We start from the raw sequence: 72,089 nt of genomic DNA, 5'->3' as shown, positions 1-72,089 counted from the left end.
TTGGTTTAGACCCTGTTAGGAAAGTTAGGTGCACTATCTTGATAAGGTGCAGTTGTAGGTTGAGGTCAGCCCCGCTAATTGACCTAACCGGTGATGTTCTACCCGTTAAGTGAGCTCATAGTGTAATCCTTATGCTAGTGAGCCAAGGTGGAGACGTAGGCAGTTTACCGAACCTCGATAATATTTTTGATGTTGTCTTTATTTATTGTTTTATTGTGCATGCTTAATTAAATTTCTTGTGTAATTTAATTTTCGTGGAATATAAATACTGATTTATTTTATATGCATTAGATTGATCTTAAGCTTGAGTAATACTGCTGCTAGTGGATTGACCTAAGGGATTAATTTTTAAAATACCAATTCACCCCCCTCTTGGGATTGCACCAAAGCTAACAGTTACCCTACAGTGCAGAGAGATTCCCTACTATCATTTGTCTCTTCATCACCATCAATATACCATCGCACACCATCATCGTCCCACCTTTGGACTTGTAATTATACCAGTCACAATCTAAAGCACCCAATGATATCATGTTCTTCCGTAGATCGGGTACATGCCTTATCCCTCATAACGTCCTCCCCACGCCTTCATACATCTTGATCCTAATATCCCCCATTCTGATAACTCTGCAAACCACATTATTTCCCATCAGAATGAAACCAGGAGTCACCAATTTGTAAGTGGTGAACTAGACTTTGTTGAGCTTCATGTTAAAAGAACATCCCGAGTCTAAGATCCAAGAACGCGAGAGGCATTTTGAACCTGATGAAATAGTAAGCATCTCACCATCACTGCTCCTTGAGTCCCCATCTTCAACTACATTCACTGATTTTGACAAACCCCCTTGAACTTTTGCTTTCCCCTTCTCCCACTTTGGACATTATGATTTCATGTGCCTTAGTTTCCCACACTTAAAACAGCGAACATCCTTCTTTCTCCTGAACTGAGTTTTATTACCACTCGATCCACTCCAGGACTTGCCTCTCCCACGATCCTGATTACCCTTCGCCATGAGCCATTCACAAAGTGAACTTCACTGTTGGCCTTCTTCCTTTGATGGAACCCCAACAACGCACTCATGATGTCCTCCAACTCCAGGGTTTCTTTCCCCCTAGTTAGTGTCGTAACTAGATTCTCATATGTAGACGACGTAGATAGGGAATTTAACAACATCAACGTTTTGTCCTCCTCCCCAAAATTCACATCAACTCGCCCTAGATCACTAATAATCTTATTAAATGCATTGATGTGATGAGTCAAGTTCGAGTCCTCTGCCATCTTAAGCCAATAAAGATTTTGCTTAAGATACAACTTGTTCAAAATCGACTTGGACATGTATCAGCACTCTAGTTTAAGCCAAACTACCATCGGCGAGTCCTCATCCATGACATGGTACAACATGTCATCGGCTAGACATAACCTGATCGTGGAAACCGCCTTTGCTTCAGGCTCTTTCCAACTTGCGTCATTCATGTCGTCTGACTTATTTCCATATAATGCCTTCACCATCCCATGCTGCACTAGAAAGTCCTTCACCCTTCATTGCCAAAGCCTAAAATTACCAGTTCCATCGAACTTGTTCACATCGAACTTAACTGAAGAGACCCTAGCCATTGTAGAACCAATAACTTTGATACCACTTGTTGTTGTTTGTTCAACTTGAACATGCACAACGAAAGCACACAATCAAATATGAAACAATCAACAACCACTAATGCAATCACTTGATGATGAAATATACTCAAGAAAAAATCAAACAATAATAAGAAGAAGCAAAACACAACTAGAACACACAAGATTTACGTGGTTCAAGCCTATGTCCACAGGAGCAACACTTGGGTTTCCACTATAATCAATGTCAAAGCTACAATCTTTGGGTTACAATATTATTTAAGTACAGAAGTGTTATAGTATATCTAAACTACATCTATATTGATCCCTAGGAGGAAAATCCTCCAAATAAGCCCAATTTACAGCCCCCAATTTGAAAATACGTAATCTGCACCTACGGAAACCATCGATGATTTGGAGCAAAAGAAAACTCTTTGCAGCTACTGCCTGTAATCATCGATGGTTTGCCCTTCGTAGCTGCACCTTGCTTCTGTCCCTTTGTCCCTCGCGTCACGTAACTTCCTTCGGTACATGTAATCCACTCTGAATATGAGCCACATCCCCAACACCTCTCTTCTTCTAGACTTGTCAAAGATGAAGAATGTATTACGAGTAAAGAAGAATCATGTAAAAATGCATATTTAAGATGAGAAGGAAGAGGTTTGAGTTCTAAATATGGGGCCTCAATAATGGATGGCTTTGGTGGAATAGTGCTTTGGCCCAATGTTATGTTTTCCAGCTTCCCTTTAGGCAAGTAAGGCGGAGATGCTTCCAAGTAGTGTGCACAGTTGCTTATCTTGGAATTATTAGAGTCGGTAGTGCCGGATTGAGAAAGACATGCCTTAAGTGGTTCCTTATAATAACTCTCTTCAAAAGTGTCTTCCACAAGTTCATCCATCATATCTATGTTGAAGCATGTATCGGTTTTTGACGGTTTCATTGCTTTAAACACATTTAATGTAACTCATTCATCTTGCACCCGTAGTATTAGTTTCCCTTGTTGCACATCTATGAGAGTTCTTCCCGTGGCCAAGAATGATTGACCAAGAATAATTAGGATTTCTTGATCTTCCTCCATATCTAAAATAATAAAATCTACAGGGAAAATACACTTGTCAACTTTAACAAGAATGTCCTCTACTATGCCTTTTAGACGTTTAATGGATTGGTTCGCTAATTGAAGTGAAATGGTAGTGGCCTTGACCTCTTCTAGAACCAATTGCTTGAAAATAGAAAAGGGCATCAAATTTATGCTAGCACCTAAATCACACTAAGCTTTTACAAAGTAAGAGTTTTAATTGGTGTAAGGAATAGTAAAGCTCCTTGGATATTTAAGCTTTGGTGGCAGCTTATTTTGCGAAATGGTGGTGCACTCTTTGGTCAAAATCACGGTCTCATACTCCCCTAACTTCCTCTTGTTTGATAGAATCTCTTTCATGAACTTCACATAGCTAGACATTTGTTCCAAGGCATCTGCAATATAATGTTAATATGTAACTTTTTAAAACCATCAAGGAACTTAGAAAATTGTTTATTTAGCTTATTTTTTGAAGTCTTTGAGAAAAAGGTATAAGAGGAACATAAGGAGAAGTATGAGAAGAAGAAACGGGAGGATTTCTCAAGTTTTCCACTGTTTGGCTCGGGAAAAGGGTGGGTGTCGCAGCCTTGGATGTGGGTGTTGCGGATCTCACAGTCTGCTCCTTTTTCTAGAATTTTGCTCTTTCTCTTGTAAATTAAGCTCTCTTTCACTTCTTAAAGTAATGGCCTTCGCATGCTTTTTCAAATTGTTTTCTATGATGCTTGGAAGTGATCCTTGAGGACTTTCGGACATTAATTTTGTCAATTGACCAACCATCCTTTCAATACTTTAGGAACTCTCCTGAGATCCCCCCCCCCCACTTCGTCTCTCTCTCTCTCTCTCTCTCTCTCTCTCTCTCTCCTCAACCCCTCTCCATCTCTCCTCGATTTCCTCGGCCAAATGTGTGCCGATTAAAGAACGGAAAAAACCCTTAGGTTCCAAATTCAACTACCAACATTTTTACCGGAGTGGATTTGTCGTAGGAGCGTCGTAGACACCACTCCTGCGATAAGGTAAGGGAAATAAATTATATCAGGAATTTTTATAAATCAATTGATTAAATTGTAATATAAGCTTACAGGAATTATATACATGTTTTTCTGAATATTTTGGCATATAGAAATTGGATATTGGGTTATTATTATTATTATTAGTTGATTAAACTGGCGTTTGTGAGCCTAGGGATTTTTATAGTAATTGTATTTCAAAGTTTAACCGATTTAATTAAAATATTTGATTTCTAGATTATTGTAGTAGATTTTCTGAATGATTTGACCGGTTAAAATTATTGGTTTGATTTATTATACGTATTTTGTAAAGAATTAAAGAGAGTAGGGTTGGTTATCTCTGTTTTTCCTTTAAATACATATTTTGAGTTAACTAAATGGTGGAAATAATTAAACGGGTGTTTTCGGTAAAATTGTAGTGACCTCAATTTTCTTAACATAAAATGTAACATAATAAGTGGAAAGTCAACCCGAACCTGTGGGTAACGGGGACACCTGTCAATCACAGCGGAAACCTGAGCAGTAGTAAAATAAAATCTCAATCATCTAACCATGAAACATAATACCAGAGTTATTTACATTCCCAAAATACTGTATTTATTTATAATCTTTCAAAAAGTCAAAATAACACTAGGATCGTATAACAAAAATCTCCTGATCCTAGTTCAACGCTGACCCTTCTAGTCGGGAAGCTAAGCCCACTCAACGGCGGCCTTGACCCACCGGTCTCTCTGGATTTCCTAAAAATCATTTAATGTTCGGGGGTGAGACACTTCTTAGTAAGGGAAAGTAAACTAAATACAGCTGTGTGACAACATGAATATTTAATGTAATTATACATATACAGTACATTTCATATATACCTGTAGACATTTAACATAACATACTCAATAATCATATGATTTCATAATAGCTGGTAAATTATATCGCATGTAAACATCTGTTATACTAATAGTACTGAAAATATACCTAGGATGAATAACTAACTGGTGTCATGTATTATCCCCCATGACGGGTTGTGTAGCCCGAAGACGGGACCTGACAATGGTTGGCTGACCACTGCTGAATCAAATATGCCTATAAGTACGATGAGCCCGCCACAACCTGGTCCGGACTGCTAGGTGGACGTCCACACTCTACTGAAAGCCACATCGACTATCCATCTCCCACCCCCTCGTGGGGTGGTTAGCACTAATCTGATCATAAACATCTGATCTATAAGCTACGGTACCGAGCTCCTGAACTGAACTAAACTAATATTCCGGTTCTAATAACATATAGTACACGGTAATATAGCATCTTTCATAATTTCATAAGTACGGCCTCGTGCCGAAATCATACATAAATACGGCCTCGCGCCAATATCATAAATACGGTCTCGTGCTGATAACATAAATACGGCCTCGTGCCGATAACATAAATACATGGCCTCGGGCCAGAATCATTTCAGGTATAAACATTCTGAAAATAAATCATTAATCATATATTCGTCAAAATTATCACAACATAACTCATCTTTTTATAATACCTGAAAACATGCTTTGCTCGTAAAATCTTTCATATCATAATACATTTCACGTAAAATAATATTCATGTCACACATGTGCTATTTAAAAGCCATACTTTATATTCTAAAATCGTGATTTTCTGACATCTCATACATACATATACATTTTAACATTATAGCAGTATTTTCCCAATCGTACATTTCATTCGTAATAAACAAATATAACATATGCTTTTCTGAAAATAAATTTGCTCATAATTGATAATAATTTGCATGGAAAGTAATTGCTTTAGTTTATTCCTTTACCTGGCTACTGAGAAAGCCCCTAAAATATTCTAGCCTGACCCCCGTAGGATTTCCTGATCAATACCCTGAAACTTGAAACTTCCAGTATTAAATTTTAGTATTTTCATGTGTACATCATTTCTTATAACTACCATAAGATCAAATTTGGTTAAAAAAGTTTTACCTCAACTTAGGGATGATTTCCAACTTCGTTTCCCCAACGATCCGCTTCGGAAAACTCATGGAGAACTTCACCAGGAGCATCGTGGTAGCCTCAAATCTTCGATTCGGCGACTAGCGGGGCCAAAATCGAAGAGAGAAGTGAGAGAGAGATGTAGGAGAGAGAGAGGAGCATTAAAAGTGAATAAAAATCAGATTTTTAGCTATTTATAGGGCTAGATTCGTCGACGAGACACGTCACCTCGTTGACGAGTCCTTCATTAAATTCGTTGACGAGACCCTGTATTCGTCGACGAAATTCAGAGCAGCCAAAAACCTCGCTCGGTATCTCCACGTTCGTCGACGAAGTCTACGACCTCCTTCTGTTTCTGTTTCTATTTCTCTCTCTTTATTATTATTAAAATGCTATTATTCTTTGGGTCACTACAAAAACAGATATTGAAAATATAACGATCGGTTATCCAGTAGTTTATATAATTATGAGAAGCTCCCAAATCATGTGGCTTGACAAAGAATATTATTGCTTAATTATAGATATGAGTTTATAGTATGATATATTGATATACTGAAATGTGTGGGTATTATACTATTTTTGAAATTGTGAGAAAGTAAAGTATAGAGTATTATTATTATTATTAAACTGCAATGTATGGTTTAAGAACTCCGATGGACCATAGAACGCTCGGTACTGCAACTACAATAACGAAAAGTTTAGTGCAACCACACGTCTTGGGGAGGGTGTTAGTATTGAATAGTTGAGTGAGCTAGTGAAGTGTAGAGCTTCCACTTGGAGTCTAGACCAGCTACGGGATGCCCATTTGTACTAGCAGACATACAGTATAGTTGACTTAGCCTGGTGGCAAGCCGACCAAGGCTAAGTCCAACCTACGGGCCGCACAACCCGTCATGGGGGGAAGCATGTCGCTTATTCATTCGGGGGGTGAGTTCTTATATTCATATTTGTAGATTTAACCGGAGTATAACAGAGTAGAGTATATGAAAACAGAGTATATTTAACAAAGTATAATAGAACAGAGTATTCTAGAGATTACAGTTCATAAAGTATAGTTGCAAAGTATTTACAGTACACAACTTATAGTTGTAAGAGTATTAACAATTTACAGTTTATAGTATTTATATAGGTGTGAGTTATAGTTTTCATGTGAAAGTTATTTATGGTAAAGTATTAAATGTATTTTATACTGTGGCATTACATGTGATTGGGACGAAGTAAACTCTTTGTCCGAGGGCTTGTTGAGTAAGGCGAGTGCCTTGATAGGTATCAGTTGTAGCCACACCCAAGCTAAATGGGCAAGGTTACAAAAGGTATTAGAGCAAAGGGGCATTACATGTTATGAGCTTATAATCTCCCAAATTCTCGGGAACTCTCGTTTTTAAATGATGTTGCATGTGTGAATACAGTCTATAAGTGTTTTAACAGTTACTGTCATTTAACAAATGATTATATTTTGTATACACTAAAACTCATATTGCCACACACTAATTGTAACGACCTGCTAATAAAAATTAAATCTTTTCCCTTATTTTTAATACCAAACAATAATCTAAACAGCGGAAAGCCACATTCATAAACATAACCATATAAATTACAATACTAGAGCATCTAAATATCCCATAAATTATACATATATCACTGTTCTCCTTAAAGCTGCTCCCTACTGAAGTCAGGGCATACAAAAATACCACCCAAAAAAATACTACTCACCCTTAACAGGGCAGACTAACAGCCCCTTTACCTGCGAGCCTAATCCGCTTGCCTAGCTGGTTCACCTGAAAAATAATTCAATACTAGGGTGAGACGACGCTCAATAAGATGAAACATGCTATTACTAGTGTGTGGCTACTGAGTTATATTTCTGTATAAATAATCTAATTTAAAACAAATATCGTGGATAACTGAAACTGTAAATGCTGGTATAAATATCATATATTAAAACTATATAAACTTACTTTTCATAATACTACTACTATTTCTGGAAATTTACTTATACTTATAAGATCTGAGAAAAATTTCCTAGATGGTTGTATGTCATGATTTAACCCCTCATGATAGGGTTGTGCAGCCCAAAGGCGGGACCTATCCTGGCTGGCTGATTAGGGTAAGTCAACTGAACTCTGACAGTCTGATCGACCCCCTCAATCCATATATGATGGAGAGTTTGTCCCAACGTGAGCACGATCGACCTCATACCACTTTCTCTCTGAGTAAAGTGGCTGCACTCTGAACTGAATATTTGTAGCTACGGTACCGTGCTTTACTGTCTAATCCATCAGGGTCTGATACTATGTAGGTAACTGATATCTGTAATATACTGTTTTTACTGTGGTTCTAAAATAACCATAACCCCATAGAATTTATCTGAAATTCTAAATAAACTGACTGAAAATCTGATTTCTGTATAACTGAACTACTGTATGAATATCTGTATATTGGGGCATTATGGTACTGTTAAACACGTTATTCTAATATTATTGAAAATGCATATTTCTGAGTGCACTGTATACTGAAAAATTTGTCATTTTATAACATGTAAATATCATGGTATTTCTATTAACATGGTATTCACAAATTCGGTAAATATAGTACTGATCTATTATCAACTCAGCCACACAAATAAATATTAATATTATCAGGTTCTAGAAACTGTATATATATATATATATATATATATATATATATATATATATATAATCTAAATAATAATTTGATAAAAACATATAGTTCATACTGAAATCGTAAAAGGGTTTCCTAAAATAGCATATTTCCCTTACCTGACTATTGGAAAGCCCCTACTGAATATCTGTCCTGCACCTGTAGGGTTTCCCACTCAATTCCCTAAAAACAACATTCACCAAAACAAAACATTATTATTTCTCTGTCTACTTCATTTCGTACAACTGTCATAAGGCAAAAAATTGAATAAAATGCCTTACCTTGATTCTGGGAAGAAATTCAACCCGATCCCACCAACGATCCGCCCCAGCAGACTTGAAGAGAACTCCACCAGGAGCATCATGGTGGCCTCAGATCGTTGATCCGGTGTCTGAGAGGGCTGAAATCGAAGAAAGAAGGAAGAGGAACCGTATGAGAGAGAAAGAGGGAAACACGGCGCTGAATTTTTACGTTTAACCGAGGTTTTGCACTATTTATACTGCGGGATTCATCGACGAGCCACGTCACCTCGTCGACGAGCCTCGTCAACGAGTCCTGTAGAAAGTTTGTCGACGAACCTACACTCTCGTCAACGAATTTCAGACTTCCTAATAATCCTTTCTCGGTATCTTCTCGTCGACAAGACCCTGAAGAACCCTCGTCGACGAAACCCCTGCGTTCGTCGACGAGGCATGGAAAAATTCCTTAGGTTATTACATCCCAAAGTGTAACATCATCGACGAATGCTTCGCGTTCGTTGACGAAGTCAGCTGCCTCCTTTTGTTACTGTTTCCCATTTTCTTTATTATTTAAATATCATTATTCTTCGGGTCATTACACTAATAATAATTTATTCCATCCTTATTGAGAAATGTCTAACCCCAATATACAACTCATCTTTTTCAGGACCTTCTGGTGGTCGATCTTAGGTAGCTCCAGAGCAGGGTTGATAGTATAGCATAGCGTGAGTTGCTGTAGAAACTTAGATGTATTTTGGTTATGTTTTATATGGACATGCCATTTTTGGTCGTATAGTATAGTACTTTGGTATTTAATTAAGGAATTCTGCTGCGCGCATGATGATTGTAGTATCAGAGATAGGTGGAAGGAACACATAACACCCCGGGCCCCACTGGTGGCTTCAAAGTGTTACAAGAGAATCCTGAAAATAAAAAGAAAAAGAAAAAGAAAATTAAAAATTAATACTAAGATAAATAAAAATCAAATTAACCTATAACTAGTTGGTATCAAAAGTAATAGAAAATAAATAGTCACCGGCAACGGCGCCAAAAAATTGTTATGAAACTTCGCAAGTGCACGAAATCGTAACAAGTAATATAGTGATAAAGGAAGATGTCGAACCCACGGGGACTATTTTACCTATTAATTATTAAAATTGTCCTATGTCTAAATTATTTGAAAATTAAGAAAAGTGGTGGATTTTGAATTTGAAAAATAAAAATAAAAATAAAAATAAAACAAATAAAATTAAATCAACTAAATACTTAAAAAGAAGAAGATTGCACCCAAGAAGAAAATACTAAGACATCTAACTCACCTAACCAATCCAATCACAAATCTTAATCGTGTAATCAATCAATTATCATCTTACTTATCAAGAAAAATATATTAACTTATCTAAGGCCTTCTCTTGAGTAGAATTAGAATTACCCAAAATACGATAACCTACGATATGTCTATGCGAATTTAAAAGCATTTGAGTACATTAAAATTAATAATATTTCACATAAAAGCCGCACAAATCATGTTAGCACATTACTATCTTTCCTTCAATTCATGACATACATCATACGAAGCTAAACTACATGCATCATCTCTCGATTTAACATGCGCAATAAATCACTCAACTATTGACTAGATAATTGAAAGCATTAAACTCAATGATGTATACTCAAAAGGAATGATAAAATTATGATCACATAGAAGAAAGATTCATAATTGCCATGAAGAGGTACATTGTAGCCTTAGCAATAACAATTAGGTCATAATAGAATTAAAACAAACCATAATAATTCTAGAATTCATAATGAAAATTGCACAAAGAGAAGATGAAAGAAGTAAGAAGGAAATTGTATATAATCGAGAATCTCAATCATCAACTACTTCAATTCGGCCTCTCTCTTCTTCTTCTTTTTCCAAGTTTTGAATTCCTTTCTAATGGTGAAGAAAATCATCCTCTTTTTTCTAGCTTCGAATCCCCTCCTTTTATAAAGCTCTGGTCGTCCTCCTTTCTTATCTCCCAAAAACAAGATTCTCCAAATCCCCTCATTTTCTGCCGCTGCCTTGATGTGCGATTTTCTCTATTGAGATCTTCCCATCATCTAAAATTTTCAACATGAAAATTGTAGAATTTTTTTTTAAACTTTCAGTAGAACATCAAATCGCTCTTTTTAGAGTTCTCTATCAAAAGTTATACTCCAAATACTGAGGATGTTTCAAAAAATTCGAAAGAAGAATTTGAGTTTGCAAAGGAAAGTTTCCTCCTTATCTCATGACTCCTTTAATTTATTTATTCCTAAACAAAAAATAAATAAAATAAATCAACTCTAATAAATAATAAAATTAAACTCAAATTAGCATAAAAGTAAGAGTGAAAGTATGACAAAACTTATATAAAAATTAAAAACATCACTAGTCTAACACAATATCTCCAATAATTGTGTAGACTTCTAATTAGTCCAAGCTCTGAACCCTAAATCATACAAGCTACTTCAGTACTGTTCTTGGATCGCTTGCAAAATATGTAATGAGATGAGAATAGAATTATTGTAAATATACTAATTAACAAAAATAGAATTGTCTCTTAGTACAAATTAATATGTAAAAATTTCCTACTAATGTAAAAATGAACAAGAAATAAGTATTCAGAAATTTTGTCTTAAGTTATCAGCACAAAAATTTATACAAGAATGCCACTACACATGAGAGAATTACGTCTAGAATCATTATTCATTCTTACCTTTTTCCATTATTTTAACCAAATCAAAGAATACTCTTTCAAAGCCTTGAACTGAGATGATAAACATGATCTAGAGAGAGAGAGAGAGAGAGAGAGAGAGAGATCAGTTCCCAAAAGAAAAAATGATATGTTATCAATATCCAAATACCGAAAGGTAATTACACCGGACACCAACATTAAGATATTCTACACAAATTTTTGGGAGCTTCACAAGAGGCAGAGAACAATGACTGTCTATTCAAAGAATCGAAATATACATTTTCTAGTAAATATTTTACAAAGACGACGATCCAAAACCTCCAAACCCACTTCTTTGTGCCTCAAACATTTATACCTTCTCTTCAGTGAAAATCCAAACGCAGGAAGCAATGAAAATAAAAAGGTAATTCACTTTTAAAAGAGAACTAAAATCCTGTTAGGTAGGATGTACGTGGTGATACAATAATGTTAACGCGAGATTATTGCTGCCGTCTATGGGATTCGTTGTGTTTCTGGGGAGCTTCTAGTTGGGGAGGCAACATGTTGAGAAAGCTCCCTTGAGCAAACTCACTACCAGCCGCATTTGAATCATCATCTGTAACAAGTGAAACAAAGTAGTAACAGAGTAAAGAAATGACATCAAAGAAACCCAGGTTAATGCTTAATTGATTTTCAGTCTTGATATTTTTGTTCACCCATGATGGATCCTGATATCCAAATTGCAAAAAGATGGTCACCAGAGATGTCAAAAAAAGAAATAAAACCGGTCTCAGAAGTAGTCATTTTTTCAGACAATTCATAAAGCTAACTGCAACTTTTAAGATTGTTTCACCAACAGTGGAATGAAAAAATTCCCAAGAACCAGATGCAACTGGAAACCAAGCATTTGATGGGAGTGGCTAATATCAATTTAGCTGGCATTATTCTCACTCAAATTCTAGTAGTCACAACTCGCTTCATGGTTTGATATGTCAGCTGGCTGGGACAATGGTAACAGGAGGGAGTATCATTTGGACATGACCAACAAAGAAATGAGTTTTGCATATGTCCAAGAAAAATCAAAACTAGGCAAAGAATTTTTTTTTTCACAGATACAGATTCAACTCGGCAAAGGTTAGAAATTCTGTTGCCCATGTTACGCCTGACAACTTCTGGCCCCTAGGTACAAGCAATAAACTCAACACCAATGGGTTTGAGTCAAAAGAAACAGCTTCTCTGCATAAAATAGGGGCAAGACTGCATATGCTCTGACGACCCTCCCCCTACCCTCCCAAAGGAGAGCCTTGTAGCCCGGGGATGCCCACTTATTACTATACAGTAGCCACCACAGAACAAAAATAGAAATACAAACGTTTGAAAGCGCTGGAAAAAAAAAAATGAGTACCCACCAAAAAGCGTCTTGATGGACGGCCGTTTAGACTTTGCGCTTTTCTTTTTCAATTCAGCTGTGAGAAGGAATTAAAACAGCATGTATAAAAATTACAGCTGAACTCAAAAGTTGCAGAAATATTTGCACATGACAACTGATGAACTTTGGTTCAATAAAAAAGAAAAATACAAAAGAAACAGCATTGTTCTTTCTCAATCAGCAAAGATAATCCTGCCTGATCTCATCTTAGGCCACGGGAATCAGAAAATACATATTTTCTTATGTTACAATTATCTAGGCAAAATTTTTTTCTGATGAAACTCAATTTTAGGTAAAATATGTATTCCCCAATGATTGAGATGCAGAAAAATAATTTGAAGTGATAGTTCAAACTCATCCATATTTTGCTGCATGTCATTTTACAATGAGAACAATCTCTCTCTCTCTCTCTCTCACACACACACACACACATGCACACACACACACACACTTTTATGGGGTACAGAATGCCTCCAATTACCCAGTTTTTTTTTTTCCATATTCATCAAATATGAGCAAATCAAACAGAATAACGGCAATCTCTTCTGCTGCTGCTGCTTCTTAATTCCATAAAATTGTGCCCAATTTTCCTTTTATACCTTTTTTTATTGAAAAAAAAGTCTAGGTCAGTCCAATATCCTTCTAGCAACTTGTCATTTCTTTCATTCTTACCATTATGCCTCTCCATTACACCACACTTGCTATTTTAGAATTGTCCTCATATGACGATGTAATAAAGTAACACAATCTAAACACCATTTTTGAAATTTTTATTTCTTTTCTGAAATTGATTTGTGAGATCCTGAAACAGTAACATATTTTACAACAGCACAATTACAACAAGAAGAAATTTTATTCTCAAGGTAAAATGCCTTTTGTTTTTCGGGGGCTTGGGTGGGGGGGGGGGGGGGGGGGGGGGATCAGATCTCATCAGTATTTTGAAGGTAACATGTTTTTAAGACAACCAATTTTTTTAACTAGCAATGAATGGAATTTATATTTCAGGACTTTAATATCAGTGAGTATTAAAAAATACACATTTTTTTTTTTTATAAAAGTGTATTAAAAGAACATAAAAACCACAGTAAGACCAAAATTTGATGAGCAGCTACATGTTCATGCCACGCAGGCATCAATAGGGTTAGTGTCTGGTGATTTCAACAAAGCATACACGGGCTAACATGCATTAAGATAAAGACAGCATTATACTGTAAAACATGCTGGGCATACCAGGTCATGACTTTTCGTCACTAGTGTTAGGGTCTTGTGTATGTGGGCTAGATAAATGAACACCTATAATATCCCATCCACTTTTCTTTATTATGAGTGATTTTTTTGAAAATTCAAAGTTTGACTAAGGTTGTTTGGTTGATTCCATGGAGAATAAGTGAAAAATAACTGGATAAGGGGGAGAAACAGTGTGCACATGTCCATCTAAAATGTTGAGCATCATGGAAAAAAGTTTAAAAACTGCTCAAATAAGAAAAATAATAAATAGAATGAGAAGAATATGGTGAAGGAAAATTTGATACCAATGCCGGGTACTTGATGGTCGTTAACGATTTCAAAGTTCTTATATGTGTACCCTACAAAATTGATGTCCTTGGATGGGAGCATCTGCAGCAAAAGAAAATAGTGCAACCAAAAAGGATCAATGCCTAGACCTCAAAAACAACACACAATCAGTAATAGCAATAAAGGAAATGGGGAAAAAAAAACCTACACACTGCTTCACATTTTGTAGTTTCATGACTTTCATCAATCTCAAAAGTTAAATCAATACTAATATGTACCTATTTTCTTAGGAATACTACAGTTCATGAACAAATGAGACTAAATGGAGTATTTTGAAAGATATTTCTTCCAATAAATACAAATTCACAAGCTGCAACCCTATTATCCATTATCCCAACAGATTGAACTGCAATTGTAACTGATAACATCTTCAAACTGCAAATGATTTCCGTGCAAGTGATTTTGTTCTAATGAAGTGACTGCCCATGGCCATAAAGTAGTATTGAAATGAATATTCTCCAAACCATCCTACTTGTGAACAACTAATACAATTATATGGATGCAAGGACAGAACATTGCCAAAAGGACTTTTTTTGTCTCATAAGAAAATCAATGGATCTTTTTCATCTTGTGAGTCATGAGACAGTTAACAAGAAGGAAATTTCTAGCTCACCAATTTGGAAGAAACCAAAACCAGTATGGTACTCCTGTGGAAGCTAATATTTAGAAAATCAACACAGATACTAATACAAAAAGCTCTATGGGATTACAATGCCAATAATAGATACTCCTATACCAACCTTCCTCCAGGGGCCTGATTTTGATGACATCTGCATTTGATTGTCAGCCTGCAGCAACATTAAAGAACAAAAAATACTACTACAATGACTTGAAAAAAGTGTATCCATAACATAACATAAACCCTAATGGAAGGACAACTCTACCTCTTCAAACTTTTCAAAGTTTTGAGTATCTAATTCATCATTGACCTCGGGAATAAATGCAGCTTCCATTTGGTACAATTTGTCCCATTCAATACCTTTAAACCATGGGTGAGCCTGAAAATGATGGCCAAACAAGTTGATTTCCAAATTGCAAACCTATTTTTGAAGCAAACCTAAGAATTCAGAATGGAACACACCACACAACACCTTTATTTCATCTGCACCCTTTGTTCCTAGCCTTTGGTCAACATTACACAAGAGCTTACTAATAAGATCTTTTGCTTCTGGAGACAGCTTTGCTTCTTCTGGAAATTTTAAATGAGTTCTCCAGTTTACTATCTGCAAAAATAAGAAAACAGGGGCAGTATTTTATCAGTTAATGAAGATACCAAAAGAAAATAACAATTGGCTAGAACAAAATTGTTAAATCAAGATATAAGTACAAAATTTTAAAGTATATCTGCATCACATATCTTATGTTTATCAGCAACTATAAAATAACAATTCAACATCTGAAGAAAGGAATATAATAAATGCTAATATGAGCGACTGAGCCAAGCCAAAACTGCTAATGATGAATTTTGTACCCATAGACTTCTATTACATGACTGGGAGGTGGTAGTGCACGTTCCAACTAATTGGGTTTGAAATTATCATCCAACAGACCCAATATAATTTTCCAAATTCATCCTATTTAAAACAATTCCAATAAAAATAAAAGACACTTTATTGAAAGATATTAGTTTGCAGCAATGCAAAAGCAAGAATCCCAACAGGAAAATATTTGGATTAGCATGTCAGAAAAAAATCTTTAAAAATAAAATATAGAAAAGCATGGATGCAACTGAAAGGATAATAAAGTACAAAGCCGATGGCTGAATACCCCAGCTAAACAAACATTTAAATGATCGCATGTAAGATATTGAAAAAAAATAAATATTCCCAATATTACCTTCCTACAAGTTGACATAGGCTCATCTGAATAAAAAGGAGGATACCCCACAAGCATTTCATACATGATAGCACCAAGTGACCACCTGTATAAACATATCTCATTTGTGAGCAATTACTGAAAAAAATATCAAGAAAAAGAGCACATTTTTTAAATACTAACCAATCACATTCCATTCCATATCCTTTCTTCAACAAGACTTCAGGGGCAATATAGTCAGGTGTACCAACCGTAGAATAAGCCTGTAGCATTCCATTGTAAAAGTTTTAGATGACAGAACCATGCAATCCTGCAAAGACGCTAGCTAAAGTGCACTTTTTTGACACACAACGGAGGTCAACACAAGGTCTCTCTCACTCTCTTGAGTTCTCAAGGCATAACTAGACTAGTATGCTGCAAGTCTTATATTTATGACACAGTACAAATCCATAGAACAACCCCTTCATTGTACGTAATAAAGGAAACACATACTTAAGAGTAGCTGCCTCTTTTATCCTAATTGATACAGGATCAATATTACAAAAATAAAAAAAGTAGTTTTAGTATCATGGCAGTAAGAAATTTACAAGCATTCTCCTGTTCCGTTGCCAATGCTGCAGTTGCTCCTGTTGCGTGCGTTTTGGTGCTGCTGGGCGTCCATCACTTTGAAGAGCCCCACTAAGATTAGTTGCCATAGAGAAATCCTTCTCATGTAGATTACTGCAGTCTAATGGTTTACATAATCCAAAATCTGACAATTTCATGTGACCATATCTATCAAGCAACAAGTTGTCGGGCTTGATATCCCTGTAAAATACAAATGAACAAGGGTTATTCCTCCGGATGTAATCGAACAAGACTTCAATAACAAATTTTTCAAAGGATCCCATTATTCAATCAAGACAATCTTTCACAAACCTGTGAATGTAGTTATGTATATGGATGGATTCAATAGCCAAAACTGTTTCTCCAACATAAAACCTAGCCTCATCTTCTGTCAGTGTATCCTTCCGCATCAATAAGGTCATCATATCTCCCCCAGGTAGATATTCCATTATGAGATAAAGAAACTCTTCATCTTGAAAAGAACAGTAAAGTTTGACAATGCAATTACTATCGACCTCTGCTAGCAAATTCCTTTCAGCTTTCACATGTTCAACCTAAACAAATTTGAAGAGCAGTGTGGCAATAAGCATAATGAACAGAAACACCAATGAGTTGGCCTCACAAGCCTGAGAAAATGTGCACCTGGCCTCTTCGAAGCATCTCTGATTTCTTAAGTTTTTTCATAGCATATACATGACCAGTAGTCTTCTCCCGGCAGATTCTAACCTGTGCCAGACAGACAAAAGGTTATAAAATGAAATCAAGAGATTCACTAAATTTCAATATAACAATAGCATAGCCAAATATAGTCCAGAAGAATCTCAATAAGCTGCTTATCTTTATATGGCCAGTTGTCAAAAGCCTCACAACTAGCTGCCAAGCAATTCAAATTTATTAATACGATACATGGAACACCACTTATCAACAAATTTTGAAATATTTGATCGTTTTATGTAATTCTGAATGCAAAAAATAAAAGCTAGGCTTTATTCGTAGACTTCAGACACCGAAACGAGTAACGCTTGAACAGGGGAAAAACACCATATGATACAGGTTGTGATGTGCAGATAAGCAAGTGCAAAACCATGATGTACTTTATTCAGCATAGAACTTGGAGATTTCCATTTCCTGTCACCTCTCTATTACTACCTACCATCATTCCACCATCCAAGTGATGCAGAGAGAGCGAGAGAAGATACAATGACAATAGGTAAAGCAATAATAGATAAAAACATGATTTGATACCAGGTTTGCTAGTTACAAACTATATTAAATGGTTGACAAACTGAACTGAAGACAACAGCAAGCTGAATAAATGGTCATCAAAATCAACCCATGAATAGTTCAAGAGGATGGAAACACAATAATTTAATCAGAAATGGACACAATCCAGTATAAAGTAAATAGAAAAGGTCATACCTCTCCAAATGCACCCTTTCCTATCATTGTCAACGGCTCAAAATCATCAGCACCCATTTTATGCCTCTGGATGCGCATATATTCTGTTTCCTTCTTTTCCAAATGTTTTAGTAGGTTGTTCTGCTCTTCCTTAGAGACATCAGCATCAGCCAGCTTCTTTTCTAATATATTACGTCTGCAGTAACACAAAAGGTACAGAAACACCATCACCTCTAATTTCTAAATAATAAAAATTCAAAACAATCAACAATTACAGAGACTTACACATGAGAGTTTGCAAAACTATTCATGTGCAATAAACCAGAATCGGACTATAAGCATCAACCATATAATTAACATCTACGAATGAACATTAACTACAGAAAATAAAATTCCAGTATCCCATAAATGTGTGCATGCTTACCTTAAGTTGATACCCAAGATAAAATCTCATTTCATGTTTTCTTTCCTCACAAACTTGAAAAGAAAACATAGGAAATTTTCTCAGATAGAAGCATTCCTTTTCACTTGGATTACACAATAAAATCAAATTAAGCATTATAGGGAAGCCTAAAATTGAGTATTTCAAAGCTAGAAACACCTTTGGACCAAACAGATATGCATTTGGTAACACTAATACTGAAAAGGTTTATCCTCTGTTACTTCATTTGAGGGTAATCTCTTTAAAAACTTAGCATAGGTTGCTCATCAGTGAAGTCTGAGTTATTGCTTGCTAGGCCAAAAAAGCATGAACTACCAAATGATGTGGATGTTCTCTCAATGAAATCTTCAAAAACCAACAAAGAGGCGGGCATTACCACCGGTAAACTGAACACAAAGTACTCATAAAGATATAGGCTACTGATTTGGTTCTCTTTGATGTTCACTCACCCATACGTAGTTGAGGAATTGGACCAAATTTTCAAGGCGTCTGAGAGTTCATTAAATCATTATAGCTTCTTAGCATTGGAGACTACACTTTGCTTCAAACACATGCCCATGAACATAGGAAGATGTCACTAATTGCTGATTTAAATCGCCAGTTCAGTAGCACTCTCTTCTTCCCCATTAGATCTATCCCTGCAGAGGCGCAGCATCAATTCTACTTTAAGCCTATATATATTTGTGCAAATCTGTAATATAGTACCTCATTATCCCCTATTAGTCCTCACATCAACCCTTCGAAGGCTTTGAACTCTAGCGTAAACATGCAGCACTGAAACCAACTTCAATCCCACATAATCCCTCGATCAGTTTCAACTCCCTCTATCTTCCATATTTCAAACCTCAGTCAATGCCATGGTCTTAAATTTACATGAAATTGTTGAAATAACCGATTTCTGTCACCTCAAAATCAAAATGGCAGTCGATTTCCGTTTTACATAATTTCCATTGAAATTTCAACGAATCATCCAAAATTTATCAAAATCTCGAAATTTTAGCGAAACTTGTCGAAATTTTAACTACAAAACAAAATTTCCTTGGAATTCAAATGAGAGATTTAGGAGCGAAGTGAAATTTATTTCTTAATTTATTTTATTTTTTATTGAAACAAAAAGATCAATTATTACAAGGGCTTTTGAAATTATATGAAAAAATAAACTTACAGCAAGTTTTTTATCTAACCATTTTTCATGTCTAAATTATCATTATTTGTATAACAAATAATCTTTAAATGATTTAGGAATTTAATTTGTATCAACTGAATATGTTCGATGCACATTACAATACAAATATGTTTGATACACAAATTATATTGAATTTTTCCACCTCATACACAACATAGATGCATTTAACTTGTAAAATATTAGTCCTAAAACTTATAATATTACATCTATTAACCATTTCTAAAGTTTCATAAAAAAATTGCATGTTTTACTATTGATTTCCATTATTTTTTCAAATCGAAATCAAAATTGACATTGAAATCTAAGTTTCCGTCGAAATTTCCATACTTTTGGAGCTTCAAAATTTGAGTTGAAATCGAAATTTAAGGCATTAGTCATAGCAACCTCCTTCTAAGGCAATGGCTCAGTCTCAAAAACTTGATTTTGCGCCTCTTGCACGTAGCCTTGATCACACCAATAATGACAGAACCTCATTCCCATCAAAACATAACTCTCCATGATCCCATTATTATAAAAATCAAAATACTTATAGTAGGCTATATGCCTCCAAGTTTATCAATTTCGAATCAATACAAATGAAGTTATAATTTAATTTTGCAAATTTGTGGGCATTTATATGGGGAAATATTGTCATTATGTAATTATGTTAGTTTATAAGTAAGAGGTCAACATATTTCTTAGGGAATATTGTATATTAGTTAGCATTTTATAGTTCCATACATAAGTTTGCTATATAATAATATTAGGCTGAGATAACTCACAAAACTTCCTTCAATTTACCATTCCACAATCCACAAAAGCTAGGCCGATGGGGATCAACATGCACCTCGAGTATCTTTCGTGAATATTGTGACACGTGAACGACCACCCAAAGTCCACCATTGGATGTGAACTTTATTTGCAACAATTGAAGCTTCTCTTGGAAGTTAGCTTGGAAATTGGTTTTTCAAGAAGCACGACAACTTACAAGTCAAAGAGTCTTGTTTTTCAAGAAGCATTTATTTCATTTTACCACTATCATAATTATTCTAGTTCCTAGGCACCTATTTCCTATGACAAACTATTTCCTAGGAACCTCATTACCTATGTTTTAAATGTTTTATTTACTTTTGTATTTTCTTTAATCTTTTAAGAAGCCATGTGCAAGTCATGTGCATGTAAGGCTATAAATATGTCATCACTTGTATTGTAAAGGGCATCATTGCATTATCAATTAAAAAAAGGAAGCCTTTGCTTGAACTTGTGAATCTTGTCCCTCTCCTTGTGAGTGAGTAGTGCGAGGCTAAGTTTTGTCTCCCCGAAGATTGGGTGGTGAGAGACCATGACAACATCAATGTCATCATCAACACTACATGCCCACTCCTCTTTCATAGCTCACAGCCACAAGCTTCCTCAAGCTTCATTCTTGACACAAGATTCCTAAAGATCAACAAGCTTGTTCGTGGTGCAATAGAGTACTCATGTGTCTTGGTGTTTGTCATTCCAAATCTTTTGGTAAGCTTGTTTCAATTCCTTGTTCGTGACCATCTAAAACAGCCCCTAAAGGTATCTTGTAAGCCTTGAACTCTACCCGAATACTTGATTGAAAATCCTTGTTCATTCTCTTTGACTCTTCCTAAATTTTCAACATGAACATGCTTGCTAGTACCGTGCTTAGGGATATTTGATTTGTATGCTAGGACTTGTGATCTAAGACTTCTAATATAACATCTTTTAAAGTGAACTTGATTACTTGAATGAAATAATCAACTAAGGGCTTTTAACCAATCATATACGTTTTCAAAATCTCAACAACTAGTGATCATTAGAATATGTTTGTGATGTTCATGCTTGGTTGATTCAATTCTTCCCATAGAATGTGATATTGTGTGTGTGCTACAAAGAAGGTCAACCATAGGACTAACGCTACTTAGAACTGTCCTACATCATAGGCTAGTTATAGAGATTTTGTAGGAAATTGAGAAACCAAAGTTGGCACTTCACATTGAGTATTAGTTATAATTTACTAAGTTATATATAAATCAATATTCTGTTTTATTTTCTTCTTTTTCCATTTAGAACATAATTTATTCTCGACTAGAGTTTTGCATGTTAGATCATCACTATGCCTAAAGCCTAAGTTGTTACCTTGTTGGTCAGTAATGCATATAAAGCTTTAACATTCCCTTGCATGTGCAGCCCTATTTCACGTGGAGAGATAACCAAACGATAAAATCCATTACAAGGAATAAGATAATTTTAGAAACCATATAATAAACGCCTGCAACAGACAAGAACCCAGCATCTCCAGACAACCATGGCTTTGATATAATGTTAGGTGTTTATCTAAAAGCTTAAGTTGTTAGGTTGTGCGCCAGTGTATATCAAGCCTATACACTGTTGCCACATATTAAGGCAAGGAAATTGAATGGAAATTATTATTTACAGTGGTCTGAGGCTGTCAAGTTTTATTTGACAAGCTGAAGGAGGTATGGATTTGGGACGGATGCATTGACTGTCTCATCACTATGAATTCAATGCAATCACAGATTCCCAGATTGTACAAATGTGAACATGTATGCACTTTTATGTGTGTGAGGAGGTTTGGGACAATGTCTAGCTTCTATATTCCATAAGCTGACATGTATGTATGATCTCTCCATGAGCAAATCAGCATTGTGCATCCATAAGAGACACTGTTTGTGAGATGCAGAACCAGAGGGAACACATGAGTCTTTGGCTTTTCATGGGTCTGAAACTTGAGTTTGAGCAAGTCGGATCGCAGATTATTGGAAAAGAAGAATTGCATTCTTCTGCTGATGTTTATGCTCATGTACTTTGTGCCTCCTAGTCACGGGCTTCACACTGTGTGAAGACTCTGTAGCACTAGTTGTTGCACACAAGCTTTAATTAGTTAAAGTTAATTGCAGATACACCACATTAACATACCCACAAGCATCATATACAAAGTAAGCAGCAAGCAGTAAGTATGCAGTGGACAAGTGAATCATATGCATAATTAATCTCATTACATCTTCATAGGTAGGCAACATGTGTGTAGCCAGAGAGGCAAGTAAGCTAAACAGGCCCACAATGCTAGTGACTTGCACAAGATTGATTACCTTTCACCCTCTCCTAAGCTTTCTATGCTGTTCTTACTTTAGCACTAGGCATCACTATGATATGACAGAGGAGTCATGCTCCACTTATTTACTAGTATGCTACTCAACCCACAACATCTGTCCTACACTACTACTTACAAGATGGTTACCCAGCTGATGTAGGACAAGAAGCAAGATTTTGGGGAGATCCATGTCGGAGACTACTTAAGGAAAATTGTATTGAGAATTGTTGGGTTTAATTAGTAGATTACAATGTGTTTAGTTTAATTAAGATAGTATTATGTGTATTTGGGGGCTTTTTTGTAGTATTTGCATATTCTAGGGGCTGGTATCTAATTCATGTTGTCTTGGGGGTATATGTGTAATTTCATGTGTTTGGAGGCTTTCTTATAAATAATGTATGAAAGCCATATTGTAGGCAGCTGTTGATGAATTTGAATTGAATTGAACTTGAGTTTTCCCCCTGGTTTCTCCTCTCTCCTCCCTCCCCCTTCCTCTCTTCTAATTTCTCCATGGCTGCAGAACCTTGATGCTGCCCCAGCATCATCAGCAAATGAGCACAAGACAAGAGCCCACAGGCAAGAACAATGCCCTAGACAAGCTTACTTGGCTCGTGACACTCCACCAGCACTCATCCTTCAGCTTCGAGTTGCCATCTCAACTTCTTGTTTAAGAGGTTTGCATTTGTCGCACACGGTGATTGCAATCAGCTAGGTAGTATTAGAGGTTCCGGAGGAGCAGGAGATCATGGAGATATGGACGGACGTGATAAAGATAGCCCAGGCAAGTGCTCGTTGTAGATAGGGAGGTCATTCAATTTACCAGCATTGGGATCTTCATGGTAAGAAGCTACCACAGTTTCCACACTCGCTGGTCTGGTAGTTGAAGAAAAACATACTATAAATGCATTAAATAGGTAACCCAACAACTTATTTGTCATTCAGTAACTCTCCTGCTAGTCCCTTGGGTCATAGAATCCCTACCACTGATGCATTAGGGGCATGTCGACTACAAAGACCGAAGTCTCAATCTGTAAACTGATAAATGTTAAGATGATTGCTTTTTGCCCTTATTTAAATCATTCCGGTAGTACTAATTTGTTGTTGTGAAAAAAGGCCCCTCTCCTGCTGTAGACTGAACCTAAATTACATATGACACATTCAACCAATCTCTTTTCAACTCTTTATTATTCTGAAGACTTACTACCAATGGGTCCACTATCACAGTAAAGGAATGGGGTGGTCAGTAAATCCTACTTCCTCTGTCTCTCTCTATTATGTTCTGTATATTCATAAATTCCCCTTTAATCTTATGTCTGCTAGCAACATTACAAAATCAATGAATAATTCGACAACCTTCTTTTCGTTGTGTTGTTATTCAAGATTTGAAGAAGAGAAGGATTGGTGGAGGACAATGAGGCTAGTGAACTTTACCATTTTGAGCCACTATCATCTTCTACCACACACACTGCTTTATATCCATCATCACCTCAGTCATCCTTCTTTGGACAAATTAAAGTAGCTGGCTACAGATTTGAGTTCCGTGTCTACTTTAGAGCACCAGTCTAGTCAATTGGGAAAGCATCATCGGGCCCCATTTACTTCTCTAGTTAATAAATAGACCCCTTTATGTTATTCTATTGTGATGTTTGGGGTCGACAGATCCTAGATGCTGTCTTGATAGCTAATGAGGTGGTTGAAGATGCTGTTCATAGGAATAAGATGGGTCTTGTGTTGAAATTGGATTTTGAGAAAGCTTATGATAGGGTGAGCTGGAGCTTCTTGGACAAGATTATTGCTAGAAAAGGTTCCGGCCTGAGGCGGAGGAAATGAATTAGAGGGTGTCTATCTTCTGTGGTCTTCTCTATCAATGGCGAGGCCACATCTTGGTTCATGTGTCCAGGAGTCTAAGGTAGGGAGACACTCTTTCTCCCTTTCTCTTTATTATCGTGGTTGATGTCTTGAGTATTTAAAGAGGGGTAGATAGAGGGTTGGTGGAAGGGATTAAGGCAGGTTATGAGAACTGCATCATTTCTCATCTTCAGTTCGCACATGATACTATTCTCTTCCTGTTAGATAACATAAGTTGCTTCTCTATTTTGTTGCCTATCTTACAAGTGTTTGAGAAAGTGTCCAAGCCAAAAATTCTTTAAGAGCGGTCTAGAGGGTCTGGGTATTAATGTAGATTCTTTTGCTAGGCTAGCTGGTTGTGCAGTTTTGACTTGGTCTATTACTTATTTAGGTGTCTCCCTTGGTGTTAATCCCAATGCGGACTTTTTTGGGACCTTGTTTTTGAGAGAGTGGCGAGGAGACTAGACGGGTAGAAAGGAGCGTTCTTCACTTTAGGGGGTCATATCACCCTTACCCATGCTTGTCTATCTTCTATCCCTTTGTATTACCTTTCTCTTTTTAGAATCCCTATGAGATTCGTGAGGAGGTTTGAGAAATTAACAAGGGATTTTTTATGGTCTAGTGGAGGGTAGTAAAGATCATCGTGTAGGTTGAAGATATTTTTAGGCCAAAAAAGAGAGGGAGGCTTGGGCCTTGGTAACTTGGTGTCCAAAAACATCTTTTTGGTAGGGAAATGGTTATGGCACTTCCCTTTAGAACCTAATTCTCTTTGGCATAAGGTAATTCGAAGTAAATTTGGAACGCCACAAAATGGGTGGGATGCTAAAGTGGGAATTAACATTACTTATTCGAATCCTTGGAAGTTTGTATCTTAGATTTATGATTATTTTCCTTCCTAAAGTGCATTATACAATGGGTAATGGGGAGCATATTCATTTTTGGGAGGATCATTGGGTGGGAAAAATGCCTTCGGCTAGTAATTTCCCTCGTCTTTTTCATTTAGCAAATCTTCATGACACCTCAATTTTTACTTTTCTTCTTTTGCAAGAAGATGGGCATTCTTGGAACTTCCATTTCAGGAGAAATGTAAATGAATGAGAGATTAATAAGATGGTTCTTTTGACCAGGTTGCTCGACTCTTTTCATGTTCATTTAGGGAGTGACGATAGGGTTTGGAGTTTAAATCCTTCCGAGGACTTCTTTTGTAAATCTTTTTTCACCTACTTGACTTGTGATTCTACTACTGATCCTTTTGCTTTGCATCCTTTGATTTGGAAAGATAAAGCTTCCTAAAAAATAAAATCTTTCATTTGGACTGCGATACTTGAAAGAATTAATACCAATGATTTGCTTCAGAAGAGAAGACCTAATAAGGTCCCGTCCCTTGACATTTGTGTCCCTTTGCATGAGGAGTGAAGAGACTTTTGTACATCTCTTTCTTCATTGCCCTTTCAAGTTGGCTATTTGGAATAAGTTACTTGGTAAATTTGGTGAAAATTGGGTTTGTCCAGACACTTTGAAGGCCTTTTATACCAGAACTTTTAGGGGTTTTGGCAAAGGAAAGGATAGGAAAGCTTCATGGTGTTGCACTGCTATGGCTATTATTTGATGTGTTTGGTTGGAAAGGAACACTAGAATATTCAAAGGTGGCTACTATTAACAATTTACTTTGAAGTAGAACGGTATATCTAGCGTCGTTGTCGGTGTCAGCAAATGGTTTTTTCGTCATGCTTCGTTGGAAGACTTGTAGCCAGATTGGTTGGCACTATTACATTGAGTTTAGTTCTCAGTTTAGGTTGCATTCTTTGTAACTAGTTTTTATTGATGTAAAGGGAGGATTTCTTATTCTCTTTTCTTTTTTATTTTCCTTTCTATTTCTAATATTCTGATGTACATTCTTCTCTTTTAATACAATTCTTTGTTTATCACAAAATTAAAAAAAAAATGTTTGGGGTCCTAGTCATGTCTTTGCTAAGTTGGGTTTTTGATATTTTGTTACATTTGTTAATGAATATTAGAGTATGACTTCATTTTAGTCAATTGAGAATGTTTCTAGTCATTTAATATCTTGTGCTATTTGTTCTAAAACCAAAACGTAGTTTAATTTACCTATTTGAATACTTCATAGTGATAATGCTAAAAAGTAATTTAGCACCCACTTCACTACCTAAATGAATAACATAGGAATGATTAACTTGTGCCCACACTCCATAACAAAATGGAGTGCAAAGAGAAAAAAAAAAAATCATTTAAGTCAAATCATTCATACCTTGTTGTGTGGGATGAACATCCCCAATATGTTTTGGAGTGATACTTCAGTCATTACTTGCTCTTTCATCGAAAGAATGCCATCTTTTCTAAAATGCCATCTTTTGTGCTCGGTGGTAAAATACCTTATTTTCTTCTCTTCCCTAATGCTCCATTTTTCCCAATGTGCTTTGGAGTGATACTTCAGTCATTACTTGCTCTTTCATCAAAAGAAAGCCATCTTTTGTGCTCGGTGGTAAAATACCTTATTTTCTTCTCTTCCCCGATGCTTCATTTTTCTCAATACCTCCCGTAGATTTGGTTATGTTCTTTATCCATCAATTAACTCTAAGCGTGGATGAGCTAGATCCTAGTGCTCTTTTAATTGAATTATTCTGGGATAATTTTGTACTCAAAAAGGGTATTGCTATTATAGTCCTACAACATGCAGTTTCTTAATTGTGCTAACGACCTGATGTTACCTACAATGAGTTCAAAATATTACTCTTTGACTCTTTTTGACCTTTTCCAATCTTTATGGGTGCTTTCCACCGCCTAATTCTCTTTATTTGGCATATTGTCACTAACTAGCCATCCTCCTATGTCTTCAACCCAATTTAGTGCCTTTGGTCATTTGAATTGTCCTAATTTGTGGTGTACACACAACATCTTAAGGTAGGGGGGCATTCCTCTAGATTCTAACATTGCACCTTTGATTCCCTAGTCTAATGATCATGACACTCATGACATTGACCTTCGCATTGCTATCCGGAATAGTAAACACAGATGTACAAGCATCCCATCCCTAACTTGGTCTACTACAATTTTCTATCACCTTCGTATTATTGTTACTACTCCATCCTTTGTTTCTCTATCCAAGTTTATGTTTGAAGCCTTATCCCATTTTGGGTGGAGAATTGTAATAGTGAAGGGATGCATGCCTGGTAGAAAAGTGATATTTTAAGCTTGTATTGCAATCTGTTGGTAAGTTTGTGGTTGAATGTAATTAGGTGTACAGTGTGAAGGTCGATCTTAATGTTTCAACTTGCTTGAAGGTTTGTCTTGTTGCTAAAGGCTATACTCAGGTGTATGGTTTGGCAATACATTCTTCCCGCTCACCAAGCTTATTTTCTTTCATTTGTTACCACCTACCATTGGCCTATGCATCAAAATGCGGAATGCCTTCCCACATGGTAATTGCCATAGGATCTAAGTTCACAGCGCACATCTTGACAACATGATGGCACCAAGTGGCTTACTTGGTTAAGCCAATGATGCACAATCTCAAACTCATTGGTTAATCCTACTAGTGTGCGTAATGAAGTATGACATCCACAAGCAACAATGACATATAAAAGGCAACAATTTACAAAAGCAACACCTCCCAACATTATTCTTATTCAAAGACAAGGATTACACACTCATTACATGTGCGGGAACACCATGCATGAATTTCCTTTAGTGTCTCAATTGCCTATGTTGTGCTGGACACAACAAGCATTTGCCAACAAGGCATAACCAACCATGTCTACAATTACATGGATAGAAACATGTCCAAATGTCAACCCACAAATTAACCCTTCAGACAAGCAAGTATATCAGCCTTACAAGGAAAGTTGCCAAGTTAACATGTCAACACTGCAGCATTTGACATTGACACTGCACAGAATCCATGGGTGAACACCTTGAGTCATGCATGGTTTACTCTTAACCATGACTTATTCCATGTACAAGCAGCACCATATGTCAATGAGGCACTTGACATACCCGAGTTAACCATCCGACCATGTCAATTGAAACTAGCCACCATAGAAACCTTGTCAAGGACCATGGCCCCAACCATGCCCATCCCTAACAATGTGCTGCTTCCTTAGAACCGAATGCCAAGATAACCCATGTCAAGCCATCTCATGCTACTGCCTTGGCACACGAGTTGCCCACACCACGTCCTTAACAATGTCAAGGTAAATCAAGGGTCTAAGAGTAATCTACAAGAGGAGTCTACATGGAGCAACGACCTAGGTTTGTTGCTTAGGGGGAGTCATCATTGGTGAGTTGTCTAAAAAGTCAGTGTATGATATGAACTCTTTAACAGTAATTTGGTACTTAGAGAAGTGCAGAATTCACTCTATATTTTATCATGTATTGTGGTCATTAGGATTTTACTAGTAGTGTAAATGGATGACATTGTCAAAGTTATACAAAACTTATATCATTTTCTGTAAACAAAGTTCCAACTAAAAATTTAGGACCGTTGAAATATTTCTCGGGTGTGTAGAAGTCTTTAAATCTCATATGGAAATTGTCAAGTCATTGCCACGTAGGAAGAACATTCTAGATCTTTTATATGAGAGATGAGATTGGCCTGTTGGGATCCAAGCATGTTACGCCGATGGATATAACACTAAATCACTATTAGATGTGGGTGACATATTGACTAATCCTTGATGATAACGAGCACTTATTGGAAAGTTAAATTACTTCATAGTCGCACACCAAACATACCTTGTGCAATGAGTGTAGTAATTTAGTTCCTTGATTCTTCTCAAACAAGTCATTGGGATGATAATTGCAATGAGTGCTGTAAGTTAGTTCCTTGATTCTCCTCAAACAAGTCATTGGGATGATAATCAAATCTTGCAATACCTCAAAGGTGCACCTAGAAGATGTTTACTGGTGTTCAAGGATAGAAAAATGCAAATTGGGTTGGATCACCTTTTGACAAATGATCCACAATAGGGGTGTTGTATGTTTATTGGTGGTGACTTGGTATCTTAGAAAAGTAAAAATCAGAATGTGGTTGGATGGGTTGAGTCTAAGTCCATGAGCTCATACTACTTGTGGAATTTGTTGGAAGAACTTGGATTTCCATGGGCACAGCCTATGGAGTTGATGTGTGAGAAATGTAGTCAAGTTGCTATTCATATTGCCTCTAATCTAACCTTTCATAAGGATAAAACACATTGAAGTTGATTATCCTTATGTTTCAAAGAATCTAAGAAGCTTATTACAATGAATTACATGAAGTATGTACCAATTAGATAATTTGTTCGCTAAATCTTTAAGGGATGCTTAGGTTAAATTCATTTGTAACAAGCTAGATGATATCTATGCTCCATCTTGTGGGGAAGCGTTAGCTGGTTACCTTGTATTATTACATATGTAAGTGAATGGTAATAACGGTATGGTTAAGAGGTACATGAGATATATTATAAATAGAGAGGGGCATCCATAGTTAAGTTGGGTTCTCCATTTACTACATTCATTTAACACCACATAACCAAACACCAAGTGTTGGTAAAAATGTTCTCCATGTGACTTCGAAGAATAAATGCATGGTAAATGAAACCAAAGAAGATTTTAGCCCTTCCTTTGAAAAGCTCTTTTTTCTTAACGCAAATGCAATTAAGGAAATTTGTACATTTAAGATAAAAGCTAAAACAATTCTGTTTCTAGAGGACAATGTTGTGAAGTTCTGAAAAACTTTGCCAACTATTTTTGAGAAAATTCTAGGATTGAAAATAAACATGCCCAAAAGTGGGATTGCATGTATTAATATGAGGGTGATTTAAAGACTTTTGCTACTTTAGCTCATTGTACTATTTTAGAGTGGTTTCTAGCTTACTTGGCTCTCCCTCTTCGTGGAAATCCTAACTCTTCTTCTTTTTGGGAGCTGGTGGTGGAGAGAGTGGTGGAGAACCTACTTATCTTTAGGGGTTCGTATTACTCCCTTGTTGTTCTCCCCAACATTCCCATTTATTTTCTTTCGGAGTTCCAATTGAGGTGGCTCTAGCCTTGAAGAGAATGATCTTTCATCGTTAAGTGTCAGGGGAAGAGAAGAGAGAGCATCTAACTAATTGGGATAAAGTTAAAAGAACCAAGTCTGAGGGAGGGTTTGGGCCTTGGGAACTTGGGGTCTAAACATCTCTTTAGTTGATAATGGTTATGGAGATTCCCTTTGGAGATTGACTCCTTATGGCGCATGGCTACTAAAGGCAAGCGTGAAATGCATAGGAATGGGTGGATGGGTGGATAGGGGGGGGGGGGGGGACACTAGGGGTAATGACGATGTTTCTTATGCAAGCCCTTGGAATTTATTTCTTAAGTAGCTCAATTACTTTTTCCTTTTACCTACTACTATTGTGTAGGGAATGGAAAATCACATTCAGTTTTAGGAACATGTTTTGGTGGGTGAGGTTTCTTTGGAACCTTTGCCCCCTTGTCTTTCCAATTCTCTCTCTTGCATAATGCATCAATTAATGCTTTTCAATTTTTTTTTTTTGACGGGGGATCTTTTTCTTGGGATTTTTATTTCTTCAAAAATCTTAATGAGAGAGAAGTAGGATATGACCATGATGCAAGGGCTGGATTTCTTTTTTTACCTAAATGAGTGGTGACTCGAGGATTTGGACGGGAGATTCTTCTGGTTCATTTTCCACAAAATCTTTTCTTGCCTAGTTGAAATGATTGGGTGCTTTTTTTTATAAAAAAATGATAAAAGAAACTATATTAGATAGAAAGAAGGGAAGGTACAATGTGCGGGGAGAAGAAGTCCACCAAATAAAATAAAATAACCACCAAAGAAAAAAAAAGAAGAAAGAAAATAAAAAAACACAAGATCACAAAATAAAACTTGCCAATATTAACAAGTCCGAGTCCTTATTTTCCCTTGAATCATTTTATTTGGAAGGGAAAGGTTCCTTGTAGGATCAGGGCTTTTTATGTACGACTCTTCATAGGCTTAATACTAATGATTTGCTGCAAATCAGGGGGCTTTACAAGGTCATAAGTCCAAATATGCCATGTTTGGAAGAGAGCAAGACCAACGATCATTAGTTTCTCCATTTGTAGGGTGGCTAGGCAGCTTGGGATTTTTCTTTTCTTCATATTTTTAAGAGGCTCTGATGCTTCTCTCTTGATTTGTTTTGATGGTGCAATACAGAGGCTTTGGAAGGAGCAAGAGGGGAACAGCTTCATGGAGATATGCTTTTGGCCTTTTTTCAACTCTATGGACTGAAAGGAATGCAAGGATCTTCAATGACAAAGCAAATTCTGTGCATTTTCTTTGGGATAGAGTTACTTTCAGGGCTTCCTTTAAGGCTCATTCTTTAGGCTTTTTTCAAGATATGTTGTTGCCGGATCTACAGAGGGATTGGAAATGGGTTTCGACGTAATTGTTTTTTTTTTTTACTTTGCTTGCATTTGCATTAGGAGGATATCTTATCCTCCTTTCTATGCAAGTCTCTCTTTGACACATTAATGAATTTCTTTTTCTAAAAACAAAAATGGTCTAAAGGTGATTAATGAAAAGCAGAAGCACAGTGTGATTGATTCCACCCAATGAAAAACAAAGGAAAGCATAAGATATTAGTCTACCCAGGAAGTTGTTATACCCAAAGAAGATAAAAGGAGACAGAATAATAGCTTGGTTTGGAATCAATGCCAAAAAAAAAAGAAATACACAAATAATAATAACAATAATAATTTATTAAAGCAAAAAAATAAAATAAAAAGAAGCAACAACATTGCTAAAGATGGTGAAAAGTATAAAAGCACTTTTAAGAATCCAGTGACAAGTAGAACCTTATATTATAACAGCAACCTAACAAAATTGTATAGGAGCATCAAGATATGAGAACTTAACCATAAATGTTCATTTCAAAATTTGCTACACATTATTAAATGAACTACAGACCAGAGATTTCCATATTATGGTGAGCACTTTTTTATTCTTTTCGTAGCAGCTAGGCGTACAAGGGCAGGCTACACCCATACAGGCTAAACCAGGACATCACATGTTCAAATCACAAAACAACTTAGAAAGCATAGATGAAAGGCTGTGTACATCATGTCTTCCTCAAGCCTCCAATGAGTTTTGGGAGCAACGTACACTAGTGATATGCTTAAATATAGAGTTCTATATGCCTACAATAAAATTAGAATAGCAAACCACATAAAAGTAATAGGCTAATAAACCACATCCAGAATATAGGAAGCTATTGTGTGCTAGTCCTAACTCCTAAGAATATATCCTTTGTGCCAAAACTCCCCCTTTTTCTTTAATCTTTTAATGGTATCAGTCACATAAGAACATTCACAATATTATCTTCAAATGCTCAAACCACGCAAGCATATCTTGAACTAATTTTTTCCTTTTTTAAATTCTGATAATTTTTATGTTATCCCTTTTTTAGGGGATATACATTTAGTATACATAAACATATTGATAAATAATGTCCTTTTCAAATACTGGGCTCAACAATCTTATACATATCTTTTTTATGACTGTTCCAGGACAATTCTAGTCTATAAGCACCAATCATATTTATTAATCAGAGAGTTTACTAAAACTATTTTAAGAAGTTTCAGCTTATATTCAAAGTGGCCACAGTATAAGTAATTAAGATACGTCCTTGAGGAGCAAATGTGGATATGTGATTCAGATATTTATGGACATGAGACAAACAAAACCAAAGTACAGTTAGTCGTAAAATTTTAGTCAAACAACTTAAATTTTATAGGGAAAAGAGACCATTACTAAAAATGTGGCGCCATCATGCAAGCCAAAAATTAGGTTATTGTCTTTCTTTTGTAAGAACAATATCATTTACACGTGAAATTATCCCTAATATGTAGCTAATTATGAAAACGTAGCTACGTTTCATTTACATATCATTTCGCTTGTGCTTAGTACCTAATTATGAAAAGTAGCTTGTTTTATAGAGTTCAAATAGGATTGGATGGCTTTGGTGGCCAGATTATCTCCTTTTTTTTAGTTTCTTTGTCATTTATTATTCTTGTAGAAGGACAACTTATCCTCCTCCTTGTATCTTTTTTCTTCTTAGAATAAAATTCTTTTTGTTATCAATTCTCACACAATTTAGGAGAAGACAAACTCCTCTTGATAGTGCATGTATTGTAAACCTTCATAAAGTTATTTTTTACTACAAGTATTCATGGAGATACATGAAATTATGAAGTGTTGGTATACAAAATAGTTCAAAAAATAAAAATTAGAACATAAATGCTAGAAACAAATAATGTTTCTTAAGAATCAATGACCAAAGACCCTCTATTTCTTTTCAAGCAGGCAAAATCAAATAGTTTCATGATAAGAAACTATGAAAGGTGGCCCTCCAGAGGAGCCCCAGTGGTTGATCCTATGAGTTGATGTTGGAGCTTTTGAATTCAAACCTTGGGAAGGGATGTGAAAAAGGGTTTTCAATGCGAATAGACTACCTAACGGGCCTCAGAAAAGAGAGAAAAAAGCAAAAAAAGAAAACTAGAAAAGGTGAGTTCTAAATATTAAAAACAAAGGAATTTGTCTTGCAAATAGTAAACACCATCTTACAACCACAACCACAACACTTTTAAGCAAGCAACCACATGGATGAAAAGATGAATGCTGCAACCATGATGAGTTATACATTTTGCTCTTCTTTTTGTCCCTAGTCCCTACAATGATCTATGATATTTGAACTAATCACCACTGAAAGGAATGAAAGTCATACCTCTCTTTCCTCTCCTCCAAGTTCTTCATCTGTGCCTTGTAATGGTTTTCTATATACTGCTTTGCAGCTGCAACCTTCTGTTTGGTTGCATTTGAAGGTGCTTCCTCACTGGCTGGTGCTTTTGACCCATCTCTTCCAGTATTCGAAGATTCCTTCTTCTTCAAAGCCTTCCCTTTATCTCTTGATTTAAATTTAGTAAACCAACTTTTCACCGACTCCATTCTCTTTGTTCAACCTAGTTGTAACAAATCCACACACCTAAATGCTTATCCTTTTTCACTTGAATTACAAAGAGTGCTCAGTTCATCAATTGGCAATATTATGCAGATTTCATCGCATCATCTAGTCCGAAATGACCCAAAACATGCATTCTGTGTGGACAAAAAAACAAAAGATGCATAAGAAAATCACAAAATTTGCATTCTTAATTATTGCAAACCAATTGCACTTTAAAATTCATAATCTACCATGAGGACGATGTTAATTTAAGAAACAAAAAGAAGATGAACAAAAATAGAGGAAGAGGAAGAGGAAGAGGAAGAGGAAGAGGAAAAGGAAAAGGAAGAATCTCTCTTTGGTTGCTGAGAAGCTGGAGGATAACATAAGAAAGTAAAATGCAGCACATCATTTCTTGATTGTTATGTAAAATGCAGGGAAAAAAATAAAAGAAAAGAATAATCCTCTTAAATCCAAACCAGATGCTTAGCTTAATTGAGTTCAGCTTCTCACTTTTAAGCAACCAATACTCAAAATTCTCCTTTCAGCTTTTTCAGTAAACAAACAAGGCCTCGAAATAAAACCATGACCAACGCAATTAAAAGCAACAGACCACAGTGATAATCAAAATTAAACAACATCAGACAACTAACCAACGAATTGAAAACGTCAACCGATCTAAAACACCAATTAACAAAATCCTGCATCCAAATGCCTCGAAACACATTAAATACGCTCCCAGGCACTAATATAAAACCTAAATTCCAAAAAACGAATAAGTCAAAATCAAGTCACTGCAAAAAGGCCAAAAAAATAGAACAAATAAATCCAGAAAGGAAGCGACAGATGACCTTCCGATACGCCGGAAAAGCACACTGGTACCAAACCCTAGCAACGCACGCGAACCAAATTCCGCAGCAGCGCAGAGAGAAGAACTAGACGGAGACCACTTCGGCCACATGACGATCCCACCACCACCATTTTTGTGTGAGTTGAAGCTGACCTTTATTATTTTTATTATTATTACTATTATTATTTGTAAAAAAAAAACAGTTCTTTGTGCAACAGCTCGCGTCTGGACACTGCCCGCCGAGAGTGGGCGTTAGTGTTTTGCCTTTTTTTAATTTATCGCGCGAAATTGGAAGGTCGAGTTGGAATCTCGAAGGGCGCGAGATATTGAAGTGTTAATTCATATTAATAAAATACTGAATTAATTGGAATAAAGAGGGAGGGGGGGAAGGGGAAACAGCGAAACGCTAAGGATCTGAGGTGGGTGCTGAGCTGGACCACCGAGTGAAGTGTATTCTGTATGTCTCTCCGTTAGAAGAACAATTGCCTGCCTGCTTTGCCACTTTCATAGCCTCCGTGTCCGGCTTAAATGAAGGTGCTTTCTGACACGTGGCACTAATTAGGATATGCCAGCTGGCTCGATTCTCTCCTTAGCAGTTAGGAAAGCGGCTTTATGGTATGTAGTTGGACTTCTTGTAACTTGTAAGTTTGTAACTGCTCTTTGCTTCATTAAGTCTTAAGAGTGGTGCTATACCTATTCCAAAAAAATGTGTGTATTATTATATTGATATTTTTATTTTTATTTAATAATGTATTAAAATGATGATTTGATTCCTTAATTTTTATTTTAAGTGTTAAGACAAAAAAAAAAAATGAGGACAAATTCATCATTTCTTCATTTTCTTGGATGAAAAAAGAATTAAGACTAGGGTTTTTTTTTATAGTTTTAATGACATTTTTCATTAAATTAATTAGTTTTTATATGATATTTAAGAAAATTTGAAATTTTCAAGATAGAGTTTGGCAATGTGTGTTTTACTAATTGAGACTTGTGCAATGCACATTATATTGCTATCGCTTAATTTAACAATCTCAAAATTTAATTTTTCAATTTAATTTAACTAACTAATTTCATTTAATGAATATATTTACTTTTAATCTAATTATCTGAATTATCAAAATTTTAAATTAATTTAACTAATTAATATTTTTTAATGAATACAAGTGCCATTTTAAAATAGTCAAATAAATATGTGTCTTGACGTGTGTGGATCATTATAATAAGTATATTTTATTTGTTTAGTTATGTGTACAAAAATTTCCGATGGTTGTTGTAATCTTTTTATAGTATTTTAGTTCAAAATTTTTAGAATTCAACACAAGATTTTGTAAAATAAGAATATTAGAGCTATGCGAGGAGTAGTTTCAAAATTTTGAGTGAATTGGGTCTTTGATGTGATATCTAATTATTTAGTTAGTCTAAAATTTTAAGCAATTTGTGATTTATTTACTCTTTCAAGTTTTGATGTGTTAATATTATTCTTATAATTTCACCCAACAAATTAAGTTAGGATTTGTACTTCCATTGAAATTGATGCCATTTTTTTAGGGTCAATTGCATAAATTGAGTTTTTTACAATTATAAACTATGACTCTTTTATGGTATATTGTGCCTAGTCAAACATCAATTAGAATAACCACGATCCACTGAAATTTAGTCATATTTGGCTTCGATTAGTAATATATATATATATATATATATATATATATATATATATCAATTAGAATATAATATTATGGCAATTTATGAGTAGTTTAGGATTTTAACTTAATTGAATCTTTTATAGCATCTCTAATTAAATTTTTAAAACTTTAAGTATAAGGGTTTAGTTATCAATCCTTGATCAAACAGGATAAGATTTCATGCGTTGTAATTATATATGGAGTTTTACCTAATGAAATTGAGGTTCTACATCAATTGATTCTTTAATAGATAAATTATAAGTATTTTATGTTATGTTATAACTAGTCAAACGTTAATTAGAAAAGAATATGATAAACAGCTAGCGAGTAGTTTAGGATACTAAGTAAATTGTGTCTTTGATATGGTGTGTTGTAACTAGTCAAGCATCAATTAAAAGAGTACATTATAGATAGCTAGCAAGTAGCAAGTAGTTTAGGATGTCAAGAAAGTTGAATCTTTGATATGGTATCTAATTAAATTTTGAAAAACACAATAATACACAATAGTAATTTTTGTAACTAAAATTTTAATTTATAGTAAATGCTAAAAAAAAAAAACAAGTGAGGTCTAGTGTAACAGTTACTTCAAGAGTTGAAAAACTAATGACTTTACTTATTGAATTAAAGAGACTTTAGGGGAATACATACCTAAAATTTAGTCTAGGAAAAGAAAGAGTCTAATCTAAGCTAATCTTTTGGCGGCCGCAGCTAAAGACTCTTTGGTCTTGTGTTTGCTTTTGTCACGTGGAATTTACTATGAAATTACCAAAAGGGACTTAGTTTAGAAGGATAGTCATCGTTTAAGGGTGAGCTTAAAACTGCATAATTGTAGCAAGCCCAAATACGTGATGAGAGTGAGCCTTTACTCTTTTTATTTTTTTATTTTTTTTAAGGTTTGCCTTTTCAATGAACCCAAATAGTCAAACAGGCAAGCCCTAAGTCCTAATACTAACTTAGGCTACTCCAAACTCCTCCTTGCACATGCCCATCTCTTTCAAAAATCAAGATTAAATCTCCAAAATTTCTATTAAAAAGAGGGTGATAAAACACTAGCATCGAGGCTTTGTTAACAAATATAAAAGTTATAAAATCTTCACATGGATGCATAAATTAAGCCCCCGTTTGGGAGCACTTAAAATAAATGCTTATAACACTATCACTTAAAATAAATATTTTTACAAAAAAAGTGACATTTAACGTGTACTCTAGCAAATACTTATTGAAAGAAGTGATTTTCTAAAACTACTTTTTTAATAACTAATAAAGTGAATTTTGAGAAACAATCTAAGATAACTTTTTGGCCAGTTATCAGCGACGTTGTTCATAGGCGGGGTCAATTTTGTAAATATAAGAAATTTTAATAACTATTTTTTAATTTAAAAAATACATTAGAAGATAATCATATATTATTTGATTATGTATTATAATATATTAATTCTAAATGAAATAAAACACAATTATGAAATGAAGAAGAAGAATCATCTATTAATTTAAATTAATATTAAAAATTAAAATACTAATTTAATTGATAATAGAATTTTGAAATAAATTAATATGATAATCACATACTATGAATATAAATTAAGAACATGATTATTGTTAATCAAAAAATAATGTTATATTTTTTTACTTAATAAAAATATTTAGCTATTAATTAAAATAAAATTTAATATAATTATTAATTAAATTGTTACTTATTTTTAAATATTAATTTTTAAAAAATAGTTAACATAATGACTATTTTGACTTTTGAGTCTGATCCCTATTTTGATGTTGACAAAACACATGTTTCTTATGTGTGTATTTAGTGATTGAACGGGTTATAATTCAACACACACATAAGAAGATTAACAATGGAAGCCTTGAAAGACGTAAATACTATATACTCAGGCGCATTCAATGATGTTAAAAGAGTGAAGAAGAAGACATATTTGATTTAATTTGTTATGCATTTAGGTTTTTATATTTTAGTCTATAATAAATGCATACATTCTGCATAATATGACTTAATGCTTAGATAGACCATAGACAGACCTTAGGGCAGACTTCAGTTGACTGACATTGGGTTTTTAGGCTTAACTAAAAGTCTCGGGCAACCGACCGATTTATGTGTTATAGCCCTCAATCGACCGAATACTTTGTTGGCAAAAAAGTCAAAATGTTGACTAAGCCTCGGGCGACCGAACAAAAATGAACGTATCGTCCATAGCCAACCGAACCCTGGTCATTAACTTTTCCACTGTACCCAGCTGCTCGAACTTATAGTTCAAAATCATCTTGGGCAATCGAATTGTGAGGCACGACAAACCAAACCAATGAACCGGGTGCCTAAACTTACGAAGGTTTGGGAAATCACCTTATCCCAGTCAACTGGCTCTCCTCACGGCAAACCAAACTCAATCTTGGCTATGAGTCTGTTCGAGCGACCGGCCCTTTGAAATGGGCGACCTAACCTCTCTGGTACACTAAAATTAATTGAGGTAATTGGGGTTAAATTCTAATTAAACAATTTTAAAAATCCCAAATATGTCTCCAACGGTTATATTTTTCAGAAAAACTATAAATTCCCCTACCATTTATTTAATTAGTAACTTTGATTATTTTCAAAAACCTCTCAAATCATTTTCTTAATTAAAGTTCTCTCACTTATATTTTTATTGTAAAATCATTTTCGGAGTAAATGTTTATACTCTCCAAACTCTCTTTGATTCTTTCCTTGAAACATTTTTTAAAAGAGTATTTTGTTTGACCATTTATTTTGATTGTGTTTATTGTAAAAACAACTTTTAAGCATAAATCTTAATTTCTCCAAATACTTTTCATTACTAATCTTTGTTAGAGAAATACTTATCTTATTTTGATCTTTGAAGTGTTCTCAGCATCAAAGATCATACATCTTCATTTTGAAAAAATATTAGAAAGACCAAAAACCCTAGGTTCTTTGGTTCATCTTTGAAAAATATTTTTGGGAGAGTATTTTATTAGGGTTCAAAATCTTTGATTCATTTTATCATATATATCTTTCGTCAAAGATTGGAATATTTGTTTTGTACCATTTCTCTACTAAGCATAAATCATATCATATTAGAGAGTGCATTGTAGAGCTTAAAACGTGTACATCTTTGTTTATATTTTTAGAACCATTATTTTGTACAAAAATGATTTTACTATACCGGTTGGGTTCAGCCCGTTAATTGAACTAAGGAGTCTCAGTCCCGTAAGTGAGATCGGTTTGGTTCAACTCGAACCACCTTGTAAGGGAGACAAGTTGGGCTCAACCTTGTAATTGAACTGAGGTTTACCTCGGCCTGTAAGGAGAGGTTATAACGGCTTGTGCTCCGTCCGTTTAAGTGAGTAAGGATAGTGGAATCCTTGGGAAGTATGCCCGAGGTGGGGACGTAAGTTGGTTTGACTGAACCTCGATAACAAATCTGTGTGTCACTCTCTCTCTATCTCATTTATATTTACGCACTTTAAATTTTTGTATGTGTGTGTACGTTTATTCATGGTTACAATTATTTGCATGCACACATTTAAATTAAATGAGATATACTGCACAAGTGTATGCCTAAACTCATAGTTTAATTATTTTACATACACGCGTGTATATTGAATGAGATATGATTTGTAGTGAATCGGCGAAATGTTTAAATTAGTCAAAAAGTTTTTAAAACCCAATTCACCCCCCTCTTGGGATCACACCAATTCCAACAGATTAATTAAATTGTTATTTAAAAACTAATCATATATTATTTTATTATGCATTAGAAACTGTTGGCCTTATAAGAACTAACATCTTGTTTTGATGCTAACAAACAAGTAGACCTTAACATGCTTTGTTTAAGTGATGTATTTTCAGGACTTAATAATGAATGTAAGGTTAAAGAATTCATGAAAACTTATATTTCAAAAAAGGATGATCAATATAAAGTTTAAAACATGGATTCAAAAATGGATTTAAAGATAAAACTTGAAGATCATAAGAGCATGAGGAATAGAGAGAACTTGATGAAAACTCAAAGAAAGATTAAGCAAGCATAAAGACCTAATAAAATTCAAGAATTGAAAATTTGAAAGAGTTTATAGGAAATTTCATGTAAGTATTTCAAATAATTTCAATATGGATACATGCATGGCCGGCTCTTCCATTAAGCAGCTAAGGTGCTCGCCTCCCTAAATTTTTTTAATATAATAATATATTTTTGGAAACCTAATTTTTTTTAATTAAATAATGTTAACATTATTTATTATGCTCTCTTCCCATACATTGACTTCACAACTAACAAATAAATGAAATTGTATTTTAAAATGTAAAATAAATGCAATTTAATTCTTTTTCTTTTTTCAAGTCTTATTGACTTTCTAACTAATAACTTTATTATATTTCTAACTATTTATTACTCTCATCTCTCTCTCTTAGCCTCTCTAAAAATTTTTTTTCACCTCTCACACTCTCATCTCTCGGTCTCTTTATGATTTTTGTTTTGGCTCTTGTTTTCATCATCTTCGGGCCTCCAATTCTCTGTAATTTTCATCAACTCTAATTTTGAATATAAAACTTTAATTAATGATTTTGCATCTCAAAAAGTTAGAAAAATTAATTTCAAATAAAAATAAAAATCAAACAAAATATTAAGCGTCCTTTATTAAATCATTCGCCTAGGGTCCCATATTATGAAGAGTCGGCCTTGGATACATGAAACTCTTAGGTTAATTTATTGGACCTAGATATCATTTAACATACTTGGAAAATACTTTTATAAGGTCAAAAATTATTTCAAAAAGGTTAGAATCATTTTTGGAATGAAAAGCACCAAAAAGAGGATTTTTCAAATGCTGTTAATTTTTCTACATCCGTATTGAGGTGCATTTTTTTCTATCAAAAACTCTTTATTTTAAAAAGTGTTCAACATAAAAGTTGTAGGATTTTTTCTTAGATTTCATTTGACACCAAAATCATCAAATTTAGAGTTACACAGGACAAGTTGTGACTAAAAAACAGAAGGATACTTGTAGTTGATAGCAACCAGTAGACTGCCTGAACTAGGATAGGCGCTTGGGTGGTCAAGCTAGGCAACTGACTGTGTCCTGACAGGCAACTACCACCCCACTGCCCTTACTGCTCCTTTAAAAATAACATGGCAGGTGACTGTCAGATTGGGGCAAGCGACTGCCATGAACAAAACTTTAAAAAAACTTTAACGGAAACATTTTTTAAATGGTTTGCTTGGGACGAACTTTGTGAAAACTTAGGGAATACTCCAGGTCACTTGGGGACCAAGTTACATACTTCTAAAGTCTATAAATAGGCTTCAAAGATCATTGAATTAAGGCACCAAGAATTCAAATTCAACAAAAATTCAAAATCTCTCTCAATTGCTCTCAAATTCTCAAGGCTCTCTTTTGCTTTCAACTTGCACGATTTCAACTGAGATTTTGTTGATTTTCTTCCACCGGAATTGTGCTACAAATTCTAAATCTTTCAATCATTGAAAGAATTAATCGGTGATATACTTCATTGAGCTTCAAGTTAATTTCCATATTATTATTTACTTTGAAGTATATTATAGTTCTAAATTGTTGTACTAATTAGCTCTTTGTGTGAGCAAGTTCTTGTACACAAATATTTGATTTATTTTTTGTATATTGATGATTCCAAGAATTGTTTGGATTGTTAGCTAAACAAGGGGATATTGCTTAGAGAGGCGGGCTCTAACCTAGTTAAGGAGTGACCTGACGAGGGGATATCGTTTGGAGAAGGCGGCCTCTAGCCTTAACCAAGGAGTGTTGTAAAAGTATTGTTCTACCCATTAAAGGAACAGGTTTAGTGAATCCTTTGGTGGTTTATCAAAAGTAAGGACGTAAGTTGGGTATAAGCCAAACCTTGTAAAAATCTCCGTCTGACTTTCTCTTTCCCTGTTCTTTATTTTCAGTACATATTTAAATTACGTGGATGGTTTAAATTTGAAAATCATATAAACTACGTATATTTGGAAATTAAGTAAACCTTAAAGTTTGATTTTGATTTGGGTTGCGGAAACCAAAAGAGAGTACGTTGGTTGAACCATTTTTTGCGGAAACCATACGGGAGTACATACTTTACTAAATATCCCAAAGATAAATTAACTTAAGAGTTTATTTGAATTCTGAAGTTTGGAAAGAGTAATTGGATTTTATATTGAATATCATATTGAAGAAGAAATTTCATATATACAGGACTTTGTTCAAAACTCACATTCACCACAGCGCTGAAAACATCAAAAGCTGATAGTTACATATATTATATTGATTGTGATTAGATGGTATAAAGATTTGTTTTATATTCTAAGAGTCTTAAATCTTGAATGATTTCATCAATCTAATAGTACTACAGTGAACTTATATTTGGTAAATAAATTGTGGTTGTATTGGTTTGGAAATTGTGATTAATTGTTTGATTGTTTTTACTTTCAAAGTGTGGTTGAAGATTGAATATTTAATTGTGTTGTTGATTGATTGTTCAAAAGAAATCAAGTTCTTGTTTGATTGACAAAATAAATAAACAAGTCAAAGAATTGGTTAAATATTAAAAGAAGTTAAGGACTTTAAAATAACTAAAGAAAAAGTTTTAAAAAGCCAATTCACCCCCATCTTGGGAAGCTATTCCAAATTTCAGAAACTTTTAATTATTAATAAAATACAATTAAATTCTAGAATGAATAAAAAGAACCATCTATAAATTTAAATTAACATTAAATAAACTAAAAATTTTAATTTAGTTATTGATAATATTTTTAACATAAATTAATGTGATAATTATATGTTATAAATATATATAAATAACAAGATTGTTGTTATTATATTATTTTAGTAAATATAAAATATTTAATTTTTAATTATAAAATTAATATAATTACAATTAAAAATTTTAATTATAAAAATATTAATATTTTTATTTAAAATATGTTAAAAATGCATATTAGTTATTATGATTCAATTATGAATTGAGTAAGAACTATTTATTTATTTAAACTAGCATTAAATAAATTCAAAATTTATATTTAATTAATAATATTATTTTTATCATAATTTAATATGATAGTAATATGTTAAAAATATACATTAACAATAAGATTATTAATTAAAATAATAATCATATATTTTTTTTAATAAAAATGTTTAAATTTAATTATAAATAATTAAAATAATCATTAATAAAAATATTAATATTTTTAATTTAAAATATGTTTAAAAATAACCATATTGTACCCTATAATAAAAGTAAGTATCTAAATACTACATATTTTAAACACAATCAAGCACCACTTATAACTTTCAATACTTTTTTGGTTCACCACTTATTAAGTTCAGCATGGTTTTTTTTTTTTTTTAAAAACACTTTTATATAAGTTGTTGCAAATGATTCCTATGAAAACTTGAAATATTTATGTTCAAAAATGTTTAAAACTATAATTTTTTTCAAAAATTAACTAATTATTTTTGCAAGAAAAAATGATTCTTAAGGTTTCAATATTAGCCATTTGAAAACTCGCTCTGTATTATTGACTTAAAAAAATACCAGACATTTAGTGTGTTTAGATCAAGTATTTTATTTGGGGAAAGGAAAGGAAAGGAAGAGGAGGAAACTCATTTTTCATTATATTTTCCTTACATATTAAATACTATTGAAAATAAATTGCTTAATATTTTTCTTTTTTTCCTTTAGTGTTTTTTGAGTTGTAACCTTAGTGAATGTTTTCTTATGCACAATCCTCTCAAACATAAGCTAGGGCAAGCTTCACTTGCCAGGGTCATTCTCTACTGTCAATGGGATTTCTCTTCCTTCACATTACCTTTGTGAACCCCTTCAAAATTTTTGAGGTATGCATGCATGCTTGCTACAAATTAACCAGTTTGTACATTTGGTATACTTAGGTTTATTATCATTAATTTTAGGGAGGTCCTATCTCCACATGCCACAGCTCATATGCATTTGTATATTTATATATAGCAATCATATATCTATATATATGTATGTATATATGGTTGCCTCATGGCATAGCAGCTAATCAACTAGTAAGACCCAAAGAATCCCCTGCAAAGGGATAAGGTTTGAATTTTGAAAAAAGTAGGGCCAGCCCAGCAGCACTGAGTGTCTTTAATTGAGTACAGTTGGGCTTCCCTTACAAGAAGGCAATCACAGGGGACCATGCTGAATCCATTTGGGTAGACAATCTACTCCAAAAGTGAGGAAAAAGGGGTTGGTGAAGCTTGATGACTTTCCTTCCTCTCTCTCTCTCTCTCTCTCTCTCTCTCTCTCTCTCTCTCTCTCTCTCTCATTGCTTTCTTTGGGAGATATCTAGAAACAACTTTAAATCCAAGTACACACCCACCAAGTATATGATTAACACTCATCCCCACCATACAACAGAGGCATGGACAGCCAAGTCCCAATTATTCTCATCACTTGGGGTTCTCTTAAGTGCATAGCATATGGCATGTGATGGGCCACAAGGCCCATCACAGAAGGCTAAAGTCTACTCAGGGTATCCCCACCCCCAGCCACCCACCCACTCTACAAAACTATCACTGGTCAGAAATACAGCATGCTATCAGTGAAAATGGTTTTTTCCTTCTTTTTCTCTTTAAAATTTTTTTGGTGGGGATGGGGTGGGGGGTGACTATAGGATCTTCTGGTGTGATAGGGGCCACAGGGGGTGCCTTCATATATTTAGCACTAATTACTAATTAGGCACCTACTTGACTAAATGAATGTTTAATGGGCACTAGGCCCGAGGGTGGCTTGACTTTCTTTAATCTACTGCTAAGTGCAAAGCCATTTGAGGGGGTAATCCTACACACCCTCACTCCTGCCCTCTTTTTTTTTTTTTTTGTTGATTTTAAATTCAATAATATGGCAGAAAAGTTTGTATTTTGAAAATAGATGAGAATTAAATTAAATCAAACCAAAGTGTTGGAAATTGGTATTAAAAATTGAGTTAGTAATGTCAAAGCTAGACACGACTGAAAAACCCTCAGACTTATTTGAAAGTTGGATTGGTTTGGTGAGAGAGAGAGGGTATGCCAAAAAGGAAGAGGAAAGTATAAGAACTTGACTTAAATATAGGTGATCCTATTTCAAGGCCGAGCCGGATTGGTTAAGCTTTTAAATACAGTTTTCTATACTTGAAAGTAAGGGATAAGAAGAAAAATACAGTTTTCTATACTTGAAAGTAAGGGATAAGAAGAAAGAATGTGCAAAATTCGTATTTGGTTAAGTATTTTTAGAAAATGATTCTTGAAAATGTATCCAAAAATACTCTTAAAAAGATAATAATTTAGAAAATAATTTTGAAGTGTTTTTTATTGTGTCAGGCACCCTCCTTGTGTCAAACACCAATACAACAGCTAGTGTTATTGAATATATAATTAAACTAAAACAATGCAAAAACTAATAATAAAAGACAATAATAAAGAACAATACAACAATTTATGAGATTCGGTAAAGAATTAACTATGTCCTTAGACACCAACAGTCAATTCACTACTTCAAAAAAATTACAATTTAGACAAATTTCTAATTATGAATCGTAATTAGAAATAACCTAGAGTACAAATACTATTTATAACTCTACAAATAGGAGGCGTGTTTACAAATGATGAGAGAAACTCCTTTTATATGCTCAAAATCAAAGCAATGTGGCCCCCATGGGCATGACGCGGTGGAAAGGCATCAGCACGTAACAAGGAGTATCGGGGGTTTCAATTCTAGGCAGATAGACTCACGGAACAAGCGGTATCTGTGGATGGTGAAAATTTACTCTATGAGCCAGCGAAAATTGTGGATGGTGAGAGTTCGCTCTGTGAGCCAATGGGGACCATTAATGATAATGAAGATATGTCCCGGAGGTCCAATTGGCCAAACGTCTAACTGATGCACGGAAACCGTGTCCGCATTCTGGACTTTACCTGATCAGCGAAACCTAGGGGGAGGACGCTGATCCGTAGGTTTAGTGCCGCACCAGACGGTCCGAAAGACTTGTTGGTGGCTGGAGTTCCTATGTAATAAAAAAAAAAAAAACTAAAAGCAATGTGCGACAAAAAAATCAGTATTTTTCGTGCCAGTGCATGCTATTTTTCAATTATAATAAAAAAAGTAATAGGACCCAAAGTTGTAGAAAATATTGGTCTATTTGGAACTGCTTTCCAAACTTGTTTTTGAAAGTTGTCCTTACCTCTATTTAAAAAAAAAAAAAAAAAAGAATACTCTATTTTTCCAAGCCATTTTCTATGCTCATTAAATCCTTTTCCTTGGAAAGTTATATTTTATTATTTCCTTAGAAAAGACCAACTTGTAGGAAAATTCTTGGGAATAGTTGCCAAAAATGTGCGCAAATTTTATCCATCTTCATTTTTACGTGCATTATAGAGAAGCGATTTTTCAAAGGATGACAAAATGCCAAACTGAACCATCGACAAAAATTAGACCTAGTTTGGAACTTAAAAAATATTAAAATTTTTTTTTTTAAGGAACCCATATTTTCATATTTAGTTAACAAGAAAACTAAGAAAGAAAATAAAAAGTATATTAAATTCATCAATAAAATTTTGATTTTACAAATCATTAGTATTTAAATTTTTCTATTTTTAATCATATCAAAATAAACTTTTATTTTTAATAATTTTTCATATAAAAGAAAAATATAATGAAAAATGAATTTTTTTTTCTTTTTCAAATAAAATTCTTAATCCAAACGGAAAATGTAATTTTGTTGGGTTAAACTCTCCCAAAAGATACTAAGAAAATTGGAGTTTTTTTTTTTTTCAAGTTTAATTTTTATAGCAATTTTTTAATTGGAGGATGACGTGGCCGATTAAAAAACGCTACACGAATAGCGTTTTTTGGCCCAACTTACGGGAGTTCTGTTCTGAAATACTCCGAGTACTCATCTGGTTTGAGCTCCCGACTTACCGGCGACGCGAAATGTTGAACCGTCTCGTGATCGTGAGCCTCACCCCTCCACTTCACCTGCATCCTTGAAGCTTCCTCAACCATTGTGCTCCACAGCCTCACCTCTTCTTCTCTACCCAGTTCATCAGAAACATGAGTTCTCACATCATGAGGAAACATATTTAGGGTTTTGATCCCTCCCATTGTTGCCCCCAACTAAGGTTTTCCTGAAAACACTTTTTGGAACAACCAAACAAAGTATGCGCTCATGTCTCTTTGAACCCTTGTTATAATTTCCTGTAAATCTTCGGCAGTGGCGCATTTGGCCTCCTCAAGAATAGGAACGTTGCCAAAGAGTCAAAGACAAGCCTCGGCGGCGGATAGTTGGAATCTAAGATCATTTCCTCTCTGGTGCCAGCGAACTCCCAATAGTTGAAGTCCCACGAGGACCACTGCACCTCAACGACTTCGAGTTGAGTAGGAGAAGATGATGCGATAGCCGAGACAACCAACCCATGTCGGCCACCTTGGCCACCATCCTTATAACTCCTTCGCCTCCCGTAGCGGTGGTGGTGGTACCTTTGTTTCTTTTGAGACATTAGGATTGCAGTCTACAAGATTGAGAAAGAAACAGGGAACGTGTTGGGAGGATTTGTAGAGACCAAGAAGATAAGAGGGAGAGAGTGGCGAGATGGCAAAAAAAAAAAAAGAAGAAGAAAATTAAGTGCGTTTGAGCAATTTTTAATGTGATCTTCATATTTATATTCATATCATATTTTTTTTGGGCACAATAGGCTACTAGAAGGAAATCATATCTTAGTGGTTCTAACTTCTAGGTGGATGTAGGCATGCAACTGGATATGTTGATGCTTCGCTTAAAAGTAGAACCAAGAAAATAGACAGTGAAATAATAGAGAGAGAGAGAGAGAGAGAGAGTTTTAGTGCTCTGATTTTGGATTTGATTTTCCTCTCCTACGCGTGTTGCCTCCCTTTGGCACATGTAGAGAGAGAAATTGCAATTAAAACTTGACACCAAGAGACTATAAGGAATGAAGATGCAATCAAACAATAACTAGGTTAAATTAACTAGTAAAAAGATTACTATAGAGGAGTTGATGCGTGATAGAACCACTATACTTAAAATCAATTTCGCAACTATTTAGAAAGTCTTTTAATGCAAATAGTCACAGCACGCATGGTTTCCAGGATTACTCGGTAAAGTTCATGTTTGTATGCACTTAAAAATTTTAGAGCTTTAGGAGTTATAGTATTAAGGTAGGTTACCCAACATAGACGAAGGAAAAAATCAAAATAAAATGCTCAAAAAATAACAAGCTACCTACTAGAAAAAAGTACTATTAGATGATGGGAATGTGAGAAAAAAAGAGCGATGTGTGCTAATTGTGTTTTGGAAAGAGCTGCATAGAGGAGTAACATTCAACCCTAGTTGTTGAAGCACATAATGGTATTTGATTGTTCAAATATAACCATTTAACATATAGATATTGTAAGAATTAAAATGATAAAAACTGTTGAAATAACATTAAGAAAACTGTTACCATTAACTAGAAAATAAATAAGGAAAAAACTGCTGGAATTTGAAACATTTCCAACAGTCCTTCACATGTTTCAAATTATGAAACTTAAAAAAAAAACAAAAATAAAATAAAGAAAAAATAGAGATTGGGTAATTATGAAAACAATCCTCCACATGTTTCAAGTTATGGAACTAAAAAAAACAAAAGAAAAAAAAGAAAAATAAAAAATAGAGATTAAGTAATTATGAAAAATCATGCAAAAAGTGACAATACCTTTTTGGTTTGAATTAAAGTCAGAGAATGTCTACTATGAGTTATCAGAACTTGGTGAATTTTATATTCTAAAATTAACATCTTTTTGTATAATTATATAAACACACCACTTACACAACATTTTTAAATGTAAGGCTTTTGCGGGTTGGTATAAATAGGTCATGCACTATGCTTAAATTTTCATGAATGCTTTAGAAATTTTTAGTCCAATAAATTGTCATAGGAAGCGACCTACTCCACACTCACATAGCTGAATCCATCAAGTGTATAACTATAATTGAACACACCACCTAACAAGAACTGTTGGGGATGTGGCTTATATTCTGAGTGGAACGCATGTACCGGGAAAAGCACCGTGAAGCGAGGGGCCAAAAGAGAGTTGCAGGGTGCAACCAATGAAGGCAAACCGTTAATGGTTTTGGGCAGTAGCTGTGAGGTGTTTCTTTCTACTTCAAACCGTCGATGGTTTTCGAATCCGAGATTAGTAGATGAGGTTAATCGGAGGGATTTCCTCAAAGGGATTGTTACAGAAGTGTTTTAGATCAACTATAGATCCTCTGTACACATTAGATTGTTATATAATGATTATTATGTAACCCTAAATGAGATTAAGCTTGGTGTAAGCTTCATTGATAGTGAAAAATAGTTGCTGCTCCCATGGACGTAGGCAAATTGTCGAACCACGTAAATTTTTGTGTTTTGATTGTTGCTTTCATTGATTTTCATTGTTGAGTGATTGCTAGGTTCGTATAGTTTATCCTCGAGTGTTTGCTTACTTATTCCATTGATTGCTCGTGAGAATTTTTCTGAGGTCTTTCATTGCACACATTCAATGCCTAAAATTAGTGTATGAGGGTTGATTGTTGAGAACAACAATCAGTATTAGACACGGATGATTGTTGGTGTGGTGAACAACAATTGGTAACAGAGATATTAGTTATCAATGGCTGGGATTTCTTCTATAAGGTTCGAGGTTGGTAAGTTCGATGGAACAGAGAACTTTGGGCTGTGGCAGAGGAGGGCAAAGGACTTGTTGGTGTAGCAAGGGACGGTGAAGGGTTTATGCATAAGAAAGCTATAAAACATGGACGATGCAAGTTGGAAGGAGCTAGAAGCGAAAACTGTGTCCACTATCATGTTATGTCTGGCCGATGACGTGTTGTATCACGTCATGGATGAGGACTCACCGGCGGCGGTTTGGCTGAAACTAGAGCATTGGTACATGTCCAAGTCATTGAAGAAGAAGCTGTATCTTAAGCAGAAGTTATATTGGCTTAAGATGGTAGAGGGTTCGGACTTGACTCAACACATCTAAAAGTTAAGGAGTTATCCTAAGAGGGGAGGGGGGTGAATTGGATTATTAAAATTTCTTTTAATTCTTTTTATGAATTCTTTGATCTCTTGTTAAATTATTAAACACACAACAAAGAACTTATTTTCTTTAATCAATCCACAATCCAACACTTCAACACAACACAACACAACAAAACTTATAAACAAACATCCAACCAATCAATCAACTTTAAAGTAATCAACCACTCAATATAATATTCAGCTTTTTGACAATTCTCAACTTTTGATTTCTTAATATGAAACACAATATGAAATCCAATACTCTTTCCAGGAATTTAGACCTTAAATAAACTTTCAGTTAACAAGTATTGGGTGTTAACCAATCAACGTACTCACATACGGTTTCCGCAATTTGTATTGATCAACTAATGTACTTTCTTTCGATTTCCGCAAACCCCAAAATCAAATTAAGCTATAGCGTATTTAATATCCAATCCACATAGTGTATTTGATCAAAAATTAAAATACAACCACACAGTTAACAATTGCTGGAATTTAAAGAGAGTAAGGAAAAAGAGTGACACCATATTTTTTACAAGGTTCGGCTTATTCCCAGCCTGCGTCCTCGCCTTTGGCCAATACCACCAAAGGATTCCACTATACCATTCCTTTCCGGGTAGAACAAACCTTTTACAAGAGATACCCCACGCTTAATCACTCCTTAAGTAGGCTAGAGCAACGCCTCTCCAAGCGATACCCAATGTTCGGTCACTCATTCAATAGGCTAGAACTGCACCTCTTCAAGTAATACCCCACACTTGGTCAACGATCCAACAACCTGGAATCGTCAAAGAAACTACAAGAAACAATAGATAACCTCTGCGTACAATAATACTTTCACACTGAGTAGGTTAGTATAATAATTAGCATAATATACTTCAATGTAAGTTCAATATAAAGAAATTGAAGCTCAATGAAATTCTATCATCGGATTAATCTTCCTTCGATCAAAAGATTTAGACTTTAAAACAAAATTTCGTGTGAGATGATCAGCAAGAACTCAGTTGAGATACCAGTAAGATGTGAGCAAGAAAGCTTTTGAGAATTAAAAGCACTTGGGAGTATTAGATTACTGAAAATATTTCTTGGTAATTAAAATCCTTGTCTTGGGGGCTATTTATAGAGTTTAAAAATTAATTCCTTGCTCCCCAAGTTTACTTGGAGTGTTGGTCAAGTTTACAAAAAGATTGGAGCCCAAGAAACCAAATATAAAAATTTTTCCATTAGTATTTTTAAAAATCTCTCGAGTGGCAGTCGCCTGAGACGACTAGTCAGGCATTTGTCTCAATTATTTTTGAAAGTCAGAATACTGACAGTCGTCTGTCAAAACACAGGCAAGCACCTCAGATGACCAGGCAGGCGTTTTTCAGGCTACCATCAGGCGTCTGACACCTTTCTGTTTGCTAGTTCTTAAAAAACACAAAAATGGTTAGTCGCCCAGGAATGTTGGGCAGGCGCCTAAGCTTAAGATTTGACTTTGAAAACTCTTTTCATTTGAGACCTTCATTATTTATAACTTTGAAAATCATATTTCAAGGTCTTTAAAAATGGTTTCTTAAGATTTTAATTTGTCCTCAAAGAACTTCAATACTTTTTATATTGAGTTTTACTTGAAGTACTTACATGAGACTTCTTTAGGATTTTTGACATTCTAAGCACTTAAATCTTCATGCTTTGTTCTTTCTTTGGCTTTATCTTGTCTTCAAGCTTCAACATACTTTAAGCTTAAACATCCATGCTCTCATGATCTTCAAGCTTTATTAAATCATCTTTGAATCCATGCCTTGACTCTTTAAGCTTCATTTGATCATCTTTCTTTGGAGTATAAGTTTTGAATGATCCTTATGAGCATTTGACCGTCTATTCACAACTTGAGTCCTAAAATATCATCAATTAACCAAATATGTTAAGTTCATCTTATTTGTTATCATCAAAACAAGATTTTAAGTTTTGTAAGGTCAACAATCTCCTACTTTTTGATGATGACAATTAAGGAGCAAAAAATTGAGTAAGCCTTAAAAAGACTCCCCCTTACAATAAGCATCATCTTAACAATATCAAAATCAATTTCAATATTAATTTCAATATCATGCTCACATATCAAGATCGTATCATTCACATCATTCAAGATCAAATCATTTCATAGTTGAGCCAATATATCAACTTAAGTATGCAACATCATGCTCAATTTTTGCCCCAAAATTTCTCCCCCTTTTGACATCAATCAAAAAGAGTAAGATAAGAGAAAAAAAAATGCATAAATACTAAGGCAAATAGCAACTATAAGTAAAAAGTATAGATCTAGTGAAGGCTCAAAAATAGAAGCTTTGCATTCATCATGCATAATAAGATAGACAACAAGTTTCAAAGTAGCATGAGAAAATACAAAAGATTGTACATCATAATTCTCAATGATTTCCATAAATCATGATGTCATTTAAAAAAAAAAAAAAAAGTCTAACTCCCCCTGAATGAAATGTATCTTATTTTCAATAGGTTTAGACTTTCATTTGTGAACTTTAAACTTTGTATTTATGAAGATACTAATTGTGCTTTTAAATTTATCATGTCATGCTTCAAATATTAATTTATTTTATGTAAGTGCTCATGAATATCAATATCAAGAATAATACCAATATCATATCAATATCATAAATATCATATCATGCTTATGAATATAAATAAGTTGTCACGCTCAAGTATCAATTAACATACACATGGATACCAATATATTTCATAGATACCAATAGTAATATTATATCATGAGCTGCTTATGGATATCAATTTATGTTCATAGATACCAATTGTTCAATTCAACTCTCTCTCTCCCTTTTTGACATTAATAAAGGAGGTAATCAATAAGCATGTACATTTTAATGCAAGGTACAACACAAGACAAATAAGCCTTGGACAATTCATTCATTGATTGTGGCCAACAATATTATTTTCATTTGTTTCAATATGATAAGTATCAATAAGTTTGGAAACTCATCCTTATCCCCTATTTCAACATGTCTAATATTCTTGTATTATAAAATGATTTTCCATAGATTTGATCAAGAAGAATTTTTTTTTTTTTTGGATAGTCATATGCTATGAGCACAAAACAAATTCATTGCACCTACAATACTTTAATCAGTTGTATTTCATATTTTTCACTTATAGACTTCATTAGTGTTTGATTTTCTAAATTTCAAGTATGTGCAAATAATATTATATGTTATGCTCTTAAAAATTTTAACCTTAAGTACTTATAACTGTTCATCTAAGGTAATGCTTTTTCATTCCTTTAGCTATAGTTGAAATATTCACCATGATATACATAGTTAATATAGACTTTCAGATTATGCATCAAATCCTTAAGGTAGACATATCCATTTATTTTTTATGAGATAAGCATTGTCTATTATTAGAGCACATTTATAATTATCACTTCATTTCTGATTGGCTAACTTAAATTTTATAGGCTGTTGAGTCATTACTAATCCATTTCATTTCAACATAATTTTAGCTTTCATAACTCCTAATAAGAGAATACTTATACCTAAAATTTATGGTTTATGAACTAGTCTTTCATCTTGGTACTCATACTTTCTTGGGTTCGGATGGTTTAACAAGAGATGTTTCTTTTACTTTCCAAACTTGTTCAATTTTCACATCTTTCCTCTTTAATAGACATTCAAACTTTATATGGTCATTCTTCTTACATAGGAAGCATACAGTGTGAGTATAAGCATTAGATGAGGTGCTAGCATAGTTTTTGGAGGCCTTTGTAAAGTATCCCATATAGAGGTTTTTTTCTTTGTATTTTCAATTCGATTGAATCTTATGCCTTCTTTATTTAAAGACACTCTTTGTGCACTAATCATTCTATCAAACTTTTCTTTTCTTTTAGTGAAATTGTAAATAATTTTAGCTTGATCCTCAGTTTTCTTCTCAAGATCACCAATTTCTACGTCTTGTATATTTTTACCTTTTTCTTGCACCTTTTCTTGTTTTTAAGACATTTTACTGATTTTTTTTTCTAATTCAGAAATGTATAAGTCCTTTTCTTTATCCATAGAAGTTTTGGACTTTAAATCTTCTAGCTCTTTTATCACCTTCTCATTCTTACTTTCTAGTTTCTTGATTTCAAGTCTTTTTCTCTTTCAGTAAGTTTTAGAGATTCCAACTCTTTCATTACTTCTTCATTCTTGTTTTTCAATGATGTGTATCGTTTAGTCACATTAACTAGAATTTTATGCATTGTTAGTTTTGATGTATTCCCAAAAAAGGGGGGGGGGGGGATGAATTGGAATTTTAAACTTTCTTTCTAGGTTCAACTAATCCAACAACTAGTATTACACAAACCTAGGGTCTATCTATGCAGTTCCAATATGCGCAGATAAATATAACGTGCGAAAATTAAATCATGCGCAACATTCACAATATAATATACATGTACGGAAATATAAATGGCAGAAATATAAATAGTGCACATGATATGTTATTGAGGTTCGGTCAATTGTGCCTACGTCCCCGCCTTGGCTCACCAGTACAAGGATTCCACTGCAACTCACTTAACAGGTGGAACGGCACCTATTACAATCAGGTCAATTAGTGGGGCTGACCTCAACCTACACCTTACCAGGATTGTGTACCTAGCTTTCCTAACCGAGTTTAAGCCAATCTGGGACTATTCCACAGGGCTAGTCTCCCTCTTTAGGCCTACGCCTAGAATACAACAAATGCAAATTTACGTACATGGAAATGTGTTTCTTAACTAAGCAGACTATGTACTACAATACATCATAGTATAATCAATGCACATCAATAATATAGGATCTATAAGCTCAATGATGTATATGTGTGCAATCAACCCTCAATGTAATGTCTATGTTTAATCAAGTACAAGAGTATTTCAACAAGCCTATCTTTGAAACTATGTATAAAATACCTTAACCTTAAGTTAGGGTTTTAAAGATTTTTAGCAAGTATAATTAAACAATCTCAACCAATGTTTTCTCAAGATGCTAGCACAAGTGATGTTTGAAAAACTTAAGGAATCTTACAATAACAATGCAAAGACCCTAAAGCCTCTGAGTTTACCCCACACAAGATTTATCAAATTAAATCCGTGGGTAACTCTTGCTTAACTCTCCAAAAATTAAACACAATCAACAAACAACAATGAGAGTATTAAGCAATATAGGATGGGTCTCTAGCACTCAAGGCACTCTCACTAAGCTTGGTTTAATAAAAAAAATCGGATTGGGAGACTATATAGGAGTAGTATGAGCAAAATACGGTTTTGAAAAATAGAGAGAATTTTAGCTTAATTCTATTTGCTAATCCATGCTTAATTTTCCCAAATGAATGGATATATATATAAAGGAAGGGAAAAAATAAACGTTGGGGGACACGCTTGTCTTTTTAAAATTGTTTTAATAAGGCTTAGAAAATTAATCTCACAATTTTCCTTAATTTTCTTGAGTAAAAATTCACAAACCCGAGAGTTTTGATTGACCAAACTTATGGTTCGGTCGCCGAACAGACACAACGAAAAACACACGATTTCATTGTTCGGTAGCCCGAATGAATATTCAAGTGGCCGAACAAGGCGATTTTCCAAACCGTCTGAGGTTCGGTCACCCATCCTTGAGTTCGGTAGCCTGAACTGCCTTGTTCGGTCTCCCACGGATATATTGAACTAAATAGTTCGGGTGCTCGAGTTGTTAGACCAAGTACCAATGAATGTTTGGTCGATCGAAGACAATACGTTGTTTTCGCTTCAGTCGCCTGAAGTCAAGTCAACGATTGACTTGGTTTATCGTTCGGTCGACCGAGGCAAAATGAACTGCCAAGTTTTGTCGCTCGAAGTCATATGATTTTGCATGTAAAGTCCAATTTCAAAACATAACATTCCCCATATAATATATGTGATAATGGGGACTTTCCTTAGTGTGAGTGCTGGGACTTAGGGTCTTTCTAAGGTCATTTTTGAGCTTTTAAATAAAGCCCAAAAATCCGATGTTGGTCGATCGATCCCTAAAGTCTTTCTATGGTCTGTGTATGATCATTTGCTAAGCTTACTTCCTACAAGCATGACATGCATAGAATATTGCAGACCCATTTAAACTGAAATTATTACAGATCCAATGATAAAAAATACAACAATAAATATGCTGGGTCTTTGCTTCTCTTTAGGTTGTTGCATGCCATCATATGAACTTGCCAATAAAAACCTGCACACAAACTTGGCAATCATTAAATACTAGAGTATTTGTCACGATCAAAACATGGGTGTGACCCATAGGGTCAACATGCACCTTGAATAGATCATTTTGAAGTTCTTCATATGAGGGCATACTCTCATCATTGGATTCATTAGATGAATCATTACAAGAATTATTAATTGATTCAGATGCGGAGCTTTCCTCATCATCCCATGCCATATCACAAGCAACCTCTTGGTCACTTGATTCATCATCTGAACTACTTGTACTCATATTATCCCAAGTAGTTGCTTTCATTGCCCTTTTCCTTTTATTTTTAGAATCTTTCATAAGTTTTGGATATTCTGATTTTATATGTCCAATTTTCTTGCAATTATAGCATGTTGGAGTTTTAGCCTTTGTTCTCTTTTTGCTGATTTCTTTTTCTTCTTCTTCATCCGATTTTGAGTTCTTAATTTTTCTTATAAATTTATTCTTCCTTCTAAAAATTTTTGCAAGTTTCTTAGATATGAAGGCTATTTCTTTTTTATCCATTTCTTCTTCATCTTCATCACTAGAGTTTTCGTTTGAAACTTTAAAAGCAATTGATTCTTGAGCTTTAATTTTTCCACTTCTTTCATTCATAGACATCTCATATGTGAGAAGGGATCCTATGAGTTCATTTAGTGAGGTGTCTTTATGATTTGTTCCTTCCGTTATAACTATGGCTTTTGGTTCTCATATTGGAGGAAGTCCTCTAAAGATTTTTCGGATCATTTGCAATTATCCGACCCATGACTTGGAATTCGCAGTTATTATGTTTGCATTAAAATTATAGCGTTCATACTTATATGGAAACAAATTTGAACTGTATTCATACGATAAAAGGCTTAAATACCTCTTTATTCAGAAGGAATTTTATTTTGGAGCTCGAGGACGATAAGGAGATGGTTACTAGGGATCCTAACTGTATTGCATTTTTGTCACTAAATTCTTGTAGGTACCATTTCTAAAGAAGGATCCAAAATATATTATCAGCTGAGAGAGAGAAAGGTTATGTCGGTGTTAGATCTTTGGGACCTGAAAATGGGAATTAAAGTTGTTGAATATTAGTGCTAAAGTAAGGGGTATTAGACTAGGATGTCCAATCCATCGGTTCATGTTAATTATCAGTTTTAATAGAGTTGTTTACGATATTAACTCAAAACTTGCTAAGTTAATGACAAATTTTATTTGGAGTTATATTCAGCAAATTTCGAGAACGAAATTTTTATAAGAAGAAGAGAATGTAACAACCTCAAAAATTATATGCATGGAAGTGTTAAAAAAAAATATTATATTAAATTAATTAATTAATTAAACAAATAAAATGAATAGTATTATAATGATAAAAAAAACTTATTGGGATAATATATATATATATATATATATATAAAATATAATATAATATAATATAATAACAATATAATATAGTAATAGTATATATATATCACTTTCATGAAGAATCAGGAAAGTGATCTAAGACATTCAAGCTCCCCCCCCCCCAATGGCCGAATGCTCTCTCTCTCTCCGCTCCTGAACGTTTTAACCAGAGTGGATTGGTCGTTGGGACATTGTAGAAACCACTCTAGGGTTTAGATTATGTCAGATATTTTAAAAAATTCAACCGATTAAAATGAAGTTTATGATTACAGGATTGTTATATATGATTTTCTGAATAATCAGGCATAGGAAAATGATAATTTGGTATATTATATATACGTGTATTTGGGAAAAACCAGGTATTTTGAGTTAAGTTAAATATTATGTCAGTTTATTTTCGAAATTGAATCGATAAACTAAGAATATGGATATAGAAATACTATATATGATTTTCCTGAATTATTCAAGCATATGGAAACGATGGTTTTTGGTGATTATATCATATTTTTGGGGAATATTTTGGAATTAAATTAAACTGCAGGGACTGGATTATATCAAATTATTGGGAATAATTTGGAATTAAATTAAACGACAGGGATTAGAGTATATCGGGTTTTCTTGTAATATAATGGAATTAAATTAAATAGATGAAATTAATCATACCATTGTTTTCAGCAAAATATATTTTTCCCAGGCAGTTATTATATTGTGATTTATCAGTCAAATTAGGCAGTTATTATATTATGATTTATCAGTCAAATCAGACAATTATTATATTATGATTTATCAATCAAATCTGGCAGTTATTATATTATGATTTATTAGTCAAATTGTATGGTATGAGAATAATTTATGCTATTAAACTTGTTGGGATTTTTATAATGTTGTACTAGAAATGTTATGACATTATACTATTTTATGGAATTGTTAAAGAGAATGCATAAAATTGTACATGATGCTCTATTGAGTTGCGATCTTGATTATGTATATGGTGCTCTATTGAGCCACAATCTTGATTACGTACATGGTGCTCTATTAAGCCGCGATCTTGGTTATGTATATGGTGCTCTATGGAGCCGCGATCTTGATTATGTTATGATACACCAGTTTTATACCGATTTATGAATGTGACAGATTTTATATAGAATTATGAATATGATGGTTTTATACTGAATTATGAAAACAAGATCATATTACTGTTTTTACTATGTCAATTATATGTGATCTATGAAAAATGGGCTACAATAAGCCACAAGTATGTTATTAGGTAAATTATGTATTTTCAGTTATACAGGTGTGAGTACCATTTCAAATGTCATTTCAGTTACAGTTAAATATATGAATGTTTTGTGTCACACTAAAACTCATCTGCCCCACATTGATGATAATCTATTCCGTCTTACTGAGAAGTGTCTCACCCCATCATTATCTAATATTTTTCAGATGTCATAAGGAGCATAACAGTAATCAGAGTAGCGCAGTGGAAGCGCGTATGGGAAAAAAAGGTTTTATTTAGAATAGATCTTTATTAAATTATATTTTTGATGTATTTAGAAATTTAGGGGTGTTAATTTTGATATTAAAAATGATATTGTTATATTGGAATAATTAGTACTCTGGTAATGTGTATTGGAAGTCTTCCGTTGTATGAATTATTCAGGTCACTACAGGTGGTATCAGAGAATTTTAAACATAATTTTACAGGCCGCTAGATTATGCCTTATTTGCACCTGTTAATTTGCCTCTCAAAGACATAAAAATCATTAATAACAATCATGGGATATATATGTACGTATCATCACACATTTTCATAAATGAACAAGAATACCAAAATCCACATTGGAAACCCCCCCCCCCCCCCAAACTAAAGATAATAAATTTATGTGACTTGTGAGAATTGACTTCATCATGGGAAAAATAGGTAATATTCTATTTTATGTAATAGAATTGAAAGACAAAATATTATAATATTATCTACTACAAAATAGTAGAAAATGATCAATTAAAAATGCTAATGACAATAAAAATTTATATTTAAATATCACTAAAGAAATTACTGTACTATATCCTATCCATGTACATAGCTGGAGCATTCATAATAAAATCAATTCAAGAATAATGTCAGATCATTTACACACACATGCTTCCACCACTTAAGAACAAGTCATAACAATAGTGGGGAGCACTTAAATTAATATAATACTGTAAACCTTACTATTAATTAGGTTATGATCTATAGAGAAAACCTCACAATCTCCAGATTTTTTTCCTATTTTATAAATAAATTTACCATCAATTTGAAAAAGGAAAACAAGGTCCCAAAAAGAAATCTAAAAAATTAAGAAACTCACAAGAGTTACATAATAGTATTTTCTGCCACCTTGAAATGTATGCTTCACCCATTGAAAGTAATATATTTGAGCTTGAAGATTACTGTTATTTGTGGATGCACAGTAGAAACACTCTCACACACTCACGAATCAAACAAACAACCAATGCAATCACTTGATGACGAACTATACTAAAGAAGCAAACACTTAATAATGAAAAAACAAAAGCAACAATCAAAAGACACATGATTTACGTGGTTCGGCAATTTGCCTACGTCCATGGGAGTAGCAACTCTAATTCTCACTATGAACAATGCCAAGCTTACATTAGGGTTACAAATCATTGATTATATACGAACCCTAAACGTAAAGGAACCTTAGATCCTATCTAAACCATCTCTGTAGCGATCCTTGGAGGAAAAGCCTCTGATTTACCCAATCTAGTGGCTTCTCAATTTGAATTTCGTTACGAACCCTAAACGTAAAGGAACCTTAGATCCTATCTAAACCATCTCTGTAGCGATCCTCGGAGGAAAAGCCTCTAATTTACCCAATCTAGTGGCTTCTCAATTTGAATTTCGTGAAGTTCGTTGTCAAAAACTGTCAACGGTTGAGGTCAAACCATCGATGGATTAGAGTAGAGAAAAAGTACTTCTACATTCTTCTTGAAATCGTTGATGGTTACAGCCCAAACTGTCGAGGGTTTTCCTCTTCCCGAAGCCTTCTCTCTTGCTCTTCCTCCTCGCCTCATGTAACTTTCCCTATACATGTATTCCGCTCAAAATATGAGCCACATCCTCAACAATCTCCACCTTGGCTAATATTCACCACTTGGGAAATCTAAAAGCCTAACTGCCACTTCATCTGAGACAGTAGATTGGGTCTATCTGCGATCTAGTACTTGGAGACGTCAATCAAGTCCAAGCAATGCTTGAACTTTTCCATTGTGACAAGCTTTGTCAACATATCAGCCGCATTGTCAGACGTATGAACTTTCTCAAGTACAAGTTCTCCTGAAGCAATCAGTTCCCAAACCCTATGATACCGCACATCAATGTGCTTTGTCCTCGCATGGTACACAAGATTTTTCGCCAAGTAGATGACACTCTGACTATCACACTACAGCTGAACTCCACCTTGCTGGACACCAAGCTCTCTAACCAATCCTGTAAGCCACAACGCTTCCTTATCAGCCTCAGCCATTGTCATATACTCCGACTTAGTAGAAAATGCTACGAACGACTGCACCATATAGACTTCCAAAAAATAGGTCCACCCACATGGGTAAATACATACCCAATGGCAAACCTCCTATCATCCAGATCTCCTGCGTAGTCAACATCCGCGTACTACCACTAACGGATCACTTTGTTGTGCACTAAACATGATGTCATATTTGGTTGTACCCCTCAAGTACTTGAGAATCCACTTGACAGCATCCCAGTGTTGCCTACTTGGATTTGAGAAGAACTTGTTCACCACGCTGACAGCATGTGCCAAGTCTGGCCTTGTACACACCATGACATACATCAGACACCACACTACGCTGGCATAGGGAACCTTTGACATATCACGAACCTCATTGCTTGTCCTTGGGCATTGGGTGGTAGATAGCCTGAAATGACTCGCCAAAGGTGCACTCACCGGATTAGCATTAGACATGCTAAACCTCTCCAGCACCTTCTCCATATAATCGAGCTAAGATAACAATAGTCTCCCTGTAGCTCAGTCCCTGCAAATCTCCATGCCAAGTATCATCTTTGCTGCACCCAAGCCTTTTATGTCGAACTCTTTTCCCAACAAAGTCTTCAACCGATTTACCTCGATCATGTCTTTAGTAGCAATCAACATATTGTTAACGTACAATAGCATAAATATGAGAGACCCGTCCAAAAGATTTCTCACATAAACGCAGCAATTGTACTCACACCTCATGTAGCCAATATGGGTCATATAGGCATCAAACCTCTTGTACCAATGCCTTGGAGATTTTTTTAGCCTGTACAGTGACTTCTTCAATTTGCAGACTAAGTGCTTCTGTCTAGGTCGGTTAAACCCTTCTAGCTGTGTCATGTAAATTAGCTCATTTAGATCACCATGGAGGAACGACATCTATACGTCCATCTGCTTGAGATGCATATCATGTTGCACCACCAGTCCCAACACTACCCTGATGGAATGTGCTTGACCACAAGGGAGAAGATTTCACCATAATATACTTCCTTCCTCTTCGAGTACCACTTTGCTACCAAGCGAGCCTTGTACTTCTCTCTTTCCCTTTTTGAAACTCCTTCCTTATTCATGTATACCCACTTGCATCCAATCGCTCGCTTCCCAGCTGAAAGCTCCACCAAGTCACACGTCTAGTTCTTGTGCAAGGACTCCATCTCCTCCGCCATAGCACCTATCCAATTACCTTTCTCTTGGTCGTGCACGGCCTCCAGAAAGGTAGTAGGATCCTCGCTGCTAGTGATAAGTGCATAAGACACCAGATCGTCAAAATCGTACTTAGGGGGTGGCCTGATGACGCGTTTGGGTCTGTCTACAGTTATGCTACGATGCAGCTACTGGTCATCCGAGCTAGAACTCCTTGTGTCATCTCCACCTTGAGTTTCTAACTCCACTTGAACCGTAGGTTGATCTCTCAGGCTAGGACTCCTTGCATATCTACCCTGAGTCTCTAACTCCACTTGAATCGTATGCTCATTGCTGCTGCGATTTTCTGGCACTTGCTTCTATATTTCTTCCTGAGTACGCTGCAACATGGTTTTCTCATTAAAAATCACATCCCTATTGATCACCATCTTGTATGCCACTAGATCCCACAACTTGAACCCTTTCACACCTTTTTGATATCTCAGAAAGATGCACCATCTAGACTTCGCCTCAAGCTTAGATCTCTTATCACCGGGAATGTGCGCATGGGCTAGACACCGAAATGCTCTCAATCCGAAGTAGTCTACCTCATTACCTATCCACACCTCCTCAGCTACTTTCCCATTTTGTGATGCCCTTGGTGACCTATTTAACAAGAAACAAGCCATACTAATTGTCTCAGCCCAGAAATTCATGGCGAGCCCAGCATGCAACCTAAGGCACCGAGCCTTTTCAGCTAGAGTTCAGTTCACCCTCTTCGCCATACCATTTTGCTGTGGTGTTTGGAATATTGTAAAATGCCTCCTTATGTTATGTTGTTCATAGAACCCTTTGAAACCCGATTTTGTGTACTCAATTCCATTATCTGTCCTAAGGAACTTGATCTTTCTCTCAGTATGGTTTTCCACCTCAGCTTTCCATAGTTTAAACTTGGCAAACATCTCCGAATTATATCGCATGAAGTAAACCTAGACCTTTCATGAGTAATCATCAATAAAAATCATGAAATGCACGTCCCCCTCATGATGCCACTCTCACTAGTCCTCAAATGTCCGAATGAATGTACTCTAGTCCTCCCTTTGTCTTGTACGTGGCTGCAATGAACTGAACTTGATTCTTCTTCTCATGCACACAGTATTTGCATAACTCCAGCTTGCATGATTTTACCTCCTTTAGAATATTTCTATTGTGAAGTTCCTTCATTCCATGCTCACCCATATGCCCAAAATGCATATGCCACAAAACAATACAGTAAGACTCAGACTTTACGACTGCAGCACCACTGACAACCGCGGTGCCCAACAGTGTGTATATATATATATATATTACCTAGCACTCTCTTCCCCTTCATCGCGGTCAAAAATCCCTTACACACCTTCATTATCCCACTTTCGGATTTGTAACTAAACCCGTTATAATCCAAGGATCTTAACGAAACTAGATTCTTACTCAACTCTGGTATGTGCCTTACATCACACAATATCCTCACCACATCATCATACATCCTAATTCTGACATTCCCCTTCCCGATCACTTTGCACGTAGCATCATCCCCCATTAGAATGGAACCAGAACTAACCAATCTGTACATAGTGAACTAGTCCTTGTTGGGCGTCATATGATAAGAACAATCCAAGATCCAAAAATCTACGAACTCATCTGATCCTGATAAAATCGAGAGCATATCACCATTACTTCTTCCAAAGTCTCATTCTACTACTACATTCGCCGTTGTTGACAAACCTTCTTTGCTTTCAGCATTCCCCTTCTTCCTTTCCAGACACTCGGGTTTTATGTGCCCTCTTTTCCCGCACTTAAAACACCGCACATCCTTCCTTTTCTTGGATCAGGACCGAGCCCTATGGTTGCTCGATCCACCCAGAAACCACTTTTCTCATGATCTTGATTCCCCTCCACCACGAGTCCTGCAACATGTGAACCCTCGTTGTTGGCCTTCTTCCTTTGGTGGAACCCCAGCAGTGCAATCATGACATCCTCCAACTCTAGGGTTTCTTTTCCTTAAGTCAGCGTCATAACCATGTTTTCATATATCGAAGAAATCGATAGGGAATTCAACAGCATCAATGCTTTATCCTTTTCCTCAAACTACACATCAACTCGCTTCATATCACTAATGATCTGATTGAAAGTGTTGATGTGCTAAGTCAGGTCCAAACCCTATGCCATCTTAAGCCAATAAAGCTTTTGCCTAAGATACAACTTGTTCATAAGCGACTTGGACATGTACCAGCTTTTAAGTTTCAGCTAAACCGTAGTCGGTGATTACTCATCCATGAAGTGATACATCACGTCATGGGCCAGACAATGCTGAATAGTGGACATAGCCTTTGCATCTAGCTCCTTCTAACTTGCGTCGTTCATGTCATTTGGCTTTTTTCCGTATAAAGCCTTCACCATCCCTTGCTGCACTAGCAAGTCTTTCACCCTTCTCTGCCAAAGCCCGAATTATCAATTCCATCAAACTTATTCACATCGAACTTCATCAAAAGACCCCAACCATTGTTGAACCAATAGCTTTGATACCACTTGTTATTCTTGGATGTGCAGCGGAAGTGCTCTCACACACTCACAAATCAAACAAACAATCAATGCAATCACTTGATGATGAACTATACTAAAGAAGCAAACACTTAGTAATGAGAAAACAAAAGCAACAATCAAAAGAAACAAGATTTATGTGGTTCAGCAATTTGCCTACGTCCACGGGAGCAACAACTCTGATTCTCACTATAAACAATGTCAAGCTTACATTAGGGTTACAAATCATTGATTATATAAGAACCCTAAACGTACAAGAACCTTAGATCCTATCTAAACCATCCCTATAGCGATCCTCAGAGGAAAAACCTCTTATTTACCCAATCTACTGGCTTCTTGATTTGAATTTTGTGAAGTTCGCCGTCAGAAACTATCAATAGTTTGGAGTAGAGAAAAAACACTTCTGCATTTTGCCTAAAACCATCAATGATTTGCCCTCTTCCTGTAGCCTTCTCTCTTGCTCATGCTCCTCGCCTCATGTCGCTTTCCCAGTACATGCATTCTACTCAAAATACGAGCCACATCCCCAACAATTACTATCTTTGTGTTCCATAATAGATGAAGTTTTTTTACATAACCAACAATTATTTGACACTCTCAAAGCATTGTTACCATTGAAAGTCTATAAATGAGTTTGGATTTGGTTTACAAATCATGCAAGTATTTTCAAATAAATCAACCCAAATGATAGGCATGAAGGTTCTAACAATTCATAAGAATTGGGTGAAAATGCAAACGAGATCGAGCAATAAATAAAATTGAACATGTCAATGAAGCAGATTAAAAAAGTCAAACACTCTTGCTTAACCAAATCACTTATGCATCCACAACCTCAATCAACGCCTGTAGAACAAAATGAAACTAGTCAACACACACAAAATTAAAAGCATTTTTTACAAAATAAATAAACTAAATGCAATTTTACTAAAATTGCTTTACATATTAATGATAATTTTTTTTTAAATATCTGTAACATTATTTGTAATTGAATTTGCCATCAACTTTAATGTTTCTGTTTGACTCCCCCAAAGTTGTGCAATGCACAAATGGGAAAAAATATCATTTAAACTTCTAGAAAATATAAATAATATCAATTTAACGGGTTATAAAACATTTCAAACAAAAAATAAAATCAAAACTATAAGGGGCTAAGTTAAGTTAAATAATAGTGAAAGAGATGACAACTATATCGTTGTATTAAACAAAAAACAAACACATTACTTTATTGACACTTTACTTAATTCACACATTTCTTGCCAACTTCAACAAATCACGATTGCACCAATCAACAAATTGCCTTGTTCATCAATACGACATTTAGGATCTGATCAACACACCAAACCTTAACCACAACAAATTAGGACAAGATGATTAGATGTAAATTTCACTTGTAAGAAAAAAATTTGTTACTACGTGCCTTGTTCTCATTGTACTAAAATAATTTGGCTTTAAGATTGTTGGAAATATTATAGAAGGAAAATTATTTACTAGTAAAATTAATATTAAAAAAATATAAATACTTATCAGAAACTGAGGCGTGGAAAGACCATTGTCCTTAAAACCAATTTCGCACCTACGGAGAACATTTCTCAGTGCATGTAGTCACAACGTGCACGACCTCCAGGATTACTCAGCTGGCTCAAATTTGTATGCACTTACAAACACTAGAGCTTTAGGAGATGTTGTGTCATTTAATTACCCAATAAAATATAAATATCAAGAAAGTGTAGACAATAAAGTTATCTGGAAAAAGAAAAACCGTATTTTAAAATGAAATTGGATTACAATTTATATAGATAAAAAACTTCTAGCTTCATTTCAAAAATACGATTTTTCTTCTTCGAGATAACTTTATTGTCTACAATTTCTTGAGGTTTATAATTTGTTGGGTAATTAAATGACACTATATCTCCTAAAGCTCTAGTGTCTGTGAGTGCACATAAAACCGAGCCAGCTGAGTAATCTTAGAGGTCGTGCATGCAATGACATGCACCGAGAAATGTTCTCTGTAGGTGCAAAATCGGCTTTAAGGACAGTGGCCCTTCCACGGCCCTTCCACGTCTTAGCTTGTGATAAGTATTTGTATTTTTATTTAATCTTAATTTTATTAGTAAATAATTTTCCTTCTAAATATTTTTAACACCCTTTTCTAGAATAGGTGGGAATTGGACATTACTCATAAAGACTGATTCACCATCAACATGTTCATATATGTTGAAAAGATTAATTAAGATTGCTACATATATGTTTGATGGCTCCGGTATCCACTACCCATTCACACGTATTTTCTACAAGATTTACCTTGGATACCACAACAACAATTAGCTCATCTTCCACTATATTAGCTTAGAGCTTATTACGACCTCTCTAGTGAAACCTACACTAAGGTGTATGATGCCCAAGCCACAAAGATAACAGTTACCTCGTCTTTTTTATGTTGGAAGAGTCGTACCTTGGTTGTCAGAATGGTTGGTGTTTCAATCGTCTCTTCAATTGTTGATTTGGTTGTGTGACCGATTATTGGTTTAGTTGTTTCCTATGGCATTGAACATTTTTTGTTGTAGCTCCCCCTAACTTGTTTCCATTTTGAAGTTCCCTTGGATCTCATTTGATCATCTTCTACCAAGTCTGCCTTTCCCAATACTTCATTATTCTAAACCGCCATTTTTCTATTAGCTTCTTCTATCTTTACATAGACAATAAGTTGTTCTAAATTCATGTTTCTTTTTCTTGTGAATCAAAGTTCCTTTAGTCTCATTTTCAAGGTGATGGTAATTTATCAATCATAGAATTTGTTTGAAACATATCATTCACTTTTATTCTCTCAGCCAATATATCATGCAACAATATTTGAAATTCTCAAATTTGGAGATCTATTGTTTTTTCATCAAACAACTCATAGCATAGGAATTTGCTACAAACAAATGTGTTGATTCCAACATCTTCTCTGATGTAGTTCTTGTTGAAAGGTTCTCATATTTTCTTAGCGCTATGATACTTATAGTAAATATCATAGAATTAATTCATCCAAGTATTGAGAATGTATTTCTTGCACCTCTTGTTATTTTCTTGGCTATGCATGGCCTTTGGAAAGGTAGTAGGATCCTTGCTGCTGGTGATAAGCGCATAAGACACTAGATCGTCAAAATAGTACCTGGTGGGTGGCCTGACGACGCATTTGGGTCTGTCTACAGCTATGCTACGATGCAGTTACTGGTCATCCGAGCTAGAACTCCTTGTGTCATCTCCACCTTGAGTTTTTGACTCCACTTGAGCTGCTGGTTGATCTCTTGGGCTAGGACTTCCTGCATGTCTGCCTTGAGTCTCTAACTCCACTTAAATCGTATGCTTATTGTTGTTGCGATTTTCTGGCACCTTCTTCTACATTTCTTCCTGAGTACGCTGCAACATGGTTTTCTCATTAAAAATCACGTCCATATTGTTCACCACCTTGTTTGCCACTAGATCCCACAACTTGAACCCTTTCACGCCTTTTTGATATATCAAAAAGATGCACCATCTAGACTTCACCTCAAGCTTAGATCTCTTATCACCGAGAATGTGCGCATGGGCTAGACACCGAAATACTCTCAGTCCGGAGTAGTCTACCTCATTACCTGTCCTTACCTCCTTAGCAACTTTCCCATTTTGTGATGCTCTTGGTGACCTGTTTACCAAAAAACAAGCCATACTAATCTTCTCGGCCCAGAAATTCATGGTGAGCCTAGCATGCAACTTGAGGCACTGAGTCCTTTCAACTAAGGTTTGATTCAACCTCTCCGCCATACCATTTTGCTACGGTGTCCGGCGTATTGTAAAATGCCTCCTTATGTCATGCTATTCGCGGAACCCTTTGAAACCCGAGTTTGTGCACTCAATTCCATTATCTATCTTAAGGAACTTGATCTTTCTCTCAGTCTAGTTTTCCACCTCAGCTTTCCACAATTTAAACTTGGCAAACGTCTTCGACTTGTACCGCATGAAGTAAACCCAAACCTTTCTTGAGTAATCATCAATAAAAATCACGAAATACATATGTCCCCCTCGTGATGCCACTCTCACTAGTCCTCAAACGTCCGAATGAATGTAGTCTAGTACTCCCTTCGTCTTGTACATGGCTGTCATGAACTAAACTCGATTATGCTTCTCATGCACACAGTACTTGCAGAACTCCAGCTTGCATGATTTTACCTCCTTTAGAAGTTTTCTATTGTGAAGTTTCTTCATTCCACGCTCACCCGTATGCCCAAAATGCATATGCCACAAAACAATCTTGTCAAACTTAAACTCTATGGTTGCAGCTTCACTAACAACTGCGGTACCCAATAGCGTATATATATTACCTAGCACTCTCTACCCCTTCATCACGCTCAAAACTCTCTTACTCACCTTCATTATTCCACCTTCATATTTGTAACTGAACCCGTTACAATCCAAGGTTCCTAATGAAACTAGATTCTTACTCAACTCAGGTATGTGCCTCACATCACACAATATCCTCACCACATCATTGTACATCCTAATTCTAACATTCCCCTTCCCAATTTCTTTGCATGCAACATCATTCCCCATCAGAACAGAACCAAAACTAACCAATTTGTACGTAGTGAACTAGTCCTTATTGGGAGTCATATGATAAGAACATGTTGAATCCAAGATCCAAGAATCTGCGAACTCATCCGATCCCGATAAAATCGAGAGCATATCACCATCACTTCTCCCAAAGTCTCATTCTTCTACTACATTCACCGTTGTTAACGAACCTTCTTTGCTTTCAGCATTCCCCTTCTTCCTTTCCGGACCCTCGGGTTCTATGTGTCCTCTTTTCCCGCACTTAAAACACCGCATGTCCTTCCTTTTCCTAGATTTGGAACGAGCCCTATAGCTGCTCGATCCACCCAGAAAACCACTCCTCTCACGATCTTGATTCCCCACTGCCACGAGCCCTTCAGCATGTGAACCCTCATCGCTGACCTTCTTCCTTTGGTGGAACCCCAATAGTGCACTCTTGATGTCCTCCAACTCTAGGGTTTCTTTTCCTCAAGTCAACGTTGTAACCATGTTTTCGTATATTGGAGAAGTCGGTAGGGAATTCAGCAGCATCAATGCTTTATCATTTTCCTCAAACTTCACATCAACTCGCTTCAGATCACTAATGATCTGATTGAAAGTGTTGATGTGCTGAGTCAGGTCCAAACCCTTTGCCATCTTAAGCCAATAAAGCTTTTTTTCTTAAGATACAACTTGTTCATAAGCGACTTGGACATGTACCGGCTTTTAAGTTTCAGCCAAACCGTAGTCAGTGATTACTCATCCATGACGTGATACATCATGTCATGGGCCAGACAATGTTGAATAGTGGACACAACCTTTGCTTCTAGCTCCTTCCAACTTGCATCGTTCATGTCGTCCGACTTTTTTCCATATAGAGCCTTCACCATCCCTTGCTGCACTAGCAAGTCTTTCACCTTTCTTTGCCAAAGCCCAAAATTAACAATTCCTTCGAACTTGTTCACATCGAACTTCATCAAAGAGACCCCAACCATTGTTGAACCATTTGATACCACTTGTTATTCTTGGATGCGTAGCAAAAGAACTCTCACACACTCACAAATCAAACAAACAACCTATGCAATCACTCGATGATGAACTATACTAAAGAAGCAAACACTTAGTAATAAGAAAACAAAAGCAACAATCAAAAGACACAAGATTTACGTGGTTCAACAATTTGCTTACGTCTACGGGAGCAGCAAGTCTGATTCTCACTATGAACAATGTCAAGCTTACATTAGGGTTACAAATCATTGATTATATACGAACCCTAAACATACAAGAACCTTAGATCCTATCTAAACCATCCCTATAGCAATCTTTGGAGGAAAAACCTCCGATTTACCCAATCTACTGGCTTCTTGATTTGAA

General features: G+C 35.0%; 1 protein-coding gene across 5 annotated transcripts; it reads right to left on the bottom strand.

The window, feature by feature from the left end:
• Positions 1-11,430: 11,430 nt before the first annotated feature.
• Positions 11,431-35,802, bottom strand: LOC131151823 (uncharacterized). Of its 5 annotated transcripts, XM_058103247.1 has the most exons (15): positions 35,509-35,802; positions 35,311-35,414; positions 34,442-34,812; positions 18,126-18,300; positions 17,349-17,432; positions 17,019-17,260; positions 16,688-16,907; positions 16,284-16,363; positions 16,122-16,206; positions 15,377-15,508; positions 15,170-15,283; positions 15,026-15,073; positions 14,243-14,327; positions 12,691-12,747; positions 11,431-11,897 (listed from the first exon to the last, which is right to left on the bottom strand). In XM_058103247.1, exons 3-15 carry the CDS (start codon positions 34,660-34,662, stop codon positions 11,782-11,784), a joined length of 1,659 nt encoding a protein of 552 aa, XP_057959230.1. In that variant the 5' UTR covers positions 34,663-34,812; positions 35,311-35,414; positions 35,509-35,802; the 3' UTR covers positions 11,431-11,781. The 5 variants fall into 5 exon arrangements, with proteins under 5 accessions (XP_057959230.1, XP_057959228.1, XP_057959229.1 ...); XM_058103245.1 differs by having other exon boundaries at positions 11,431-12,747; XM_058103246.1 differs by lacking the exon at positions 35,311-35,414 and having other exon boundaries at positions 35,509-35,725.
• Positions 35,803-72,089: the final 36,287 nt, after the last annotated feature.

The sequence above is a fragment of the Malania oleifera genome, chromosome 3, assembly GCF_029873635.1.
Source record: "Malania oleifera isolate guangnan ecotype guangnan chromosome 3, ASM2987363v1, whole genome shotgun sequence".
In the NCBI taxonomy this organism is placed as follows: domain Eukaryota; kingdom Viridiplantae; phylum Streptophyta; class Magnoliopsida; order Santalales; family Ximeniaceae; genus Malania; species Malania oleifera.
This window is presented reverse-complemented; position numbering and strand designations above follow the sequence as displayed.

What these genes read in the sequence shown, in the direction of transcription:
- LOC131151823 (XM_058103245.1), bottom strand. Translation starts at nt 34,662, where the DNA reads ATGGAGTCGGTGAAAAGTTGGTTTACTAAATTTAAATCAAGAGATAAA. An exon ending in TATGGAATGGAATGTGATTG is followed by an intron (nt 16,207 to 16,283) that starts GTTAGTATTTAA and finishes ATGTTTATACAG; the next exon opens with GTGGTCACTTGGTGCTATCA. An exon ending in AGGGTGCAGATGAAATAAAG is followed by an intron (nt 15,284 to 15,376) that starts GTGTTGTGTGGT and finishes CATCATTTTCAG; the next exon opens with GCTCACCCATGGTTTAAAGG.